General features: G+C 36.1%; 2 protein-coding genes across 2 annotated transcripts; both read left to right on the top strand.

Annotated features, from left to right (window-relative positions):
• Positions 1-31,693: 31,693 nt before the first annotated feature.
• On the top strand, positions 31,694-38,497 carry LOC134740474 (uncharacterized). Its single transcript, XM_063672993.1, has 3 exons — positions 31,694-32,001; positions 37,500-37,936; positions 38,364-38,497. Exons 1-3 carry the CDS (start codon positions 31,694-31,696, stop codon positions 38,495-38,497), a joined length of 879 nt encoding a protein of 292 aa, XP_063529063.1.
• Positions 38,498-42,822: 4,325 nt separating this feature from the next.
• LOC134743186 (putative serine protease K12H4.7) lies at positions 42,823-44,511 on the top strand. The gene has a single exon (XM_063676568.1). The coding sequence runs from the start codon at positions 42,886-42,888 to the stop codon at positions 44,296-44,298; it is 1,413 nt and encodes a 470-aa protein (XP_063532638.1). The 5' UTR covers positions 42,823-42,885; the 3' UTR covers positions 44,299-44,511.
• The last annotated feature ends 24,663 nt before the right edge of the window (positions 44,512-69,174 follow it).

The raw sequence follows: 69,174 nt of genomic DNA, 5'->3' as shown, positions 1-69,174 counted from the left end.
TATGTTTTGGTGCATTACGCTTATTTGTGTGCTATGAAGATTCGTTGTTTTATCAGGCGCTTTGTTCACTGGGGGCCTTGTTTGCCCTGGGTCGGAGAAAGGGCTGCCATTTGGATATTCTGGTATTTAGTGGCCATACAGATGATTCCCGGAACTTGTCGAATACTGTTGTGGGGATACCGATTTTAAATGATTTGTACGACTCGTGCTTTGAGGTTATTTGTTCAACACTATATTCGTATTCATCGCAGATGGATTTTAGGTGCTGTATTAGCTTATCCGGGGTAGTTTCTTTTTCGAAGTAGCAGCCGTGGAGAAATTTGAAGGCTTCAACTCCGTGTAGGGTGGTGTTGGTGGCGGAACCCTTTATGATATGACCAGTTTTATAGCTACGGCGCCGATGGTGACGACTTCGGACAGTTTCCCAGTCGTTTTTGTCGGACAGACTCATATCATTGTCATTAGTTCCATCAGAGTGACCGTTGATATTTGTTTCAGGCCTATCACTAGTTGTTTGTTGTTGTTGGGTCATGATTTGCGTTATCACATCATTTGTTGCAGTTTTTGTGCAGTCTTTTGCAGTCGTTAGGGAAGAAATCGGTAAATTTGTCGCGGTGGCGGCGGCGGTTTTATTTTTAATTTGCAAGTTTTGCAATGTGCTTTGTTTCGCTGGTTTAAGCGATTCCTTTGTCTTCGAGGTTACAGCAAGCTTCTCTTTCGCGCGCATTGCAGTGGTCCGTTGGGTGCGCGTAGGCGCATTTGCAGGAGCGGGATGGCTATTCGGTGTTGATGCGCTGCTCGCGGCGCCTCCTATTGGCGTAGACGGGGCGCTTTTGTCATTACACGCGTCCACAACTTTAGTTTTGCCGTTGACTTTTTGCGCAGATATTACGGATTTTATTTGATTTAGTTCTAGCATAATTTCATCTAATTTGGTAAATAAATCGCAAACTTTAGTCTCTATTGGCTTAAGAGCACTAGTCAGAAGGATTTTTACACTGTCACTTTCACTTGAATGCATTTTGGCTTAGATTTTTGTAATTTCAATGACGAGCGACCGTCAGTGACGTGAGGCTACCCGCGCGCGACTTGTATGTGTAAGTATTAACAGTTTTGCACGATGTGTTTTTCATTAAAATGTGAGGTATTGAGACGTGGTAACCTTTACCTTCACTTAAGTAGATTAAAAAGGGAACCGCTTTAAACGTCGAATTTCACTATTTATCATCAACCTGTCATCAACCCATTATAACATTAACATGTTAATGTTCCTACAAATGTATTCTACATTATTGATTAGCAATCGATAGGTAAAAGGCTACCTAATTTATATGCTATAGAGCCCAAATTGTAGTTTAACATTGTACAGCGACAGATGTAACACTACAATTAGCTTTTACACAAACTGTAAACTGTGAAAATTTAACTGAATTTACGACCTATAACCTATAACCTTAGGGGTTAAATAGGTGATGTAAGTTTATATGTGAGACAAATTTTGAAATTTGTTAAAATGGCGTTATATTAAAAGAGACGAAAACTGATTTCACCATTTTTGATAAGTTTGTGTAAAGTTTGCATCGGGAGTGACTTTTTTTTAAACTTGAAAATCTTCTAAGAGGATTGAGAGGGAGAGGATAGAAAACATTTTTTTTTCAGTTAGGTGCTTGAAACTTCGTAGTTTGTGACAGACAAATATTAACCAATGATTAACCGTCCCTACTGAATTAAGTACTGATGTCTTTTGCTGCATAATGTTCTATATGCTCATGGAGAATATGTAACCACCAACATACAAATCTAGTGTTAATATATAGTTATGACGGACTTTAAAGGTATCCAGTAATTAAAAATCGCCAAACCCATTAAAGAAAACCTTTCCTTACCTTAGTAACTACGCTTCATCCTGTCATTTGCAAAAGCTTTGAACTCGAGATCGCACTAAACAATGACTTCACTTTCCTTTTGTTGTCATGCTTTTTGAAGCCACAAAACAGTAAATAAATTTATAAATCTGTCTTCAACATTGAGTACCTGAAATCGATTCTTCGCGTATCCTGGACAAATACAATTCGAAACCAACACCTGCAGAGCGCCTGCCGACAGCTACCGATATTAACGTTGAAATTCTGGCAATTAAAATAGTGATGGATAATAAACACCACACAGTACCTATTCGTAGAGAAGCGAATAAGGAAAGGTTTTTTCATTTCTCATGCTCTGAAAAAGGATCATAGTTGTTCTAAAAGGTGCGCAGAAAATGATACGTGTCTGCACTAGAGCATTTTACGTTCGAAGTACGATTTTTAATTTTTTTTTACGATAAGCAATTGAAATTTGAGTTCAAATGGATTTGTTGTACAATTTCCATTTTGATATTTGACTCTCTATTACATAAATTACGACACTTTAGGCTAAATTGTTAACTGAAAATACACTATTAGTTGAGTATAATTTTAAATGACACTCCGAGTACGACTAGTTCTTTATTCCTTGACAAGTCAACAGCCAAAAGCCACTGATCCCAAGTGATCGCTGCTTATATAACTTTACAGAATGAATAACTGGTTTGAATGAATGATGGAATGATGTCACTTGAAACATCAATCACATTACTAATTATTTAAATTACGAGTTTTATAAATTGAAAATGATAATTAACGTCATCTGAATTATTTAATTCTGACAATACTAACAGCAAGTGACATCATTCGACATAATAACAACAAACTTAATAATATTTATCTTATAACTAACACTCGGCGTTTCCTGACATACAAATTACGCCCTCGTAATTATAAGAAAAAATAACAATTTGAACTTATCGTTAAGTGATCTTATTATCAAAAATGTATCTGTGAAAGATATTTTCGTCATCATCACTAAAAGGACCTAGTTTACAACGTGATGAAGTGATGATGCCCATAATTAATGCGGAAATAGTTTACGTATGACTGGTTGAAACTGTAAGTGACTAAGAAATGTTTACACAGATTGTTACATAACGTATCCTGCCCGGCCTTTCCTGACCTGACTTTACGACCTCGTAATGTTATTATGGTTTGATTTTTACGTAATCATTACAGGACACACACAGTTAATGTTTACGTAATGGGACACACCCGAATGTGATATATCCAATAGATAATCGAGAATCTGGCTCGACCTATGCCATTAGATATATGTATTATTGATTTTTACGTAACCATTACAGGACACACACAGTTAATGTTTACGTAATGGGACACACCCGACTATGATATAACTAATAGATAATCGAGAATCTGGCTCGACCTATGCCATTAGATATATGTATTATTGATTTTTACGTAACCATTACAGGACACACACAGTTAATGTTTACGTAATGGGACACACCCGACTATGATATAACCAATAGATAATCGAGAATCTGGCTCGACCTATGCCATTAGATATATGTATTATTGATTTTTACGTAACCATTACAGGACACACACAGTTAATGTTTACGTAATGGGACACACCCGACTATGATATATCCAATAGATAATCGAGAATCTGGCTCGACCTATGCTATTAGATATATGTTTATTATTAAGTATTTGTTTTTTTTTTTTACCAACGGACACACCAGGATGGTAACATATACCTATACACTGTTAATTTAATTAATGAATGAACTGTAAAATACGATACTACTATCATTCTACTATGTTTTATTAAATTATAATTACTTTATAAACACCTTTATTCTATAATCCTAATACTGCATGCACATGAACAAATACTTATTTATATGTCGGAGGGACGGCCTATGGCGGTAGGCGCAGTAACTCGATGTATTGTCGTCACAGCTAATTAGTATGATCCGATCTCTAGAATGGTCCGATCAAGAATGCCCGCGCCTTATCCTGTTGCGCTTCCAAGTCAATGTTGGCTAACCTGTTTGACCAGTCTACCAACATAACGACAAAACTGCCACCTCGTACCGAACTTCACCCAAGTCAAACCACTTGACGTTTCAAAGCCTTGTAACTGGCATTTTAGTTCAACAATACGCCAATAGATGGCATTGCTCTCTATACAACTTGATTAATTTAATTACAACTAAGTAGTATGTAGCCAAACATTGCTAATCGATTGTATACAGATGGTATATTGATTGTATATTGTATACAGGCATCTAAAACTATGAACTGTAACGCTGCAATACGTCCTTCTCCTATCATTCTCCCACACGACCGTCCTGTAGTAGACACGGCGGTCCCAGTGTGTATGCATTTGACTCTGAAACAAAACACACAGAAGAGTATCTCATCGTTCAGTCATTACTGACCCACAATTTGGGTCTCACTCAAATTACTTCTATAATCAAACTTTTTATCATCAATCAAAAAAAAGTTTATAAGTATTTAAACAATGCTCATTTCTCTAGTCAAAAGTATTCGTATGAACATAACTGACAACAGATAGTTCATTAAACTAAAACATGATACACAATTACACGTATTTTTTCTCTCAAACTCTTTGCTTAAGTGACGTTTACATTACTTGGACAATTGGACAAGACGTCCGACTTTCCTTGCTCTACTAATAATTTTCATTAAAAAAAAAACTGAATTTTTGAACATCAACTTAAGTACCAAATTAGTGTCAAAAGAGGAAAAAAAAAAAAAAACATTTGAATGTTCAAGAACCTATTTTTTTTTAATCCACTTACTCAAGCAATTTAAAACAATAAATTGTTTTGTTCCTGCACCGCACAGATATATTTTTATTTTATTTATGTTAAAAAAAAACATTATTTCAAGATAAACCTTGACATACACTAATAAACAAACGTGTCAAAGTACAACAAAAGCTACCTATGAGAGTCACGAAATAATTAACTGGTCTACTAAAATGACACCACACATTTTTTTTTGTTCCGTTAAAACTGATCTTGTTCAAAATAAATTTATTAAACAAAGATGTTTGAAGAATTGTATTGTATTGTATTTATTTATTGCATTTCACATGTACATTACAGGTTTTAACACACGTAGGAAGGGTAATTTTGATGAGAAAGAAGACAACAACACTATTGCCACTATGCCACCTTGATCTACTGTCATAAAATATGACGCAATGAGGGTAACGTTTCTCAATTTGCAATAATCTACCTTCATAAAAAATGTAACTGAATGCTACTACGATCAGGCTTTGTTTATCTTTACCTTTAATAGCATCCAATAAGACTTTCACTGATCAAGAAATAACGAGATGTAATTAAAACCCAAATACACGTCTTGTTGTTTGTTATTATTTTAAGAGTACTAATTACTCTCAATAAAAATATTGCCATTAATTGTTTACAAGGCGCTTCATGAAACTTGCAAAGTTATAATATAAAAAAAAGCTTACGGACTCTTTGGTCGATTCAAACTTCTAAATCAATTACCCTCGAAATACTTAAATTGTACCGCAAAACTTACGCACCGCGCTCTGAACGACCTACACCACATCACATCACCAACACGTAACGTGCGTCGGATCAACTGACAATTTTATTTTCGACTATCAACTTCATCTGGCATAGATGCAATAAAAATAGGCGCTTGTGCGTCCAATAGCAACTCATCTTTCAGATAATTTATTACAAATTTGATAGTGCCACGACACAGTACCTTCAGTAAAACACCAAAATCAAATTTACAAATTCGTTCATGGAATCATTGTCCTTGCCAGTCAGTCGGCAATTAAATACAGTCAACCTGCTTCATACCTCCCGAAGAGGTTAGAAATTAAACACAGGTTTATCGTACATGCTTTCAGTCCGTCGAAAGCTCCAACAAAAAGTAAAATAAGAAAAACTTAATAAGTAGTCGTACTGCCCATGATAAATAGCAGTGAAACAATTCGGATCTCTGGCATTATCAATTTTGTCATCTACAAAATTGAAAGAAAATAATAATATCCTAGATTCACTACGAATTTCCTATAAAATGAATGTACGTAACTTAATGAAAAATCATTTTTATCAGTTTCATTTTATGTTAAAATTAAAAACAACTTTTTTTTAAATATTATACTAATGCTTTAAACCCTTATTTGAATGTGTAACGTTGAAAGTATTTTTGAATAATAAACATGAAACACTATTTGTAAGTATGAAGTCGCATTTATCTCGTACTCTTATTATATTTTCAAGTGCCATCAGTACCTAAAAAGATTGCTAGGTATGCTATTATTATCAAACATTACCATAATAAAATTTAAATAAACTGCATTTTGACAGAATAAAAGAAAATCTAACTAAACCTATGTTGCCAGACTTTATCGATAATTTCACAGTCTACATTCCATCGATCTCCAAAAAAGAAAGAAGTAGGAGGTTCTCCATTTGGTTGGAAGTTTGTATTTTAAAGTTAATTTTGTGTTAGTTTATTATTTATCTACTGACCGACTGAAACTGAACATTAATGAACAAAATCATATAAAATCGTTTCCCAATTTTAGCTTTAACAAAAGATTGACTTGCTCAAGAGTTACAAAACAGACGTAAAACATATCAAAATAATCCCAATGAAATAGGAACTGCTCACCAGCTTAACATGTACAATCCAAAGGTGTTCACCAACCCAAGCACGAAGGCAGCAAACTGCAGTTGCTGTTGCTGCAGCAGAAATTGATGGCGAGATGCACGATGTGGTTTATCATAGCTGACTGTTAATTCTGAGTTATGGTCAACTGTTGTTATGCTTAGCCATTACACTCAAAAATAAAATTCACTAATAAACAAGTGGAACGACATGGCTTCTGTAAGTTGTCTCGGCTCGGGTTGCACCACACTGAAATACACCGCGCTCCCTTGTTCAAGTAATTGCTCTGGCATACTATGCTCCAACCGATCCAATCGTTCTGTTGTTAGGTGCCCGTGGTTTTCGACGCTTTTTAGCAGGTGGAACTGTGACTCCTTCCGCCTCTCCTTCACTATCGAAACTTCGTCGCCGTCTGGACCGTGATCGCTCAGATCTACTACCTACTCATTAGCACTAACTACGTCAATACTAGACACGAAGCGGTAATAACGCGTGAGATAAATTTAAATAACGACCACTTCTGACTTATTAGTTGAGTATAATTTTAAATGACACTCCGAGTACGACTAGTTCTTTATTCCTTGACAAGTCAACAGCCAAAAGCCACTGATCCCAAGTGATCGCTGCTTATATAACTTTACAGAATGAATAACTGGTTTGAATGAATGATGGAATGATGTCACTTGAAACATCAATCACATTACTAATTATTTAAATTACGAGTTTTATAAATTGAAAATGATAATTAACGTCATCTGAATTATTTAATTCTGACAATACTAACAGCAAGTGACATCATTCGACATAATAACAACAAACTTAATAATATTTATCTTATAACTAACAACACTTAAAAAGTACTATGAAAGTTTATACTTGGTCATGTTTAAAAAAAAAATGCATTTTACTTTCCTCGTATTCGAAATGAAAAGTAGAGTGTTTAACTCGGGTGAAACGCATCATTTCAGCCTCGGACTATTGGCGCTCTCACTGCGTTCGAGCGCCAAAATACCTCGGCAGGAATGAGTGCCTTTCATCCTGTAATATTAAATAATACTTTTATTGAGATATATAAGATTTATTAACAAGAACATTGTACATTGCATCATCATGCATGTATTGACAAATAATGACAGTGACAGATGGAAAACGCGGGAGACCTCCGGCCGGCGTTAAGGATGCGTTCCATGCTTCCATGTCATCCTTCCTTTTCAGCGATATCTAGCAGGGGTGATGATTAGCCGGCCACTGCGAGTACTTCGAGTTTGAGGAGCTGTCAGTAGCTGCTGTATTTCTGGACTCGACACAGTCAGTGTGGGTTTTGCTGGTGATATAGGTGACAGCTGCCCTACAGCGACTGGTGACTGGTCTATAGGTGATGGCTGCCCAACAGTGTCTGGATCTTCTGTTCCTGGCTCTGGTGCCTCTGTGGCTAGCTCTGTAGAATTGGCTGTCGGTTTTAGGTGCCAGGAGTTTCTTTTATAAATTGCACCATCATCAGTCTCTACTTTGTAGGCTCGATGACCTTCTTCCGTCACTATTTTTGCGGGGACCCAGTTTTGTTGACCTTTTCGTAGCATCACGTTTTCATTACTAACAAACTCTTTATTTTCCTTTTTTCCTCTGTCTGCATATTTCTTTTCCTCTTCTTTAATTTTTTGTAATTGTTTAGTGACATTTCTTATTATTTTTGGTATAAAGAGTTTACTGTTTGTAGGAAGTAAGGTTTTAGTCCTTCTATTAAACATCCTTTGTGCCGGTGACCCAAGATCTAGTCGGGGTGTGTTCCTGTGATGTAGTAACGCTAATTGTAAGTCTGTGTTGTCTTCCATACATTTTTTCATTAAGTTTTTAGCTTCTTGAATATAGCGTTCCGATAATCCGTTGGAGCGTGGAAAGTGTGGACTTGATATTCTGTGTTCAAAGTTCCATTCCTTTCTGAATTGTCTAAACTCTTGGCAGTCATATTGTTTACCACCATCAGTCAATAGTATATCTGGAATTCCAAATGTTGCAAACCAAGATTTCAGATTGTCAATTATGTCCAAGCTGGTAACTCTTTTCAGTTCCTTAAAGTCAAAGAAACCTGAGTAGCCATCTGCTATCACTATATAGTCTTTGCCTTTCAAATGAAATAAATCCGTTGCCACGAGACTCCAAGGGCGTTCTGGTGCTGTTTGTACAACAATAGGCTCCATTGGATTATCATTTTGTACTTTTGCACAAGATTTCGTGTAATTGACTAAATCAGTAGTCATACCTGGCCAAAATACGTTATCTCGGGCGAGCCGTATTGTGCCTTGAATACCTTTGTGACCCAGGTGGCATTGTTTCATCACTAGTGGTACCATTGATATGGGTACTAGTACCCTGTCGTTTTTGAAAATGAGGTCGTTGTATACACTGAGTGTTTCTCTATAGTGCCAGTATTTTTTTAAGTTATCTGGTAATTGCCCCATTTTTTCAGGCCACCCATCTTGTATAATTTGTTTTAAGTTTTTCAACTCACTGCTATTCTCAATTTCTTGTTTGATTTCTTCTCTGCGGTTTTTTGAAAATGGCACAATAGCACATATTTGTAAGTTTTCTGAGTTAACATCTTCACAGTTTAGCTTCTCACAATCTCGACTCAAAGTGTCGGCTACATACATCTCCGAACCCTTTTTATATGTCACTTTGGGATTATATGGCAAAATCTGGTATAACATTCTTTGTAGTCTTGGTGGTGCACTGGTAAGTGGTTTTCTGAAAATTGTTTCTAAAGGTTTATGATCAGATTCTATTGTTAAGTCCTTGCAACCCCAGATATAGTTATGGAATTTTTTACAAGCCACTAAGATTGCATTGGCCTCTTTTTCCAGCTGACTATAGCCTTGCTCAGTTTTAGTGAAAGATTTAGCACAGTAAGCAATAGGTTTTTCTTTTTGAATCATTACACCACCACAGGCATAACTACTAGAATCAACTGAGAGCAAAATTGGTGCTTGAGGATCATAAAATCCCAGAACCGGTGGGTTTTTTAACAGCTCTTTTAATTTGATGAATGCTTGTTCTTGTGGTTGATCCCAAACCCATTCTACATCTTTGTGTAATAATTGTCTCAGGGGGCTGGTAATGTCTGCCATATTTTTTATGAATTTTGACAAGTAGGTAATTAATCCTAGAAACCGTTGCAGTTCTTTTACGTTTTCTGGTCTCTTAATTTTTGTGATGGTTTCTATTTTTTCCGGATCGGGCTTTAAGCCTTCGCTGGTTACTATGTGGCCCAGAAATTTGACTTCTTGTGTACTGAACACACACTTTTCCTTATTAAGTTTAAGACCTGCGTTCCTAAACTTTTCTAGTACTCTCTGTGTAGTCTTCTCTAATTCGTCTTTACTGGGAGCATGTAGAAGTACATCATCCATTGACACCTCTGTATTTTCCAGGTCCGCTAAGAGTGAGCTCATAACTTGCTGGAAGACTTCTGGAGCTGATGCTAAGCCGAAGGGCATTCTTAAGCAAGAATATCTTCCAAAGGGTGTACTAAATGTGAGATACTCTGATGTGCGGGGTGTCACTTGCAGTTGCCAAAATCCTTTTCTACAGTCTAGCAATGTGAACCATTTCGAGCCATGAATTCTGGCCGCAATTTCTTCAAGAGTATTAAGTGGGTAATGTCTCCTTTTTAAATTTTTGTTTATATCTGAGGGATCTAAGCACAGTCTTATTTTGTCATTTTTCTTCACCACAACCATAGGTGAAACAGCTGGTGTAGGCTTTGTCACTGGTTTTATTATTTTCTGTTCCACCATGCTATCCAACTCAGCTTTTACTTTTTGTCTTATGGTGTGGGGAATTTTACGTGCCGGGCATATTGGTAAATTTGGATTGTCTACTAAATCAATATCATATTTGTACTGTTTCAGGCAACCAATTCCTTCAAACAAGTCATCATTTATTGTAATAGCATCAATTCTCTTTACTAAATTTAATTTTTCACATGTTTTCCTGCCAAGAATTGGTGTCACTTTTTCATCAACAACATAGTATTTAATCAGGTTTTGCTGTCCTTTACTAATAGTCATCAGTTTGGTTTCACCTAAGACTTGCATCTTATGCCTTGAATAGGATGTTAGGTACCTGGTTGTTGATGGACTGACATGTGATTTTGTTCTATCCATTATTTCTCGGTTAATAACATTGCACCGACTGCCTGAATCAAGTTTGAACATCACTGTGACTCCATTAGGTAAGGTTAATGGCTCATACCAGTCTTCTGTACCCACATCATCATCAGTATCTATTGATGACACCATAAATCCATCTTCACTATCATATTCATCATTCTGGAGAAGTGAATCCACCGTTTTTATTTTGCAACATTTGGTGAGATGGTTTCTTCGGTTACATCTCAGGCATATTTTCTTAAAAGCAGGACAATTTCTCCGGCCATGTATAGTGTCACATCTACCACAATGAAACGTCTCTTCACTTTTATCTTCTTTTTTCTTATTATTCATATTGACGTTTTCTTCTTTTTTCTTAATATTTGTGTTTTTACTGTTCCAGGTAACCGCATCGACAGTAGGAGCCTGCTTCATAGTTTTTACTTGCATTTTAACTTGCTCCGCTGAGCGGCTGAGATCAATCGTTTTTTGCAGTGTAAGGTCTTGTTCAGCTAACAACTTCTCTCTAAGGGAGTCGCTCCTTACTCCTACTACAATTCTGTCACGAATGAGGCTGTCCTCTAAGGTACCATAATCACAGTTTTTCACTTTACTTTTAAGTTCTGAGAGAAATTCGTCAAACGGTTGGCCCTCTTTTTGTATTATGGTATTAAATATATACCTTTCATATGATTCGTTGATCTTTGGAGTGAAGTGATTTGTAAATTTGTCTTTAATGGTTTGTAATTTTAACTGCTCTTCACTAGTAAGATTGAACGTATTGTATATAACCACCGCGTCAGGTCCGATACATGCCATGAATACCGCCACTTGCACCGCTGGTTTTTTCTCTTCCAGGTTTGTAGCGATGGCATACCACTCGAATTGTTGGAGCCACAGCTTCCATGCCTTTGCTACATCTTCACTAGCGTTTATTATGAATTGTTTGGGCGGCTTTATGTTGACGTCTGTTTTGTTTTCGGCCATATTTTGATGGTTTTCCCTGGTTTCGGCACCATGTAATATTAAATAATACTTTTATTGAGATATATAAGATTTATTAACAAGAACATTGTACATTGCATCATCATGCATGTATTGACAAATAATGACAGTGACAGATGGAAAACGCGGGAGACCTCCGGCCGGCGTTAAGGATGCGTTCCATGCTTCCATGTCACATCCCTTGGTTAACAATCTACTATAGACTAATATTGTTCGTTTGTTGTCATAGAAACCTATATGATTTGACTGTTTGACCTACCGCTGAAAGCCGCGAGATGGAAGACGTAATCGGGCAAATCTTCAAACGGGTTAAGGGGCTACCTGAGGTTTTCATCGATTTTTGACAAGTTTTGAATCGTATCTCCTACTTTTGCACTACATATAGAATTATAGGCAAGCGGCTATCGGTTCTTCAATCTTTTATCTCTATTTTTGTCTACCGGATTGTGAAAAAAAATGAATACTTATTTATTTATGATTGTTTTAAACATTGTCTAAAAAAACACTTTTTTGGTATCTCGATTGCTGTGAAAGATCTTAGTTATACGAAATCTACATATTTGGGTTCGTCTTAGACGTGTCTAAAAATTTGTCTAAGGTTTTAATTTTAAACTAATTAACACAAAAGTTATGGCCAGAAAACCAGTTTTTTTGGCCTTAAATTGTTCAACTTTGATGCCAAATATTTCGCAAACAATGAACTTTGAAGTAAATATGGGATATATTGCTAAAATCCGTTGCTGTTAATATGATAAGCTACAAAACATTCAAATCGAAGGTCATTGGGGCATGGGACCCCTTAACCGCTGGGACCAAATGCTTTTATTTAATAGTACATGACGAAAACACAGTAAGCATTCCGTTGCAGTTAAGTCAACAATGAAATGTAAAAGAAAGAAAAACACTTAGGCTTTACAACAAACAAATAAAAATAAAACATGAAGCCACAGCCACAACATAGACTGCAGACAATAAGGTACCTGTGTCAAAGAAATGAAGAATAAGAATAAAACGTAGGCGTAGGCGTTGGCGTAGGCGTAGGCTTGCATAGACTGTATTGACCGTCTGAAAAAGTACAATTATTTGGGATTCTAATAAAATTTACTTAAATATTAAGCCTTTTTCAAAACCCTCTGGCAAAATTAAAATTAGGTAGTTTGAGGTGCAAAGGCTTCGGTGGCTCGGCCATCTGGAGCGAATGGGAGACGATCGGGCGGTGAAAAGAGCGTTTGAGGGAAAACCGACAGCACGCCGCCCGGTCGGGCAACCTAGGTACCGATGGGCGTATGTGGTGGACGCTGATCTGCGCAAGCTCCAGGTCCAAGACTGGCGAGAAACGGCACAGGACCGGGATCAGTGGCGAACTGTCGTGTTGGAGGCCAAGACACACTTTGGGTCGCTGCGCCAGAGGAGTGAGTGAATAAGGACCACCGCTTTATTCGAATTCTAAGACATTAATCAACATAAACATCAAGTTTTTAAGTTCTTTTGGCATTGAATCATTTATTTAGAAACTTTCAAACAATTGTGAACGATTTTTTTCCTTCCTTTTAAATTAGTCAAAAAGTCAAAGAAATGCGCATAGCTTGGTTGAATACTATACATCAAATTGTGTATAGTATTTTCCATAATGTCAATATCTAGAGAACGTTTGTATGGAGAAGCGATAATCCACTTTCCTCTTAACCTAGCTAGTATAATAATAATAACGGAAGCTTAAAACTCCACCATGTTTGTAATTTTAGAAGCACTTAGTTCACTTCTCAGATTCCTAATGGCTGTAATACTCAGTGGTGTAATGTCGTAACCTTAGGGACTTTTCTCTTGAAATTAACCGTTTCTGAGGGGCATAATATCAAGACAAGAAAGTGAAGGCATCATATCGATTTGTGTATAGTAGATAATGACTAATAAACTTTAATCTTGAGTGGGTGTAACTCCTGACGTCGGATTTAATTAATTGCGGAAACACCAAATCCCCTTCAATTAACGTTAGGATTTTGTTATCTAGGATTTCGTGCTGACGTTAACAGAAATTTGAAGTGAGCAAGACGGACAACCTTACTCATATGAACATTTCATGATGTCGAAAGAGACATACAACAAAACAGAAGCGTAATTATATGTATTTTGACGACCGGTCTGGCCTAGTGGGTGACCCTGCCTGTGAAGCCGATGGTCCTGGGTTCGAATCCCGGTAAGGGCATTTATTTGTGTGATGAGCACAGATAGTACAGATACTTGTTCCTGAGTCATGGATGTTTTCTATGTATTTAAGTATTTGTATAAGTATGATATTTATCGTTGTCTGAGTCAACGCAACACAAGTCTGACTTACCGTGGGACTTAGCCAATTTGTGTAAGAATGTCCCTTATTTATTATTTATTTATAAAATCAACATGAAGCCGGTTCTATTGAAATACTAGTGTCTCGGGCGGGTGTACATATAGCTATTTTTAGGAGATTTGGTGTATGGTTGCGGGTGGGTTGCGGCTTCACTAATTATTAATTACGCATTCAAATATTAATTATTTCTGATTTCAATAACTAGTTCCGACGACACTTGACACCATTGCGTTTCTCGTCGGGTTTTCAATATTATGTAGCGCACCACCATTTACAAGTCTTTTCCTGAGGTTACGTATTATTAGAACTGAATTGACTGAAGCATCCTTCAACTATGGCGCATAATAGGGTATTTGTCAATTTTTTATTAATGGTATCAGTCGTCAGGATTGTTTTGAGGATCAAATGTCTGTATGGGACCCATTGCCTTAAAGCAATACAAAAGTTACAAATTATGGTCAAAATCTGGCATCCGCACTTTACTGACGAAACGCTTCTAACAAAATGACAATACATCCTGACGTCACCATGTAACGTCGCTATTGTCGTCGTTGTATTGTGCTGTAGAAGCAGTTTCGATGGATGGAAAACATAGGAAATTGCGATTTTGTCGGTGAAATATTGCGTTTACGTATATTGTTGCCTTACAATATTTTTTAAATAAAATGTAAGGAATCGAATGGTACCATTATTTTTTTCCTATTTGGAAGTTTAAAAAATGTTGCCATATATTTTGTAAGTTTCCAATTTATTATAATAAATTAGTTATAAAATATAGATTTAGTTATAAAATAAAGCATGTTTTTGCCTAATAATCTTACGTCTAGGGGAGTTCCGTTTAATGCTAGTATGTACCTACTTACAAATACTTGACGTATAAAATAGGTACAGAGGCCACCTTTGTTATACAACCTGGACTTCGCACCAAAAATATGTTTTAACATTTTTAATATCAAGGCAATTAGGTCGACCCCGTATTGTAGTATTTTATCAGTATATATACACTAGCTGTTGCCCGCGACTTCGTACGCGTGGATATATATTCTACATGAGCATAGAACATTATGCAGTAAAACATAGCGGTAGGGACGGCTAATCATTTATTAATAATTATACAAAACATGAGATTTGTCTGTAACAACCTACGAAGTGTCAAGCCTCTTAGAAGTTTTCCCTTTTTAACCCTTTTAGGGGATGAATTTTTAAAAACGTTGGAATTAGTTTTCTCTTATTCTAATAATATGCCTTTATTCAAAGATTCTATTCCCGCGCTAAAGAAAAAATGATCTCAATACAAACTTTCAACCTCTTTTTCACCACCTTTGGGGATGAAATTTCAAAAACGCTGAAATTAGTTTTCTTGTTTTTTAATAAAATACCCTTTTTACAAAGTTTCAAATTCCTAGCTTAAAATAAAACTTGAACCCTTATCCACCACGTTTTACATTAAAATGTTTTTGGTGGCATTTAATATTACGGAAACGCTCTGGTAGTTAACAAAACCGTATCAGGGCGCAAAACGCAAAGTCATAGTTATTTTTAAATTTACCCCCACTCGGTCATCGAACTCGATGTTGGCAATTGGTACCTACCTACCTACTATAAAAAGTTGGTTGGTGCGATGATAAAGCGAAAATATCAGGAAAATAGTCTGAAAACATTAATATTGTCTACTATTGAAGAAAAGGAGCGTGTGTTGCGCTGTGTCATGATTGTGCTTATGTAGCTGCTACCTGTGACAGCTGTAATTTCTGTAAAATTATATGTTTTGAAATTGTTAATAAAAATTAATCGCAGAAGCTGTGAATGTGAAACAGATGTATTTAGATGGAAAACATGTAAAATCCAAATGAATTAGCAATATTTGTATTTTCAGCCAAGGCATATAAATTAGGACATTGTAAATAAACAAAAACGTACGAAATTAAATATGAAGTAATTTTTTTGTCAGGATTTGACCGGGTGTGGTTCATTGGAATTCATCATAAGTAATATAACGAATTTAAATTTCAACGCCCGTGGACGACGACGGTCACACGCGTGTTTAAATATCCTATACGGTGTAAACTGTAAAGTGATGGGTTAGCTACCGGTAATATTTCAAAAAATTGGAAATATACGGTAAGATTCAGGATTTTAATAGAAATTCAAGGTTGTTTCGTGTTTAATACTGTAAATGGATAGTATTGAAATTGTAGGGCTATCTTCAGAAAGTAAATTACCAATGTTACCAGTAACTTACTCAATGTTACCAGGTATGTTACCATTATTACTAGAAATATTACCGCCTCGTAAATTCTACACAAACGTATTTTACCTTTCCAGATCAAATTTACTAAGTCCGAAATAAAAAAGAATATTGGCATTTAAATCAGTTTAATCACAACAATATATAATTTAATAAATAACAACGATCAGTCATCACAGTCGAATTATATGTCTGCCACATTGCTAAATATCACGACAACTGCTTAGGCCGTCTATTTGAAATTTGGAAGAGTTATGAACAACGTTGACCCAAACACATTAAGAGTATTTTTTATTATCTATGGTAAATGCCTGATATGAAAAGCGGGCAAAATTTTAAAGTCTAGTTACTAGATGAAGTGGGGATATATTATTTATAAGAGCTCAAATTCGACATTCCAAAACAATTCATTTTTTTAACAGTAAAAAATAATGATTTATTTACCGCTTTCCAAGCTCCTTGAAAAAAACAGCTATCGACACTGTAGTGACACCGACCCTACTTTACGGATGCCAAACATGGGCAATAAACAAAGAAATTATTGACAAAATACAGAAGTTTCAAAGAGACATAGAACGAAGCCTACTCGGTATAAAAATAAAAGACAGGGTAAGAAACACTGATATTCGTAAGAGGACAAATATAATGGACGCAGCAGAAATGGCATGCCGCCTCAAATGGCGATGGGCCGGACACACAGCGAGAGCGAAAGGCGACCGTTGGAGCAAAAGAGTTCTACAGTGGTACCCACCAGATGGCGGGCGAGGGCAAGGTCATCCGCTCCGCCGCTGGCGAGATGACATAACCGAGCAGGCAGGCATAGCCTGGGCCAGTCTGGCCGCCGACAGAAAACTATGGTGTAACATGGAGGAGGCCTACGTCCAAAAATGGACAAACCCACATAAAATACTAGTTAGTAAAACTTAGTTTTAATTTCTTTTCTCTGTAACTTTTTAAAAATAATATGTATGTAAACTAAATTTTTTGTAACACTTATACTTGGGAAATAAAGGCTTTTATTATTTTTATTATTATTATTAAGCTCCTTGTGGAGCCCGCGTGCACCCCTGCCCCATGGACCAAGTGTCTCGACACCAAAAGCTACGAATTCGTAGTTGGCGCCAAGACAGCCATAATTATTTGCTTTAAAGCGCTCTCTGGCGTCGGCCGCCGCCGCGGCATTTTTGTTGGTTGATGAAATGTAGGACGCTACCAGTGCACGGGCCATCCTCCAGGGGATAAATCCTGGGAATTTAAAGGGTAAAGGCACATCACTAGTCAGAACTAAGTCCTATTCATGCCCATTGTCCCATGCAAGATAATAAATTTGAGTGAAAGAGACAAAAGATGATAATGGCTTATGCATAATGCTTAAAGAACTGCGCAAATAACCATTGGGATTTTGGGAACCTTTTGGGATTATTACTGGTAAGATTGGCAAGTTACTGGTAATATTTCTAAACAAAATGTTACTCATGAAATAAAACTATGAAAACGGATTATATCGCGTATATTGAATTTATAATACATCCCGACGTTTCGAACTCTTTACAGCGTTCGTGGTCAACGGGTGACTGAGGAAAAATTACAAAATGCAAAAATACCCACATACTAAAATAATGAACAATCATAGACTACAAACTTTAAGGCTGGTTGTACATGCAAAATCGGTTCATAAGGCTAGTTATACACTATAATTATTTTTCAAGTAAAGATATATATATATACGCGATAAAAATAAACTATGCCGGCTCCAACCCTACACCACGGACCCGAGAAGATTACTGTTACTGTTAATGGGAATATTACTGCGGCACATTACATTGGCAAACCTGCATGGTGCAGCCACCGCGCGAACTGGCCGGTGGTTAAAAATAACCCGGCCAAGTGCGAGTCGGACACGCGCACGAAGGGTTCCGTACCATTACGCCAAAAAACGTCAAAAAAACATGTTTGGTATATGGGAGCCCCACTTAAATAATTATTTTTTATTCTGTTTTTAGTTTTTTTTTGTTCTAGCGGCAACAAAAATACACCATCTGTGAAAATTTCAACTGCCTAGCAATCAGGGTTCATGACATACAGCCTGGTGACAAACGAACAGACAGACAGACAATAATTTGTTTTTTTTTTTACCACCGGCCAGTGCGCGCGGTGGCTGCACCATGCAGGTTTGCCAATGTTATGTGCCGCGGTACCCTTACCTTCGCGAGGTTTTCATCGATTTTTCTCATGTTTTGAATCGTATCTCCTACTTTTGCACTACAGATAGAATTATAATTAAGATAAACAGATATCGGTTATTTAATCTTTTATCTCTATTTTTGTCTACCGGATTTTGAAGGAGATGAATATTTATTTATTTATAATTTTTTAAACATTGTCTAAAAAAACACTTTTTTCGTATCTCGATTGCTGTGAAAGATCTTACATATAGGTACGAAAAATACATATATGGGTTCGTCTGTGACGTCTCTAAAAATTTGTCTAAAATTTTAGTTTTAAACTGATTAACACAAAATTTATGGCCAGAAAACCAGTTTTTTGACCTAAAATTGTTCAACCTTTATGGCAAATATCTCGAAAACAATGAACTTTGAAGTAAATATGGGATACTATATTGCTTAAAGCCGTTGCTGTTAATATGATAAGCTACAAAAACATTAGAAAACTAAAGGAATTCAGATTGAAGGTCATTGGGGCATAGGATCCCCTTAATGTTATTCGATGCTGTTGATTTATTTGTATTAAATGTGAATATTACATATGTGGGCTGCCTCTTAGGACTACTTTCACCATCCCACTAACCCGGGTTAACCGGTTAAACCTGGAGTTAGCATGGTTACAAGTAAAATTTGACACGGTTTAACTGCTTAACCCCGGGTTAGTGGGATGGTAAGTGGCCCTAACGCAGGTAATTTGTATACTTAATTGTATATGGTATTAAGTTTCTGATTATGTTTAAATTAAACCTAATCCAAGTTTTATTCGTATGTGACTGGTTCTTGTAACTAAACGAAGAACGTAGAAGGCTTGGATTAGGTTCCGAACGGAAATTAAAGCACGTACGATTGTTGACTTACTGACTACTTGTTCTCTCTTGAGACGCACGACTGCCGCTGCTGATTTAACTGATTTTATTGCTGCTGAAGTTTTTCTCTGTGGGTGCCTTGGTGAGCGCATCTCGTCGGACATACAAACATACAAATACATCCGAAGCTACATTCGTTCGGTTCCGAGTTACCTGAAGATCTACGGACGTTAAGGCCAGTGACTATCTTTTACTTATGTACCTACGGCTCACGTACTGACGGATATTGAATTTTATTGTTTTGTACATGTTTTTATTATTAAATTGTTTTACAGTAAGGACCTGAGTTTTCATTAACCGCTCTAATTAGCCGGCTACATTGGCGATGGCGCCCAACGTGGGGCTACAACGGCACATTCATATTAACTAATCAGGAATTCATTCGTTTGCGTTTTGTGAGAGGCAAGATGAAAGGCACAGGTAAAATACCGTTCATACATCTTAACATAATGCATGTCGGCTTCAAAATCTCTATTGCATCATTTGCATCTATCGATATCGAAATAGGGATAAAATGCCTATTGACCAAAAAAACTCAAAGCGGGTTCGGTAACTTTAAACCAAATAAAGAATAGTGTTTATTTAGGCTTTTTCAATTGCGTACCCGGGATTGGAATTAACATTCAGAGAGCACGCCATGTGGATGTTTAACTCAATGTGTTTGATTTGATGGGTTCCATGGTTTAGCGTTTTTTTTACTCCAACTAAACTTTTGCTCCAATTCTCTCAATTTGACATTTCCGGGGACGTATTAATTGAGATTACTAGGTACATTATGATGAGAATGTAATGATGACAATTCAGTGACTACCAAACATATAGCGCAGTACAGTGTTTTCTGTTTCGTCTGTCAAATTATAGGGCAAGGTTTTATTTTAGACTTTACCATTAAAGTATAATCAAATTAATCAATTAACTCTTTGATATGTTGTACTTACCCTATATACCCCTCTTTTACCAAGTGCACATCCCTAAATTTCCACACCACTAAACCATCTCCTGTATAAATTAAAGTGCTTCATTGACCGCATTCAGATTTGACTAAGCAATAAATTATACAGCGAGTACCAAACTAGTTCCACCATGACTTGTCGTTTTAGTACAACGTCGCTATTCATGGTGTTATCTATCCCCACCCTGCCCATACATCATGTGTGACAGGGGAATAAAGATAGGTCAAAACGCAAGATATCATACCGTCATAATACCGTGACTTGGATATATTCTCGGCCGTAAATAAAGCATGTATATATTTATTGTAAATACAATATAATACATTCTTTACATTTTTATGTAAAAAATATGTTATGTCTGGGTGTTACAATTAACTGGATGTGAAATTTTTATAACACCCAGAAAAACCAGAGACCTCAAAGGATTTATTTTCTTATTCTTTTCCCGGTTGAATCCTAAAGGAGTCCAGGGTCCGCTAGGTAACCTTATTCCAAGAATTCGCGCAGGCACTATTAGTTTGCGAAAGTGTCTTAATCTAAATCTCGACCTTTGCTGTTGACTCCTCCAAACTTTACCGCATATTCCGAAATTAATGAGAAGCTAACGCCTTGCCGTACGAAAGTAAAAGCCTGGTACGATACGCCTCAATAGCATAATTATTATGCACTAACCAATCCACAACACTCACAAAACTAAAACTCCCTCTCGCGTCTCCTTCGCACTTCGCGTTCGAAAACTATTTGAATTTGAAATCGAAAATCTGCCGCTAACGAGACACCCCATACTTGAAAATTTTACCAAAATGAAGTCGTCAATGATACACAGTAAGTTGTATGCACAGTAAAAAAAAAGAAAACTCCCCTTCCCAAACCTTGTCTCAAGCAATCGCTTTTTTTTATTCATAGCCGAAACTCTGTTATTATCTCTATCCACTGGACCGAGTTCGTAAATTCAATTTGCTTATTATTACGTTTGTTCAGCTATAAAGGCCGTTACTTTATTGTACTGAACGCTTACGTGCCCCGCTTTCTGCTTGAACTTAAAAGGTTATAAGAATATTCCGCTTCGATTCAGATTCCCCCTTAAGGTAACGGTGAAGTGGGGAGGTCGAAATTTTATTTTCAATTACTGATTCCGAAGAAATTGAAAATGCAGTGCTGGAAATGCGGTACGAAATGTGAGAGGTTTTTGCGCTGTGCTGATGAAATTGTACCGAATCAATTTCTGATAATTTGATTGAGTTCACGGCGCTTGTTATTCGATATTTCAGAAATATCTTAGGCTGAGGAAAGACAGATTGTTTAAATGATGAATTTGTAGAGTTGATGAAGTTGGGAAAGTTAATCAAAATTATTTTTAGAGATGTCCCGAATAGTGGTTTTGGCCGAATACCGAATATTCGGCCCCTTTCTCGGCCTAAGTGCCGAATATTCGGCGACCGAATATCCGGCGTGATATGCGAATTTAGTCACAATTCGGTTCGTGACGGAAAACGGTTCTCCAACAAAGCACAAGGTTTGCTAAGATATATTATATTTTTTGTTAAACAAAATTAATGAATGTAAGTAGTTATAGTTAGTCAATCAAATCAGACCCATGATAAAAATTTTATATTTGTAATCAACAAATGCTCAAATAGACTTCGTATTTAACAACTTTCCAAGGATATATTTTAAATATTAATTATACCTAGTTTTTGGTTATTTTTATTGTGTAATTTTTGTTTTTAGGTAGAAGCAACAGATATTCGGTATTCGGCCGAATACCGAATATTCGGCAATTTGGCCGAATAGGCCGAATACCGAATAGTTGCCGAATATTCGTGGCATCTCTAGTCATTTTGGCCTATTAGTAATAACAAATACAATAAAATTAAATATTGGACGACCTGTCTGCATGGCCTAGTGGGTAGTGACTGCTTATGAAGCCGATAGTCCTGGGTTCGAATGCATGAATTCGCAAGGGCATTTATTTTGTGTGTAGAGCACAGACATTTGTTCCTGAGTCATGGGTGTTTTCTATATGTATTTAAGTGTCAGAGTACCCACAACAATCAATCTGTGTATGTCAATCACTGCAGCTGGTTGTTTAAAATTCTTATATTGTCATGATGTTTTAATAAATTTGCTTTTATTAATTTATTCAAGTTTCAAGCCCTTGGGCGTAAAGTCACGACCAAAACGATACGAAGCTTACTCACAAGTAGTTAGGTATCGTAATACTAGGTAGGTAGGCAGGAAGGCATTAGGTAGGTACTATCCGTTTAAGCAATCACAATGTCCATTTTTAATAATTTGAAAACAGCATAAGGTATTAATTAAATTGAACATGCTTAATGTAAATGTCAAGTTAGGAATATCTCAGAAATAAGCTAGTCAATCTTAAAATGATAGATTTATTAAATTGAGTGTAATTGTTTGCCAAGCTTCGACAAAGTTTAATGGAATTCATAGGTGCCAGAACTCCCTAGTGTCCACTGACTTAGATAGTTTCATCAGTCCAGGCAACACTAAATTGCAAAGTTGAACTGACAACAAACTAACACCCAATATGAAAAATAGCTTATATTACAAAACTAGAAAACTAATGTCACTAGCTTTCTAGTTGATCGAAAAACTTCAAAATGTAAGCAATAGTATTTCACGCAAAAGGTCTGTATAAAATAAGTGTTCTTAAGAGGGGGCTAACACAAATTGCAGTTTTTATATTGAATTTTTACACATTTTTACACGTTACGCGCGATGCGCCTATTGTTTTGTTCCTTTCTAATTTCCTGGCTTTACGCCCCCTCTTAAAATCGAGTAGAAGCTGTATTGACATGTACTACATTGACTGTACATGATTGTAAGCAAGTAATTGCAAAGCATTAATATCTGCCTAAGCATTTCAATACAGATTGGTATAATGTATTATTTTAAACGTCAAATTTCTATGAAACTATGACGTATAAATAACACTTGCACTGCGTGTGCTATCAAAATCGCTGCAGACTTTTCTTGGTCTAACTCTACCTACTTTGTAAATTATTTAAAATATCTTTGCAGAAAATATTTTTAATAACTAATAAAAATGTAAATACGTTAAGTCCTGGGAATGTCGATCCAGTCCCGGAAAATTTTAAACCATTCTCGATACCTATTTTGCATGCTCTGTGTATAAGCCACAGAATGGAAGCCCAATTGAGCCGTGAGAATTTATTATCCGTTCAACTTTTGGAGCGACGTGAGTTATTCTCTTAAAATTCTTCACTACATTTGTCTAGACTGCAAGTAATAAGATATAAATGACGTCTCAATGTATAAAGTGAATATGGCGGATATTGAATCTCAGTTGCAGTAAAGGAGATTGATAGAACTATTGGTTACTCGCAATCTTATATCTTGAGAAATAGCCCAATCGAAGTTTTATGCCGTCGTATAAAATTGTGAACCTTTATTATATACCTAATACCTATTCTAGGTCGAAATTTCATCTTTTGAAACTTACGGTACATGTCATGTTCTATGACGGCTGATCGGTGATCACGTTGTGCTTTCCATAGAAAACGAAGCGCCGAAAGCTCCGGCCCGGCCCCGGCCCGGTCTAGCGTAAGTAATCATGTGAAACATCCTACTTATTAAATTTTCAACCTATTTTTATTAAATAAAAATCAGCAGTAAGATAACTTACACTTATAATATGCAGCCGAGTAGTAGTAGGTATACGGAAATGTCAGAACAAGTTGTATACCTACCTATCAAAGTTTGTTCGAATTTTATTTGGAACTAGGGAATCGTTCCTTGTCGGACATTGGGGGAATAGCAGCATTGAAACAAATTTGATTTCATACGAAATTTTCCGTCACGAGCAATATTTAAATTTTATATTGGAGCGAAAATTGAGAATCTTGTCTCGAGCGGCAGCCGAGCCGCGAGGCATAATCTTGAAATTTTTGCATTACGATAAAATTCAAGTTTGTATAATGGCAACTTGGAAAGATAAAATAATTGAGATAACTAAAGAATCGCGCACTCACTGCATGGCTATACGAAATGTCATATGGGAGATTTAGAAACGACATACCTAATTTTAATTTTTTATAAAAAGCTAGTCAGTACAATATTTCCAACCTTACTTTTATGATTCATGCTCAATCATTTCATACTAAAGTCTGCATTATTTACGGTGATCTCAGATTGATTGTGCCCGACAAGAGACCTATTAATAACTATTAACACGCGTTGGAGACAAATTTATATTTTTTTAAACAAATATTACACAATTACCAAGTCGTCACAGGTCTAAAACTATATATCTATCTACGTCTACATCATCCTATTTTCAATAGTAAGTAAGACGATTATCACATTAAAAATACGTTACACGGGTTTGATGGTGTGGCAACCGTCTAAAGGGCAGAATTAACCGCTCCGGTCCAGGCTGTCTGAACCTTCTAGAGACTGATTCAAACTTACAAGTTGTTGTAAATATTATTTGAGATTATTTGCTCGTGCATTTCACTCTCTATCTTTCTGTCTCTCTCATCTGTGAGCGAAATGCGAGAGTATTAAAATATCTAGGTATATAGAATATGAACAGAAAATATTTAAATAATATAGTCGCAAGTTTTTGTTTGTTTTTGCAACGTAAACAATATGTTTGCCAAATGAGATTGCTTTTTCCAATTTTATACATTTCATCAAAATATTGTTGATTTATCGATATCATTCGATGTTGAGTAATAAAAGCTTGACTAACATTTAACTGGTAAAATATCAATACACTAGAATGTTCATAACCATAAACAGTAAGTTCTAATATTAAGAAATAAAAATGAAACTAAGTAGAAAATGGCATCCTCAAGGATATTCTTAACGACCGATCTTACGTTGCTCTTATCCGATGCTTAATCCGAAAAGGCTTTAATTTCTAGGCGTTTTTCTAGTATGGTAGCCACACGAGTACCTTTCTGCCTCGGCAGCTACCTATTAGTTCTTCGGACTAGGTATGCACCACCACACGCCACTTAGAGTTTGGAACTGTAAGCTATGTGAAACACTGATTTAAACTTTCACGATTTTTACTCATTATTATTCACAACGACGGGACTTAATCGCGTAAAATAAGTTTTAATTAGTTGGTAATAAGTTTTACGCGATTAAGTCCCGTCGTTGTGAATAATATGTGTAAGCTATGTGATTCTCAACCAAACTAAAAGAAAACATCTGAAAAGTGTACCTAAATACATTGATATTTTAGGTATGGTATTACAGCTTGGCAGCTTGAACAGGTCATGCTCGCGGTGCAGCGCTGCGGTGGCGTCGGTGATCGGGTCGCCACTCTCCCGAATGAAGGTTGAGGGAGGCGATGGCTGAGATACGCGTCATACTCGTGAACGGAATGGGTGCTGTTTGTGGAGACCGGTCTGTTTAAGCTTGCACGGGCTACATGTTATGTTATAAGCAGGTACCTATGTAACTTTACTTTTGAGTGGCATTAACGTGAGACACTTCATTCGGTTCTTATTTGTTTGTCTGATTTAATTTCTTGATATTTAATTACTTATCTAATAATTCAAGCCTTGGAGACCCTTTACATCTCTAAGGAAAATTAGATGACCGTTTATTTATTATATATAATTTATCTCACACTTAGAGACTTTTACCTACATCTCTGAAGAATTTTAGTATTTGTCTGTTGTTTGTATATATTTTTTATTGTAGTTTTTCGTGCGATCGCTATAGCGGCTGAAAAGCCTAAACCTCAAAAGTAAAAAGGCCCCGAGTTATTTTTATGCCATTTGGCAGACGGGGTCCTAACGCTCTCGAGTTATTTAAAGACCTTGTTAAGAGACTGATAGATTTCATCACTGGTAGGTAACCGAAGAGCTGACAGCTTCTTCGCGCAACGTATTACTATTGCAACACAGCAGGCAATCGGCATCCTCCGAATCATGCCAAAAAGCCCATTTTTTAGATGTATTTTAGTTTTATTTAGTATTAGTTTTTAGTTTAAACAGTGTTATTTTAGAAGTAGGTAAGTTAGTTCATATACATTGAACTTTTTGTAACTTGTTATAGAATATGTGTTTGATCGTTTATGCTTGATTCTCTTTATAGACAGACACACATAGACAAACTATTAAGACTGTATATTATACTTATATTAAGACTGTATATTATTTATTATATTAGACTGTATATTATATTATTTTCAAGCTTAATCTGTGCATCGTACACAATACGTACATAGAATAGAGACCGACTTGAGAACTATAATAGTTATTTACGATACAAGTGCGGAAAAGAGGGAATTCGAAACGAGTGGCGATAAATTAAAACACGACAGCAGGGAGTGTTTTAAATCGACACATTTTACAGTACATATGGCCCTTAAAACTTTCGACATATGCACGAAAAGTCCTCTTTTACGCACTAGTGCGAGAAAGTAGCACCATATGTACTGTAAAATATATTTCTCCAATTTTAAATTCAGTTTCGTAGTATTCTTTAAGTCAACGCGGTCGGTGATGTCGTTCCAAATCTTTGAAGAGGGTGGGCGGGTTGATCGCTCAAGTGAACCAGTGTATTGAGCTCTATCTACGCTAGTGTTACAAGGAAAATGGCCTAAAATCAATGACCTTTTATTAATAATAGACGCGTGACGTTTATAGTTGACAAAACTAAAATGCAGGCAATATTTAGTAGATAATTGTGACAATCTTGACACATTGGCGTCAGCCGTACGACTTACTCAATATAGGTTCCGGAACCTATATTTGATGGCTCACGATTGAGCGCCGGGTACCATATCTCCCTCCCTTTACTTACATCCATGCCTATAATAAGGAATTAGGCAATCAGGATTTTTTCTAGATTGGCCCGAGCCTAAAACGACAAGATTGCTATTCTGTTTTTTTATTCCGTAGACTAAAATGACATTTCATGTGGTACTAAGAAATGTCATGTCTTACACATGAAACGTCATTTTAGTCCACGGAATAAAAAAACAGGCTAGATCTTCCTGGCTACTATTTAAAATCGTTTCCATGCAGTACTGGGTTTAGGAAATTTTTATTTTGTTTCAGTTTTTTTTTATTCTAGCCAGCGATTCTCAAGACAGTAGGTTTACGCAATATATACGACAGTCATTGATTGATTGATTGTATCTGACTGTTATACTGGCCCACTGAAAAATGGATTCGCCCAGACTCGCAACTGCAACGGCACGAACGCTGCCTGTTGTGAGAGCTGAGAGCATCACAATGGCACTTGGGAGGCCGGATTACCCTCTTATTGTGTCATTTACCCAGCAATAACGCGGACTTATTGCATGCCCAGTTGACAACGCGCGTCTATGCACTGTTCCATAAATTAGTGTTTTTTGCGCTATAAATCTAGCACTTTGCTTACAACTAGGCTCCCGTTGCAGTGGCCTATTTTCCCATTTGGGAAAATTCATTTATATTTTCACATGCGCAACGAAGGAATTATTTATTATATTTTTTAAAATTATTTATGTCAATAACCAAACCCCTTGATATCAGATCCAAAAATTCAATAATATCCCTTCGTGACCAAACATTTCGCTTCAATAAATAAAGCATTCTTAATGCGTCATGTAAACCAGTCAACGAAGCTTTTGGCATATTAAGTCCTCATTTTGTTAATACACCTCAAGAACAAATAAAAATGTCAACATAATTATGAGTAACACGCAGTTTTTTTTTTTTTTTTTTTTTTAAGTTTGACACTTGTGTTAGGAGGCAGTTAAAGATTAATCAGCTGTAAAAAATGTTTAACAATCGATATGACGATGCTGTTTTTGTGAAAATGTAAGTTCTACTACACTGATAAATAAACAAATAAATATAATCTTTATTTTAGAAGTAATATATATATGACTATATTTTTTTTTTAAAAGGTACATAATACCTTCATCCACATTAAAAATTCTCTCATGAAGTAAATTAATTCAGTGCATGAAAGTGTTAACCGCCTGAGTATTTTTTTATCATCTTGTTTTCGCTTAAGGATCTACAATTGATTACTTCGAATTAGTCATATTACCTATTTCAACAAAAAATACTGTAGTAATTCTATAGTAATTTAAATTGTATTTTTTTCTTATTTACTCGTAAATGTAATGCATATTAATTATAAGATGTAATGCTTTGGATATTAATGGATACCCTTCTCCAATTGAGGGGGGATTTAAATCTTCTCGAGGCAATGGTGTAGGGTTAGAGTCGGCGTAGCTTTATTTGACTTTTATAAGCGCAATGTAATATGCCTACTTGAATAATAAACTATCTATCTTTATCTGTTTTTAACAGGAGAATAACATCATCTCTATACTGACACTTTTTACCCTTATATGCGAAATAATACACCTCGACATGGATGAAGATGCTATGATTCATACATGACACGTTTTTCCATATCAACGGAGTAAAATTGGAAGAAAATGCTATGTTGCGCACTTAGCACCTTCAACTTTTATGTACCTATACATAACACATTCATCAATTGGATTTAAGGCTTCTTTGGCCTAAAAACATGAAATCTGAAAGTATGAAGCTATTCATAATAGCTTCAAATCCATATTTATTGCACAAAATCAAAATCTGAAACATGTGACGTCATTTTTAGGATTCCTTACCCAAAGGGTAATAAAAACGGGACCCTATTACTAAGACACCACTGTCCGGCTGTCTGTCCGATTGTCTGTCTGTCTGCCACCAGGCTGTATCTCATGAACCGATGATAGCTAGACAGTTGAAATTTTCACAGATGATGTATTTCTGTTGCCGCTATATCAACGAATTCTAAAAAGTCCGTACCCTCGGTGGGCGAGTCTCGCACTTGTCCTTGTGGTTATTTTTATTATTTTGTAATACTTTTCTAAATTTAAATGACAAAAGTCTAAGTATGGAATTGAGCAAGTAAGAAGAAAAATAATATGAAAAAAAAATTATCCATTTTCAACAACCCAGTTATACATTTACGCCATATCTAAATGCCCTTCCACGAGATTCACGAGAATGTAGCTTAATAAAATAAAAAAAATACAAATATTCAAGAATATTATAAAAAAAAGAGTTAAATCTCTCTAAGTGCATTTGGCTACATGTATTTACTGAATACTTGGTTAGTGATTCTTGAACAAAAATTTATTGTAGGTACAATAAATAAGCAACATACCCATTTGTTCTTGAGTTTTGAAAGTTAATTTATTTATTTTATTTATTATTTATTATTAACACGTTTACACGACTTTACAGTAAACCAATACGTTTACGTTTAATGTTTTATTAATTATTAATTAACTTTTTGACAAAATGCTATGTTTACTGGTCTATAGGCTCGACCTCGTACTGCAGTAAGGTGGTACGACGATATTGCACAATTTTTATCCCGTTTCAATTTCCGATAGCAGATACGTTCGCGAGATTAGGTGCTATACTCCATTTTGATTTTAATAGCAATTGTAGTCAAGAGCCGAGGCTATATCTGAGCTATATCGATTCCTTTGAGCCACTTCTGCGTTGGAATGAGAATCTGAAATAGAATATAGATGAATTTTGAGCGTGATGTTTATAAATAAAAATACGACAATATATGACTACATATACTACATTTAAAATCGGGTCTATCGCGAATTTACGTTGAAACGTCGGTAAATAAAGGTAACAAAACAAATTCGCGATAGACCCGATTTTAAATGTGATTTAATATGTGTTCAAACGCAAAAAATTTAAATGTTATAATATATGACTTATTTTACTCAAACAAGAGCTTATTTGAAATAAAAAATCATATTACGAACTCTTTAATGATAAAAACCCTGGTTATTACATAATTTACATTTAATAAATATTTTCAGCATTATAAAACTCGTTTTGCAAAAACAGGATTTGAATTTATTTATATTCAGATAAAATAATATCATACGTAGGTACTGTCGTTTACATTATTACAATTATTATCATTGGGTAATAGTTTGAGCAGCATGTCCATTGTGGTGTTGCCAGTTGACAAATTAAATCAGGTAATCGTGTCATATCGTATTGCGCCATTTCATCAACATTTGCGATAAAATAAGATTAATAAAATTCACCTCCAAAAAAACTCTCTTTCACGTTGTAATGCATTAAATTACAAACGTAAATTAAAAGGCACTTGCGTTGTAATTAATTTGTATTAAGGCCTACGCCGGGGTTCGTGTTCTTCTCTCACTCTCGCTGTCACTGAGCGTAAGCGTGAGCGAGATGGATGTGCGATTGTGCGTGCTCGGGACCGTTTTTTAGTTTAATTTGTTGTAAATAAAAAAAAGCGGACAAGTGCGAGTCAGACTCGCGTTCCAAGGGTTCCGTACATCACACAATTTTTTATTATGTTTTTTTTGGACGCGAGTGAAATGTCTTGTAAAACCCGTTTAACCTGTAATGTAACAGAAAGGTCATGCAACTATAATAGTTAGGTGTATGCATAGATTTTATATCGATGTTTAAGAAAGAAGCCATTACTTAGAGATAGCGCTGATTATGCGCTAGAAACCACGTATTGGTGGTCATTTGTTGCCTATTATCTTAAATAACTTCTAAACTGTTTAATATAAAATTATAAAAAAAATGGTCATTCTCACAATGAGCACTTTCATTTGACATATAACACGATTTTGTTTGCTAAACTTTTTTAATTTTCTCATTTACCCCCCTGAGTGTGAAAGTGCCCCTTATGTTTAAAATTTATTCGTCTACGTTACATGTCCGTCTTTGGGTCACAGACTTGCATATATGTGTACCAAATTTCAACTTAATTGGTCCAGTAGTTTCGGAGCAGATAGGCTGTGACAGACGGACAGACCGACAGGCGAGTGATCCTAAGGGTACCGTGTTTTTCCTTTTGAGGGTTCCGTACCCTAAAAAGTAATGGATGAGTTCCCTCAAAATAAAATTGTACATTTTTAGAAGCAATTTTCATGTTTTAAGCTTGTAAAATCTTCGCTGGTCTCAGGTGTTGTTTAGGTGGTGAAATAAGAGTGGACTATATAGTATTAACGCTGGTTTACTTCCAAATTACAAAAAATATAAAAGGTGGCAAAGTGAATAGTCGTTAGGAATCGAGATGAATGGTAAGTTTTTGAAAGCTCTAACTGTCAAAGTTTTGAATACAAAATTGCCATAGTTAAATTAAAACATAGAGATTTAAGGTGACTGTCCATTTCCGACCGCAGCTGCGCTAGCGTCGCGACGTTACTGGTGCGACATTACTGCTGCGGCGAAAGCCGCGGTGACTGCTGCTGTTGCAGCGTGCAGTTGACATAACCAACGTTCGTCAGTTGCTTGTCATCATCATGTCGGATATATATAATAATAATTTTTTGTTATATCTTCTAAATGAAGAAGCGTCTGATGATCTAGTGATGCTTCGTGCGAGACGCAAAAGAAACCCAGTACGTCCATTCTACAGGTGCCGTCCCACCGAGGGAGCGTACACAATATTAATAAAAAACCAGCTGTCAAGCGACGATTATTTATTTCGCCAATATTGCCGTCTAAATAAACAGCAATTTAACTTTGTGTTAGGCCAAATAATTGACGAAATTCAACCAAAATACCAGAGAGCAATCAATGCCGAGGAAAAATTATTTTTAACGTTAAGGTAAGTTTACATTTTGAAACCTTCCCTATCCTCTTGAATAAATGCATGACCACTACCACTACCCGATATGCCAGCGGGAATCGTTGAATTTGTGACGCATACGGAGTGCGCGGTCACGAAAGTATCACGTACTTACCTAATCGGCCGTAAGAAAGCCTAATACGGCATCGCGCAGCGTCAACGATACGTGGACACTGCCAGCGGAGTTTTTAAGTCTGCGACGATCGTCCCCTCAAAACTATAGGCCAGGCCGCATCTTCACAGCCCGTTTACTTCATGCGCAGTGCGAAACTGGACGGGACGCTGACAGCACTGAAGGTGGTTGTCTGACGCCCTCATAGTCACCCTGTTACCATTATTCATTTCAGTGTATGGCGCTGACGTGGCATTTCATTGATTTCTGCGAAGTGGTTCACGAACCTACGGGTTCCGGAAATGGCGATGTGTCACGGAAATAGTACATTTCGATTCTAGTGCGGAAAGTGTGTCACTACCTTACGAATACCGAGATATCTTGCCACGAGCCGAGCTCGGGACGAGTGAAGAATGACATTTCCGCACGTGTATCGAACGACGTTTTTTTTAATACAGTTGCGAAAAAATAAGGAAAACAAAAGTAAGGAATAAAAAAAATATCGAATTTTGCCTTTGGAAACTTAGCTTGCAGCAAGAAAAAACCGCCTCTTCTTTGACAGGCGTTTCGGCAGCTATTCCTACCTCTACCTTCCATAGCTATTCCGTTCCATTCAAACAACTTATTAAGAACGGTTTTTCAATATTCAATATTAAAAATTAACGTGTTATAATGATGAAGAGGTAAGTAATAAAATATGAAATATGTATATTTTTCGTATTCTTATATTACTTATTATTTTGATTACGACGTTTAAAGGAAACTAATATTAACCCTCATCAATAAGTAGTCATGAATTGGAACAAGTATAAATTAAAAAAAAATGGAAAGTAAAAAGCACTATTATTTACAACGACGGGACTTAATCGCGTAAAATAAGTATTAAACCCACCTCCGACGTTTCGAGGACGGCGTTGTCCCCGTGGTGGGTTTAATACTTATTTTACGCGATTAAGTCCCGTCGTTGTAAATAATAATGAGTAAAAATCGTGAAAGTTTAAATCAGTGTAAAAAGCACTAGTTCGCGAATACCAACTTTCCGTACGCTAAACAGCTACGTAAAGTAGCACTTTTTGAGCAACTGTATTAAAAATATATTGCCGATGATGGGCAGGCCCTGATAGATATTCGTTCGGTGTTAGCACTACTTTATTACAGATTTATCTTTCTCAGTTACCAAACACATATGTGTTATTATTATTAGCATTACTGTGTCTAAAATACATCAAATTGTGCGAACATATTTTCTATAATGTCAATATACAATCATGGTTGAAATGTATTTGAAACACAATAAAATATACACAATTCTCATCTACTTTGAAAGAGCAGGTAATGTCAATATCCAAGGAAGAAAAATGAGGTCTACATTTGTATGGAGAAGTGATCATTCCCTTTCCTCTTAAAAACATTTCATCTACCTGATTCGGTCAAGTTATAAGGGAACACAAACAAATTATAGCCAGCATGACCTAAATGTAGTATGGTGCTTTACGCACACTAGCGTCCCCTCCTTTCCCACAGACGCAACCCCCCCTTTTAGCATGACATATCTGATGACGGTTTTATTAATTTTTGAGAAAAGTATTAGAGTTAGGAATAAAGTGTCTAGGTACGAAATAATCCTTCATAAATTTTAAATAAAAAAGGTTATATGCAACTTTTGGTTAGATAAGACTCGAATACTTTAATAAAACTTGTATTTTTCAAAAGTGAGTTTTACATAATAAACTGATTATTACTAAAATATTTCATTTTAAATAAAAGTGAGCCTCATATGCTTCAATGAACCTTATAAAATATGGTAAATGTCGCTTTAGGTAAATACTGAAAAACAGAATAACTGAAAATAACAATTTAATTGAAAATTGAAACAATTAGGTACATCCTTACTCACTTTAAAATAAAATATTAAACCTCTTATTTTACAAAATAACCAACAGAATTCGACTTAATTTAGTTTATATTTAAATACCTAAAAATAAAATATTACTTTACATAATACATAGGTAACAACAACAAACATAATACTGATATTCCTCTTAGTTTTAGTATAAAGATATTATATTTGAAAATTAAGCCTATGACAAGTAAATTCATTCTTTAAAAAGTTTTATCATCGTCAATCTGCAGATTGATGAACATATTATGGGATATAAATCTGAAAGTAACAACCATTGTAACAGAATCTGAAGAGTTGTTCCGTGAAAATAAAATTATAATACCTAGCAATTGAATGAATGTTAGTACCTACTATGGCTCTTAGGGCTCTTACACGTGGTGAAGCTGGTGGGGCAGATATCCTTTATCGCTAAAATTATAACCATAATATTATATTCTTAGGATTTCTCCTACTCTTTATATTAGATTATCAAAATATTCGTTACATTCTCATATTTCGCCTGACAAATTAGTTTGCCAGAAGTGTAGATGTAGGTCTTACATAACTACAATTTTCCGTCTATGAGTTTCTGAATTTACCACTATGCAATACTGGTGATAACGTTTGCGGTACATTGCTGGAGCTCGAAAATCTGTCTGGGTTATCAGAAAATGATGAGCTACAAATGTCTGTAGGTATTGTTGAATGAAAACCGGTTGAGTAATTGGAGATGGATGAGAATCTCGGTGTTTCCAGTGAACTAGTCGCAGCCATAATTTCGTATTTCGCCAGGATATTACTTATGTCCAGCTTTGCCTTTGCCTTCGTTATTGTAGGTAGACTCCTCAACACTTCCCCAAGATGACTGCAAAACATATCAACGTCGTCAGTCTTCTTCATTGTAATGGACTTAATTAAGGCACTGCGTTCCTTTTCCCTTTCTTGTAAAATACTCATTAGGTCATCATTATTGGATCGTCTTTTACTTGGTTTGGATGTTTTGTTGACATTGCTTTTTGTTGGCAATGTAGTGGGCTCTGTTGCATTCGACGCATTATAATTCTGTTTTATAATTCTTATATTCGACTCACTGCATTGTTCAGCATTGTGCATGAGCATGGTTTCTTGCGAACCATTAATTTCTTCTATCACTACATCGGGTAAAATATAATCCTGGCTTACTTCAGTCAATGTACCGTGTTGAATATCCTCTTCCACTCTTGTATCGTATTCTTCTTCCGATTTATTTTGTGTCGGTGTAACACTTGAACCTCCAACTCGATGTTGGGGAATGCTGTCCAAGAATGATAGTAAAATGTGTCTCCTATCCTTATTGGGTCTTGAAGCAGCAGACCCTGTAGTGCCTTTACGTTTTTTTTTAAATCGTTGGTAGCTATCCCGTATGCATTTCCATTTTTTTTTACAATCTTCAGCTGCAAATAAGAAATAATTTAGCGGAGTAGAGTAGTAAAGTATAAAAAGGAACAGTCTCCACATAATCGCGTCACTCATCATTGTTGTCACAATCATGATAGCTTTGAGTAATTACACCTGTTAATAATTTAATGTAATTTAATATAATACTCGTTAGAATAGTAATTATTCGGCTTGGCACCGACTTCAAACGTTTCAGTTGCTAGTGCATATAAAAAGGGATAATATTTTATTTTATCCTTTTTTTTAAGTTTGTATTACTTTTTTAAGATTAATTTTTGACGTCCTGTCTGGTCTAGTGGATATGGTCCTGGGTTCGAATCCCGGTAAGGGCATTTATTTGTGAGTCATGGATGTTTTCTATGTATTTAAGTATTTGTATATTATAACAGCTTTGAATGATTCACGATTATTTTCACTAGACTTATATTGACTGGGATATGACAATACAAAAGGTAATCACGGTTCATATCCCGGTCAATATAAGTTCTTGTATTATATATATATATTGTTGTCTGATTACCCACATCTCAATAGTGGAAGCCGCTCGACCCCAATTTCAAAGAAAAACCGCAAATCGATGTACAGGTTAGCCGTTTGGCACACGTATACTAGAGGTCAATACAAAATTTTTGACCCGCAGTTTCTAAAAAAAATCCCTTAGGAGGGGAATGCTGAAACATTATTTTTTTTGTATGGAAAAACATTTTTTTTAAACCTATCGTGTGTGGTATCATACGAAAGGGCTTCTTGAGGCGATTCTAAAAATATATCACATCATTACATTTCAGCCATTTGTTTAAAATTAAAACAAAAAGAATTTAAAAAACATACCAAGTTTGGGTTTCTCCAGATACGATATGGCTGATTTTTTTTTGTACAATATATCACAAATGATACGTGATATTCCCATATCCAACCCCTAAAAAAGGAATTTTGAAAACAATATAATTAACAATATTTTTTTTAATTTTTCAATTTTATAAAGTGACACAGTTCTACTTCAATAGCTATTTAACGAGACTTATGGAACTGTACTGCAGATGCGGTACATATTAATCATAAAATGATACGTAATATCCATATATCCAACGGGAAATACCTCTTTAACCCTTTAACTACGGCTTTTCATCAGTTGTGTCAAAAACTAAACAAACTATACCAACTGATGAAAAGGCGCAGTTAAAGGGTTAAAGAGGTATTTCCCGTTTAATATATGGATATTACGTATCATTTAATGATTAATATGTACCGTATCTGCAGTACAGCTCCATAAGTCTCGTAAAACAGGTATTGAAGTAGAACTGTGTCACTTTGTAAAATTGAAAAAAAAAAATGTTAATGATATTATTTTCAAAATTGCTTTCTTGGGGTTAGATATGAGGATATCACGTATCATTTGTACAAAAAAAATCTACCCCATCGTATCTGGAGGAGTCCAAACTTGTTATGTATTGAAAATTATTTTTGTTTTAATAAAAAAAATGGCTGAAATGTAATGATGAGGTATATTTTTAGAATCGCCTCAAAAAGCCCTTTCGTATGATACCACACACGATAGGTTAAAAAAATATATTTTTTTAATAAAAAAATAAATGTTTCAGCACTACCCTCCTTAGGGAATTTTTTTTAGGAACTGCAGGTCAAAAATTTTGTTTTGACCTCTAGTATGCGTGTGCCAAACCGCTAACCTGTACATCGATTTGCGGTTTTTATATGGGATCGGCTTTCACTACAAGCCTTATTGAGTTTACTATGGGACTTAGTCAATTTGTGTAAGAATGTCCTTATAATATTTATATTTATTTATTTTTAAGTACCAAATATACCTATGCAATAAAGAAATAATGTACCTATCGATGCATAATTTACAAGTTATTTTGGCAAGTAGAAGTTACATATTTTAATTATTTATCTATGACTGACTTATCGATAATAGAGCTATCAATATTTCATTTTCTCAAGCACTTGTTTTTGTCACAAAAACATAGGTATTATGTGTAAAAAGTTTTTCAAATGTATACCTACCTAACTAATTATTTGTTACAGATTTTTGGCTTCAGGAGAAACATTCAGGTCATTGTCACTGGCATATCGGATATCAGAATCCTACATAGCGCGTATAGTAAAACATGTGCTGAACGTCATGAGACAAAAACTAGTTCCACTTTTAATGAAGCCTCCTTCACCCAACGATTTCAAAAGGATTGAACAAGAGTTTTGGCACAGGTGGAACGTACCTAATTGCGCTGGAGGAATAGACGGAAAGCACTGTCGAATTAGAGCCCCTAAAAACTCTGGATCGTTATTTTTTAATTATAAAAATTACTACTCGATTGTGCTGCTGGCTATTGTTGACGCAAATTGCAAGTTTGTAGCAGTTGATGTTGGGGCATACGGAAAGGAATCGGATAATGGCATATTCCAAAAATCATCAATGGGGAAAAAAATAATGACCAGTACGTTCGGTATACCCCCACCGAAATGTTTGCCGGGAACTGACACATTATTGCCACATTTTTTGGTTGGGGACGAAGCTTTCGCTCTTTCTACTTATATGATGAAACCCTACGCTAGAACAGCGGCAAGACTCGATAGGGATAAAGAAATCTATAACTATAGAATATGCAGAGCCCGAAGGGTGACGGAAAATGCGTTTGGATTGTTAAGTCAGGTATTCAGGGTATTTTATACACCTGTAGCTGTGGCTCCAGATGTAGTGGACGATTTGATATTTACAGCGTGTTGTTTACACAATCTATTACGGGATGGGCACCTGGAAAACAATAATTTGCCATACCACATCTACAACCCAAATGATAATACGGAAGAAAACATGTTAAATTTGGCCCGTATCGATAGTAGAATCTGTGCATTTGAAGCCCGAGATAAACTAAAAGATTTCTTTTGCAGCCCAATTGGCGCAGTTTCCTGGCAAGATACTATTGACCAAATATAACGGACAAAATTATTATTACCTCACGGACCTGAGTACTCCCGAGAGTCGCTCAGGGTCTACGACTCCGGCGTGTCTTCGTCGGTCGTAGTGGACCCCCAGGGGACCCCACAGGACTCTCAACTCTGGCATGCCTTCGTTGGCCGTCCAGTTAGAGCCGTTAGAGCTATATGCTCCAAGTGTGGAAGTGAAACATGCATAAGACGCGAGTTTGCACAGTGGCTGTTATCAGCCACTGGGTAGAAAGCGGCGTACACCTCTCGACACCCCTGAGCCTCGCACACCATTTTTTCCCCTGGTCGTCTTTATGACGGCATCGGCAGTTTTACGGGCCCATCTAGTCAACGGCAAGTCAACGCCTGCCTCGATAACGTGTGTTAGCATTTTGTTACAATATGCCTGCCTGCTGAGGCCGGTTTACGGATATCTATTGCTGTACCTAACCCGTGAATGGGTTCCAACAGGACAGGACAGGACATGACATCAAAGTTGTCTAAAAGGGCTTCTCCGATCGATATTGGCTAGGGGCCCACGCACGCCTCCCAAATGTCGGGGACCCCATTGTACCGAGATATGGAGAGGCATATAAATATAAATAATGATTGGGCATTCTTACACAAATTAATTATTATTTAATTTTACCTTTCAATTTGCAGATAAATAAATTGAAGCAAAATAATGATGTACTCACCATTTTTGTTAATCTCACGACCGATATCATTCCACACATTATCCTTAATAATATTACTTTTATAATATCTATGAGATGGATTATACAATATATCGTGAGAAATTACAATATTTATCAATTTTTCTTCTTCAGTGTCTGTAAAAACACTCATGTTTTTCAAGTAGCTAATGTATCATAATTACATTCCATATATATGCATTTTAACCATAAGCAGTACGTCTAATTAGAAAACAAGTTTATAAATTGCTTAATACATACTGAGCAGAATATTCGTAATTTAGTCGGTTATTATTGTTGCTCACAGGACTTCACAGGGTTTGACAACTGTTTTGACTTTGTTCTGGCAGCAAGAAGACATTATTATTACACAAATGATTTTAGATGTTTATTAATTCTCTACATGTAAAAAGTGCAATAAGCTAGGTAAGAATAATAAGTAGTATATTAATTAATTGGACCATCCAGTGAAAAAGTTAAAAATTAAATGTATTACTATTTGTGTACAGTTTTTATTTTCGCTTAACAAGTAGGAAAGAGGTGAAACATGCCGAGCGAGAACCATGACATAGACATCTGTAATTATTTTAAATTTCTATAAGTTACGGCAAAAAAGAGTAGAAATTAAAAAGTGGCAACACTGTAGTATCGTCCCGTTTTTCTTAGATTGATTTGAAAGGGACGACACTACAGCCACTTGCTACTTTTTAATTTCTACTCTTTGCCACTTTTTAATTTCTACTCTTTTTTTGCCAGACTGTATGCTGGAATAAAAGCAGCTTTGGCAGTATAATTTTAAAAATCTGGGAAATCTTGGCGGGCGATTACTATATTTACTATGGTAAACGAAATCTAGACAAATGATACTCCTTGAAATAAAGATATTATTCCTCACCTTGGCTGGAGAACTTACAGTACATTTGGTGCTTCTTTACTGCACTAGTGCGGTAATTAGCTTATTACGTGACAATTTCAAAATTTTAAGGGCCATAGTATGTGCTGTAAAACGTTATACCATACACATGCGAATAGGTAATTCGGAACTTGTGTCTCGTGTGTTTCGGAACTCCCTTTGGTCGTGTTTTAATTTTTCGCCACTCGTTGTGAATTTCCTACTTTTCGCACTTCTATCGTAATGTACAAATATAGTGCATAATTGTTTTCCATCGTATTTTCTCGGAAACGTTCGTTTTTATCATGCTACTTCAGTCAACCTCAGTACCTTTTGTACTGAGGTTGACTGAAATAGCAAGACACATTCGCACGTTTCCGTGAAAATACTATGGAAAATAATTATGCACAACATCTGTACCTACTACATATTAAGCGATGATGGTAAATGTTTTGGCCCTGGTGCTGTGTATATGTATGCTCTACAGCAGCTTCGCATTCGAGCGATGGAAAGACAAATAAAGGAACAAACGTAAGAAGTGCTTCGCGTTTGAAGCTGACCTTACTAGTCAGTTCGTAGTTTTGTAAGGTCAGCTTTTTGTCATAAGAAATTTATCAAGAAATCGGAGTAGTTGGTTAAAAAAATAAGGAAGCCACAGAATACAGAAATGAGGGCTATCGTTTTTTTGCTCACCAGTTGGCGCCTCTGTTGATGGTGGTCCAAAAGACTATAGAACAGCTGTCAGTCATTGAAGTGACAAGTGACATTTGACATTTCGAACTATGGAAAAGACCACCATCTACACTAGCGCCTCTAGCGGCGAATTCATACGCGTTAGCCCTCATTGATAACGTATAGTGTGACATAAAATAGTAGAAATTAATTAAAATGGAACAAAAAAATTCCATACTACTTGTTGCCATGTTTAAGCATTTTACGTCAAAAATGTGACAGTTACGTAGGAAGTGGCGCCCTCAATAATTTTCTACAATTTCTTGTTGGACTATAGTAAAATTATAGATTGGCCAGGGACTGTCTCATTTGAAACATAAACAGAGAGAATTATACTATCTTTGTCTTAGGCTAGTACTAGCACTCAAAATGTTTTTATTTACTGACAAATTAGGTTTGCCAGGCTAAAGTTATCTCTCCGGATTTGACGCTCTCTTATTCAGACCTATCATTCTCTGTGATACGGCTCAATATAGGTTAGCAATAAAATTAACAGATAAACAATCCCGATAGTACCTACTCATATACTTACTTTACTCTTTGACCTACTCGATCGGGGTTGTTTATCCGTGGGTGTAAACTCCTTACAACGTAGCGGTTATATCCTCCTTGCTAGAACTAGTAATATCTGTGACCAAAGACATTTCAGTGCAGGTGACAGATTTGACGTGCGGTCTGCAGCCGCAGTTGCATAATACACCAAATACGCAAAAATCACCATGCTACGTGCAGTCGGTATCGTCATTCATTTTACTATGGAAATTGACAATAAGACCGACGCGTTCAGGCCGCTGCAGTAGTGTCGGAGCAGTAGTGGAGCTGCGGTTCCAAAATACGTTAAAATCACCATATTACGTGCAGTCGATATCGTCATTCATTTTACTATGGAAATTGACAATAAGACCGACGCGTTCAGGCCGCTGCAGTAGTGTCGGAGCAGTAGTGGAGCTGCGGTTCCAAAATACGTTAAAATCACCATATTACGTGCAGTCGATATCGTCATTCATTTTACTATGGAAATTGACAATAACACCGACGCGTTTAGGCCGCTGCAGTAGTGTCGGTGCAGTCGCGCAGCTGCGGTCGGAAATGGACAGTCACCTTAAAACTATGATTGAATCTATACGTTTCATTGAATATTTTAATTAAAAAATATGCAATTTTTTTTATAATTAATAATAAGACTAATTGTTAAATGAAATTAAAATTATTTAGAAAATTTATGAAGCGCGTTTCTAATTGTAAACATTAAAATTACGCTAAAGAAAAAGGATCAAAAATAAATCCATTTTAGAACTTTTCTGAACAAAGCTTTTGTGCATAAATTGTTGCAAATTTTAAAGTGCGTTTTAAACCTATGTTCGTGATTTTTTTCTATTAGGCGAAAGTCAAAAAAGTAGGATTCGATTCGAAGATGTCACTAGACAAAATCCTCAAGATTGCTAATTAAATTTTTGGCAACCGTTTTGATTTAATAAAGAAAGCGGTACGATTTTTCAATAACTCCGCTCTCTCAACCTACGGCACCTTACCTTATATACCTTAGAATATATACCTACTTAGAACTGGCTTAGAAGAAGAAGATTGAGTATTCTTTGTTTGAAAAAAGAGTATAAGTAGGACTTTGGTAGGACTACTACAGGGACATATACCTATACCTATGTAAGTAAGAACCTATTTGTAGTTGTTTCTACAATATGTTTACGTTAAAAACCTTAACTGCACTATATTTTTCAATGTTGATTTATTTTACAATGTCAATCGTTAATTATGTAGTTATAAATAGATATCCTTTCTTTATGTTTTATTTGAGTGTAAATACTTTTTTAACAAGACCACTTAAAATCTTTAATTCAAATTTCTGAGAGTCGTCTGAAACCTACTTTGTAATATTTGAGGAAACATACCTACTTACTGGGCACACGTGGTACCTACACGTGAATAGATAACCAAATATTTAAGTATCGTTACGATTAACACAAAGAATCCTAAGTGTTTCCTACATTCTTAGTTTTATATTCGCTTTTAATTTAAGAATGTTTAGATAACAAGTATTACGTACATATGAATCAGGTATATAACTAAAGAAATTGCAGAATGCTACCTTACCGAAATTTGCATTGAAGCATGAACATAAGTAACAAGAGGTTCAAAATTTCCTATTAAAATGCAATACCTACATGTAATTATTTTACTTTGCTTCACCATAGCTGTAACTGCCATGTTTACAAACAATGGCTTGAAACAAATAAAACTAAGACTGACCGAAGGCAAAACTAAGCTAAGTTTGAAAAATGTTAAAGAAAAAAGGATCGAGCAGCCACTAGATCAATATGATCCACATGAAAACAGAACATTCCATACGAGATACTTCGAGAATTTCGAGTATTGGAAACCAAATGGACCTGTGTACGTATATATTGGCGGAGAAGGGGAGGAGAATGGAGAGCTCATAGCGAGCGATAACAGATCGTTAATAGTTCAATTAGCCAAGGACACAAATGGTGCTATGTTAGCTACGGAACACAGGTATTACGGAAAAAGTTTGCCCAACATTACTAAGGAAGATAAAATTAAATATTTTAAATATCTAAGCTCTAAACAAGCGCTAGCAGACATCGCAATGTTGATAATGAAGTTGAAATCGGATCCTAAGTTCGCGAGCTCACCAGTTGTGGTGGTCGGCGGGTCATACGCGGGCAACCTAGCAGCCTGGATGCGTCTGCTGTACCCCGATGTGGTGAACGCAGCAGTAGCTAGCAGCGCCCCTGTCCTTGCCAAGAAGGACTTTCATGAGTATTTAGATACTGTTCGATATACTTTTGCAAAATACGGAACTAAAAACTGTCTGCAAAATATCGAGAAGACATTTAAAAAAATCGAAAATTTATTGAAAAGCAGTGCTGGAATTGAAACGTTAAAAAAAGAGTTAAATATTTGCCCAAAAAATAATTTGACTAAGTTAGAAAATCAGCAATGCCTATTTAATAAATTGTATAACAAACTCAAATTCATCGCGCAATATGGCCAGGCCTCCAAGGTCAAATATGTTTGCGGTGATTATGAACCTAATAAAAAGTTGACACTTGATTTTGATTACTTTTTAAATAACGATATGTTAGTAGACGACTATTGTGCAAATGTTGATGATTGTTGGAACATTGACGACCAGGACGAAATGGCGTGGACATATCAATATTGCACCGAGTTTGGTTACTTACAAACAACATCATCTGAAAAGCAGCCCTTCGTTCACTGGGGCCCTTTGGAGTTTTCGTTCAAAAACTGCAAAGGTTTAGTGGAAGGAGACATCGAAAAGAGAATTGACGAGGGCGTGGCGAAGACCAATAAAATGTATGGAGGGCTGAGTCCTAAGGTGAGCAAGGTGGTGTTCCCACACGGGGACATGGACCCGTGGCACTCACTCGGGGTGCTACAGGACCTGGGACCCGACGCGCCGGCGGTCATGGTCAACGGTACTGCACATGGTGACATACTATTTGTTAGAGCTGGGGAACCAGCAGAAATGAAAGAAAAAAGAAAATACGTGAAGGAACTGATCAAGAAATGGATTAATTAATTATTAATTTGATATTATTTTTTATAAATAAAATGGTGAAGGTATAAATTTAACATCGGAAACTAGCAATAATATTATACATAATTTTTGAACTCCAATGAATTTATTTCTATATCGTGCATTATTACGAAACCATATTGAGTAAGTTACCATAAATGTATATATAAATATAAATGTACTTATACCAAGCCAATATAAATATATATTATTTTATTGTGTATTAAGCCATTTCCGTCAGTAGAAAAAAGCGACAAATTTAAAAAATGGAAGCGTGAAGAGTAATCGTCCCATAGAAAATTAGAATTTCGCGCCTTTTTCTACTGACCCGGGATACCGGGAATTAACCAGGTTTAAATGTTCCATTGGATAAGTAGGTACCTGGGTCAAACACAAAACTGTATTCACGTCTTTCCTGTAGACATACCCTAATTAACACTATTTTTGCATGAATTATTCGTTTTTTACAATTAATCTCATAATTGAATCGGCTCAACAAATTACATCATTATAATAATTGTACCTATCTGTATTTTAGTTTATATTAAAAAATAGCTAAAAGCGTTGTTTATTAACGCTTAAAAGCTCCTTACATGATAAATTTCTGGACCTACATAATAAACAACCTTGCTTTTTTAAAGAATTAAAAGCACTGCCATAAATAACCTAATAAACTTGGTGTGCTGAGATTGGTTGAGTGCCCGGCAATCAGGGAATGGAAAGTAAAAGTGAAGTATGTACGTAGGTACTGGTACATGTAAAACATCGTTGAAATGAAGTAATAACTGAGCGCTACTTTGTAGTCAACATTAAATAGTAGATTGTTAACCGAGGGATGAAAGGTACTCACTTCTGCCGAGGTATTTTGGCGCTCGAACGCAGTGAGAGCACCAATAGTCCGAGGCAGAAATGATGCCTTTCACCCGAGTTAAACACTCTACTTTTCATTTTGAATACGAGGAAAGTAAAATGCATGTGTTTTTTTAAAAACATGACTAAGTATACTTTTTTATAGTATTTCTTGAGGGTACTTTCAATTAACAATTTAGGCAAAAGTATCGTTATTTATGGAATGGAGAGTCAAATATCAGAATGGAAATTGTATAACAAATCCATTTAAACTCAAATTTCAATTGCTTATCGTACAAAAATTAAAAAAATCGTACTTCGAACGTAAAATGCTCTAGTGCAGACACGTACCATTTTCTGCGCACCTTATAGAACAACAATGACCCTCTTTCAGAGCATGAGAAATGAAAACCATTTATTGCCACATTTCCGAGCAGGAGCGTGAAAAAATATTTTAAATAAAATCAAATGTTTACTTTAAATAAAAAAACCGGCCAAGTGCGAGTCGGACTCGCGCAAAAAATCACGTTTGTTGTATGGGAGCCCCACTTAAATATTAATTTTATTCTGTTTTTAGTATTTGTTGTTATAGCGGCAACAGAACTACACCATCTGTGAAAATTTCAACTGTCTAGCTATCACGGTTCATGAGATACAGCCTGGTGACAGACGGACAGACAGACAGCCAGACAGCGAAGTCTTAGTAATAGAGTCCCGTTTTTACCGTTTGGGTACGGAACCCTAAAAAACAGACGAAGGATTGTGTACCATTGTAAATACAATGTTTTGACATTGGTCGTAGACATGAACGGTACTGACTTTTTATTTGGCTATACATGGTGTACGCACATTATTGCCATAATGTAAGCTGTGTGTAGCGACAAGGACAAGGACAAGGACAAGGACATATCCCAGGGCCAAATAGTCTTATGATCTTACAGACAAATAGACTTCAGCGCCACGTGCAGATTGAAGTGCAGCTGGAGTAAAACAAGACCGAAGAGATCCCATAAGTGTTCCGTGAACAAAGTTTTGTACGGAACACTAAAAACTGTTTATTCTCACTTAAACTTCAGGAGTTTTAAGAACCCTTACTATGTTATTAGTTCGTGGGTTGGACTTTTGTCTAGCAGATGATGAGGAAGATGATTATAAGCTGAAAGGATAAAAACTGGCCCTGTTTAAAATAACGCTCAGATTATAAAATATGGACAAAACATGCGATGAAGTTTTGTTCCGTAACCATACGAGTATATTTGGAGTACTTTTTTATATTGTAGGAAATTACAAGTCATTGTAGATTATGCCAGTCTAACACTATGGTGTTAAATTGTTAACAAACGTCTTATGAAATAAAACTATGAAATCTAAATAAATAGCGTATATTGAATTTATAATGCATCCCGACGTTTACGACCGTTACGACGTTTGTTTCGTTAAACGTCTTATGGACAGACGCCTTTTGCCTTTAACATCTTATTGGTCAGTTTCAGACGAAATTCCTCAGTGTCCACAATAAACATGGATGTAATCCAGCTCTTCCCGACCGGCGCACGCGCCGTCATAAGGCTGAAGCCACTGGCCGAGGTAACGGACGGATAAAACCCAATGTGGCCCTTAATGTCGCCCTTAACGAGACCCGCACAGTGGTAACACGGACAGTAATCTAACCAGGATGTATTCGCAAAGTCTGTTTTATGTTAAGAGGAAAGGGGGCGGCCGCTTCGTATACGTAGTCCCCATTTTCCACTCTGGATATTGACATTATGGAAAATATTTTTACATAATTTGATGTATATTAACATTAACCATAGCCATGGTTAACGTAGGGGCGTTTGACTTTTTTAGATTTTTTTAATTATTGTAAAAATTTGAGCGAAACACAGATTTCATACAAATTTTTAAATGCTTCTAACTTACAATAATTCGAAAAATAAAACGTAGGGACATATTTGTGGCTGATATACAATCAAAACATTTTCAATAATGTTAATATCCAGATAGGAAAATGAGGACTACGTTTATATGAAAAGGCGATTTCGCACGGGTCCTCCACTTTCGTCTTATCGATTCTTGCGCTGGCACTCAAGTGAGTCCGGCACTAGCTCTATTTTTCGAGATGAATTTTACACATACAATGCCGTCTAGTGTGTCATCACACTAATCACACACAGGGATCACTATAATAGTGTTGTAGCGTTGCCTAATGATAATGGTGGGTCTGAATTAATGCTCGGACTAAATTATATAGCGATCATTTAAAAGCAGATGGTGGATGAATAGCCACCATTTGCTGCCAATATACAGCAGCATCGATTAATTGTGATCGGAGATCGTACCTATATAAGGGTCTGTGGATAAATAAATTTGTCCGTAAAACAATTTGAACACCAATTTTTAAACTCTGCATACGATGCACGATGGATTCTAATGGAGCATATACAATATTATACATACATATGTATAATCATAAGTACATATGTCTTATGTACTTATTATTAGTTGTCAAGCGGACCCCAGGCTCCCATGAGCAGTGGCAAAATGCTGGGACAACACGAGGAAGATGATGATGATATACATCATCATCTTATGTATTATCATTTATCAGTACCATACCGACCGTAATAATTGAATAACCTTTATTAATTAGATAATACTGAGGCTCGAAAATTTACAGTTTTATATTGCTTCCTGTAAAACAAATTCGAACAAACTATGCACACCAGCGGTATAAATCTTCCGTATTGTTGGCAAGTTTACTGTGGCCGAGCCTTAAGCTACCGCCCTCCTGGGGGCAATGGAGGCGTGTACGAGATTTCTCATTGCAGCATCAATTTGATAATGTCTCTTTTTATTCTAACGCCTCTCTGGGCGCGGAATATTTGTCTAGTGCTTTTTCTGGAATTTACATTTGACGAAGTTAAATGTGGACTCGTTTTTTATTTGAGATTTTAACTGGCGAAAATCTTGTTACTATTTCGCTTGTTAATTAAGCTACTCCATTGTTATTCGCCATTCGTAATAAAATTGTTCCTAAACTCATTAATGTCAACACATTACTATTTTTTTATGATTAAACAGGCTTTATGCATTTTTATTACTCTTTAAGTTACTCTATTCAACTCAACTCAAAAATAGAAGCTTTGTTCTACAAGAGATCTGATAACTTTTTGACAGTGCGAGCCTTATGGTTTCGTCTTGGCAACATTTTACATTAAAATGTTTTTGGTGGGATAATTATTGTCACCTTGTGACTAATTGGTCATGGCGTGGGCCACCATTGCATTTAATTACCGCTTCGAGCCTCGTTTCAAACAAAATTGTTCCGGACGAAAAATTGTAGGGTCATGGAGCGTAAAAGCACGTACAGGGATATTTTATTTCGGCCGTAATATGTTGCACTTGTAAATTGCCAATGCGCTTCAAACACACGTGTTTCGCTTCACAACAAGCCAACCATGCGCAAGCTTAGCGAGTACTAGTAAGCCGAAGGCCCAAGACAAACTAGAATAGGTGACACGCAAGGTACTCATAATACTAACGGATGCAGAGGTTAAATTATACAAGACGAAGTTAGATCGCGATTTGCAGGCACTCGCGAAACAAAACTGAACTAGCCAACGTTGCCGCAAGAATGTTAGCGAGCAGGTGCTTGTGAAAATTTTAACCACAGTTTTGAGCTTTCGCTTTGTACCGATGTAAATTTTGTGTTAAAATTTCAAAGTGAATTTCGCTTTGAATGTTGTTTATTTATCGTTGCATTAGACGTAGAGCTAAAATTTAACTTACATTTACAATTTTTAGTGCTCCGTACAAAACATAGTTTACGAAGCACTTCGGTTGAATTTTATTTGTCTCATCGCCCACACTGACAGTTTGTAAACCTTATTACAAATGGCATAAGGTCCACCGATGGACAGTTAACGAGTGACAGCTGTTCGTGCCAGAGTAGTGAGGATAGAATCATTTAATTAGGATTAACTCGAATAATTTTCTTGTCACTCGTCGCCATAGTTACAATCGCCTGGGTCAATCTTAAATCCTGGTTTTATGGCATTTTAATTAACTAAATATTCATTTTCACATCATCTATTCGAAAAAGGGTTTTTTCTTCCCTGCTAGGAGGGATCAAAGTGGCACTTTTTTCCGTGTTCTTCTTCGTTTAATAATAAATAATTACAGTCCCGTCTTCGTTTCTGTTTCAGCGCTACGCATGAATGGCATGAAATGCCTCTTACACACCCACTGACACTCAGGTTGAGAAATTTACAATTTTGCATTAAAATATTGCGCGTATTTAAATAATTAATTATAATAATTTTACTAAGAATAATTTTAACAGCAATATCGTTGAAAGCCCTAGACGTTAGTCCAAAATTACAAAGCGTACCTTAAACTGCCGTGTCTGGCTTGGACCAGAGGGCCTACCGCGAACCCCGTTTTACGTGCTGCCTCCCTATCACACTTACGTACGAATTAACAAGTGCGACAGAAAGGCAACAGTCAGTAATTGTGAGTAACAAGCAGAGTACGAGCAGTCTAAGTTTTCGTTCGATTTTCAATGGTCGAAGCAAAATTGTCCAGACTAATTTAGAAGCAGTCTAGACGGAAAACCTCTTGAATAGAATATACCTACTTCATATTTCGATGGTTAAACCTAGAGTGCAAGGTTTACTGAGTTTGCTAGTATGTCTTTGGGGTAGGTATTTTTTAACGTTAAAAGGAAAGGGGATGAAGTTACGTGACCGCTTCTGAATACAAACGCAGTCCCCATTTTCCTCTCTGGATATCCGACAGAAAGGAATGGGACTGCTGGTAAGGAGTCGTATGAATCAATAATTCAATACAATACTACATACTACAATCAATTACAATCAAGGGGCTAATGCAAAATTCACGTTTTTATGAATTGTTACACATTTTAATCAAGGGAAAATGCCATTAAAATTGACACAAAAACTATTAGATTATTTAGATACCTACATTTTCAAGGGCAGACTTCAAGCAAAACCTTATCGTTTATTCCGCGCTATATCCCTATCTCCTGTCGCAAATTTCGCGCGGCGCGCCATATCTTTTATTCTCTTCTAATTTAAATATTTTTAGGCTTTAAAGCCCCTTTAAAAAAATTACCCTACTTTTCAAGGGTGTAGGGTGAAAATTCCGTTACTCCGGTCCACTTAAACCGGGCGTGAATCTGGCCCGACAATAAAATTGCGGGAAATCGTTCTACGCCGGTTCATTCCTTGAGCTATTAAGACATTCCAGACTTGTAATGAAAACTCGTGACATCGCCGATGTTGTAATATGGTGATGATGATCTCGTCGGCAGGCTATCAAAGATTTCTATTCGACCCACACAGTTTTACTAACCAATATATTTATGTATTTATATATTTGTTTGTTAATTTATATATCTAGGCAAAGATAGATATAACTCCGTAATAGATGGATACAGTCTAAGGAAAAAACGTGCCTCGTAAATCACGAAAATTTGATTCTCGATCAGATGGCGCCACTAGCTTTGGCCTACTAACGTATAGAGGGCGTTGACGGTTTCGTTTGTTATTTATAATTTTAACGCATATCAGTGAAAGAACATGGGTCAAAATCATAAAAATAATTAATGCAAATAAAAAAAAACATTTATCCATATTTAAATGTGATTTTTTGCCGTGTTTTGCGTAATGGTACGGAACCCTTCGTGCACGAGTCCGACTCGCCGGCCGGTCTTGGCCGGTTTTTAGTTTTAAAGTATGTCGATACATGGCAGTCAATTTACAGTGGTTACAAAATTTACTATGACAGTACCGCTCTATCTTATTATATCCTCTTTGATCTAGGTAAATTATGAAGTACATACATATCTCATTATTAGGGTCATAACTAAACAGATTTAGGTTCTAATTTAGTTGGTCTTTCATGTAGGTATTCTTACCAAAAAACACAGTGTAAAAAGTATACAGTGGATCGACGCCTTTGATGTGTACCGAGCTACTAACAATGGCGATGTATGCAGCTCGGGTGCGCGCAGTACATCCCTCGCCCCTCGCACCCACCCCGCACGATTTCCCTGTTTAGACGGCTTCGTCGAATGACTGTATTGTTATATGTGTGCCAGTCACACAAAAAGTTAAGGACATCGGGGAAATACATTGCTCCATCGTCAATTTTCGGGAACACAACTTTTGTTTAACTGCAGCAGGTGTAGGTACCTATAACGTATTTTGAAATAACACCTAAGAATAATGAAAACGTCAATTTATAGACCAATGGGAACCCTGAATACGTACTTCAAGAATTAATTGGAGACTAGTAGACCAATTCCAACGTGCACCTGACATCAAAATCATGTCTAAATTTTAATGATGTCAGAGGGCCCTACCGCAAAAAAATTAAATCGAAATTTCTGTATTTGCCTTGCTCGAATATTATTATAGGCAAGTATGATAGAGGCAGATATCGAAATTTCAATTTTCGTTTTTCGCGGTAGGCCCTCAGTATTCGCGCGTTCATTTGCAACAAAATAACATTATTTAGATATCGTTTTGGTATCGTTTAAATTGGCCTCTTAGTATCACAAAATTGACGATGTTTCGAACTGCCTCCAAAACGTTTTGAACTGGGCCACACCGGATCGCGTCGATCTTCTATTAGAGGATAAGCCCGGTTGATCTAATTCCAGCAAACTTTGCTTGAGGAAATTTAACAGCGGCTATTTTTAAAGAAAAACATGATCTACAGTAATTTTAGAACAACTCAAATGACCATTCTTCGGGATCGAGTAGATAATAGTAAGTATATTGTTTTTTAGGTAATCACATTTTACTGCGTAGGTACGTGACACAAGTGAACCTTCCTTTTTAAGGTAGTCGTTTGTGTGTAGTCTAGGCCAATATAAAATAAAATCTGTGTGAAAAATCCAAAATAAGTACCACCATTCTTTTAACACTCCGTCAAAGCCTCCAGGGTCATTCTAAAGAATCAGATTATTCATGTCATTTCCGTGATTTTTAATTAAACATATGCAGGTATATATACCATTACGTACATACTTATTAAGGCAATTTCTGACGTGACAGAACTCACTGCTGCGTTATTATATCACCGACTTCCTACAGAGTTGTTACAGATTCTTACTGACCATTTTTTCCCAGTTTTAAAAACTAAATGCAATTGTCAAGCGGCCCATATAAGCGAGGGAATTTCAACTTGGAGCAATATTTTTTTAATCATATCCAGCGCATGCGATATTCCTAAGCACAGTACATCACTGTTCAGAAGTTACGGATGCAAACAGATAACAATAATTACGAGTTTGTATTGTTCCCAGTGGAGGCAACGCCAGGAGACTGATTCCTATTAGCGCAATCTGGAGCAAGTTTGAGCAATGGACGAGATAAATAGGATGCGATGAATCGTTTCGGATTAAAGGTGCGTCCACACCAACCAAAGGCCAAGGAATGTTTGTTACCGGACGCTCGTTTAAGTAGTTATAACAGTGTCATTAATACGTGGTATTCCTGGTTCCAGTAAAAAAACGCTGATAATAAACCAGTAACAAATGCTATTTTACATAACAATAGTAAGTATAAAACTTGTTGCGGTTTGACCTTGATTTGATACATAAGTAACATTTGATGAATTTGAACATTTTGCACTGCTAATTATTATTATTATTTACTAGAGATAAATCACAAATTTTACATGGTAATTGATAAAAAGTATCGTTAAACCAGAATGGTTTGTCACGATACTCCATTCCGCAGTACTTACATAATCAAATATACAATACAATACTTAGGTACACATCCAGTTCGTAAACAACACAATAATTGCAAAGAATCACAAGTGAGCGCATCTCTTATCACACCGGCCGCGGCCGGCCGAGCAAAACTAGAACCGGTCGGCGCATACTCGATACGGCTGCTCCATTTATGCTATACGAAATAACATAATTATTCAATTTAGTTAAAATAATTTAATTGTTTAAGCATTTCTTTTTTAAGAATATTTCCTATATTATTTGGTGTTATCTTATCTTTCCATTCTTTAGGTAACTTATTTATTAGGTCTGGTATGATGTAATCTGATGTTCTTCTACCATAAAAAATATTGAATTGGGGCTTTCGAAGCATTTGATTTGTTACTTGCCTCGTATATATTGGATGAGAGATTAAGTGCTGAATTTCACTCCTAAAGTATTGCTCTTTTAACATATGGTATTTAAACTTTGTGTGAACCGGTAGAATATTACATAAAGTGAACAGGTCGCTATCACACACAAGATTATCTTTAATTTTATGGGGTACTATTAACTTTAGCAGCCTAACCTGTAGTTTACATATTTTGTCAAGGTATGACTTAAATGTACGGCCATAACTACTTAATCCATATGAAATGATGCTTTCCACGAGTGCATTATAAACATCCAATCTGATATTATATTATTTATTGAATTCTACCTGGGTCTAGGTCTAGGTAGGTAGGACTGGTCTGGTCTAAGGTCTATAGGTAGGTAATATTACCACAGATCTAGAGTGCCACTTACACTTGAAGATAATTGTAGTGTGCAAAAGGGAATTCGTCTCGTATAAACATTTCATGAGTGCGAAAGAGGGAGACTAAAAAATTAAAAATCGTGATCAAATGATTGAGCCTCATATCGGCCGCTTGAATGTACCAAAACGTGAGGTTAGCGTACTGAAAAATACGAAAAGCTGTATTCAGGAGATATGATGGGCGATTATGTCTTAGAATATACTGTTACAGAAACAAATGAGGAGTGTCTTTTCAAAAGGGCTTATTTTTGTATGGTGTCCATAGAGAATTAAGCCCTTTTGAAAAGACACTCCTCAAAATATAATAACGCAATCACATATTATTTCTGAATTCAATATTTCCAATTATACTTGATATTATTCCGATTTTGGTCGCACTTTTGATATTTGACAGGCAATCTTATACATTGCAGATTTGTGGGTGCGGTAGGGACAATAATGACAGTAGGTACCTATAATATTTTTCAAACGGAAGGGTACGATGATGTGTCATCTCCATACAATTTATAACCTAAAAATACCAAATGTCGTAAAATTGTATTGAATTGACATCTATCATCGTACCCTTGCAGTTATTATTTATTTCTGAACATTTAGGAATGCGCGTTTGACATTCAAATGACAAATCCACGTAGTCCCTTTTACGAATCTGGATTAAATTAATTCCTTGTAAGTGTTATACCGCTTAACTCCGGCAGTGTGGAAACATAATATGGTTAACTACGGCGGGGCTTATAGCATTTATTCATAAAGGTGCTACTCGTACAAACCCGAATTACCTTCTTCTTCTTCTTTTAAAATTATGGCTTCAGCCCAGTGGGACTATTTCGCCAGTATCAAGGTATTGAGAGGTTTACAAACGACAAAAATTGTACGGTTGTACAAGACAGTGTACGGTGATTTGTTAGCTCTTGTAAATCGATAGCTAGTCTTTACAAGAAGCACGTGGACTACCGGCCGTTGACTCCAAGATGGTGGTTAAACGCGCTTCAAAATTAATTCTCCATTCACTGCACACTACCACATTAGTTTACTGTATAATAAGCTATCGATATTACACTTTAAACAATATTAATAAGCAAAAAACAAAGTAATTAATCACGATGCTAACTATCAAGATGGCGCTCGAACCGGAAGTCCCCCGAATTACCTATTAACTACTATTAATCGTTTGTCATAATCTGTCATTTTGATATGTTTATTCGTAAGAAAGGGATGAAACATAAATTAAATAATCGAAGCTTGTAAACTTTTATGAACAAGGAGGTTAATAACTTTCGCCAATTTATGATTTTTAGATTTAAAGAGTAAGTATTATACAAGTAGGGTACGAGTCTCGCGCAGCTTAGGGTATAGGTGTTACGTGTAACTTACACCCTTCTACACCTGCGCTGCCCAAGACTTGTATTCTTATTCACTAGGGCCACAGTATTATTTTATGTATGATAGTTTGTCCTGTATGTATGGGCCTGGGCTTTGGTTGCTCAAAAATAAATTATATACCTTTTTTTTTAAATAGATGATCCTGAATATTACTGCCGAGCCGACGTTGCATGTTGGAAAGTTATTAATATGTGTGCACGAGATTTACTGAGTAATATTTAAAAAAACAAATGAAATTCAGTAAATGAAATTTCAAAGATATAGTCCTAAACTATGTAAGTTACCTTAGACTGGAAACTACCTTCTTTACCGCCAACTATCTAAGTTAAGAGAACTAAAGCAAGAATTAATGAATGAATGGGTCCATCGAGAGCCTGTTGTGTCCCACTGCCGGGTAAAGGCCTTCCCCCACTTTTTAAGTGCGCGCTCCTGGACCAGCTTACCCTATAGTTATAGAATAGATAAAACTTAGATATGATATTATAAATAATAATTATAGCTAAGTAGTTATAATTATGACTAAGTAGTGCTAGGAAGCTAAATAGGTACTAGAAATAATAAGCTTTCTGCAAACGTAGTCTGGCTTTGATGCCCCTGAAGCTTAGGTTGGGACAGTGAGGAATGTAAAGACATAGTTTGTATGCAAATTCTTATTCGCCGACTGGGACAAAAACTCTGCCTTGCCGCGTGGAAGGCTTAACCTACTGCAAGCGATACAGACTTCGAGTTTTATTTACACGTGACGTTCGGATATCAACTGCAGCTGCATTGCTGTTGCGGCGTCGTTGTTGCCGCCGCTGTATCTGTCAATCTCCTTGATATAAATAGTTAAAAGAAATTAGGCTTTTTGTTTGCAATTACTGTGATGTTGCCTGTGATGATCCTTTTAAAACTAAACAAAATAAGAATGACATACTTTGCTTCAACTTACAATGCGACTGCTGGCAGGTACTAGCTGATATAAGGCTGATATAAAGGAGATGAGGAGTTGGAGGAAAGGAATATAAAGGAATATTATGAGAGGCAAGATGTTAGGTCACCTGATACGAAACGACAACTTTTTCCTAACCATTCTGGAAGGCAAAATTGAAAAATCGAGAGGCAGTGGAAAGCCTAGAATCACATATCTCAGCCAAGTGAAGGAAAATTCATCGTACGAGCAAAATAAAAAAAACTGGCGCAGGAAAGAAAGGATTGGCAAATACTCCACCGACAAGAGTAAAGCTCTTAAGTTATGATGATGATGATGATAAAGGAATATGAAAACAGGACAGTGATAAAACGACGGAGTTCTAACTAAAATTCGCTCACAGAGGAACCCCACCTCAGCCCTAATGTAATCCCTTAAGTGAAATATAACATATTTTATTTGTTGCTGTCGTGCCGCAGTAAGGCTTGTTTCTTCCATTCTCATAAAATATGCAAACGAATTCAACATTATATTGTATACAGTACAGACTCGTCTAAATGGGAAATGGAATATTATTCTAATTTACTGGAATATTTTGGATTAATTGGAATATATAATATATGGATTGATTCCTCTTTTGATTAGAGAATGGAAAATTATAATAAAAATATTTAACGATAAAAAAAATTATATTTTTGTACAAGTTTCTTTTAATTGTAAAATAAGTAAAATACGTCCGCTGGTACGACATTATAGCCATTCTAGCTATTAAAAATGTTCTCTGGTTTTTCATATAAGTTTTAGTAGTAACTTAGATGCACATAATTTCTTTGAGCCAACCTCTTAAAATATTAAGATTAGAAAGGATGCCAAATGCTACGGGGAATTCACGGATAAAACATAAAATTTCACAAATTGAAATACCTAAGTTGAACAATTTAAAGATTAGGTCGGTCCTGATTTCCTAACCAGACATTGGATTATGCTTTGTGTAATCTACATTAGTCTTTTACAAAAAAAAAACTTCTTAAAAAAATGTAGGAGCGATCACTACTTTCACTAGTATGTGGGGAAATCAACGATAATTGAGTTTATCGATAATGTACCTCCCTACCTGTCATTGCATTTCGTCCCCAAAATCCGATAACTTTCTGAAACAATTAAAATTTTCAGCATTTTCGTAACATATGTACATAAAAAAATAAAAGCCGGACATTAATTTGTTTGATGTTTTCATAAAATATAGTTAACACGATTTTTTTAAAATAAAGATCATGCATAAATACATTGGACCTCCTTCCTTGCGCTTTGCACTTAACACATACCATCATAATTTAATATTAATTACCCTTACGTAAGTAACTAGGTATTAAGTTATTCACATCTATGTAAACAACATTAGCCTGTCGTGAGTCAGGTGCGCTCAAATAAATATGACGCCATCTTGTTAAACGAGGTTAATACAACATGGCGGATCTTCGCGGAAATGCCTGCATTTAGAAGCTCCTTGGCTGTACCACAGATTAAATAGTAACAGGTATTCAAAGAGATACACGAGTCGATAAAAATTACATGCATAAAACTATAGACACGCACGGTCGCACATGTCTATACGTACATGGACGCAGACTTGTTGAAGGTACCTTTTTTATATTTTTGCTCATGTCTGGAATATTTGTATGAAAAGCATTATACCTAATTACTTCGGATCAAAGTTTTAACATAAAATTTCCTACAAATTTGATTATGTATATTTTTACTCTACGATCAATACTTTAGGAGCTACAGGCTGTTACAGTTAACAAAGAGAAAAAAAATAGACGATTTAAGAAAACGTCGTTTTTTCGTAATTGTTCATCATTTATCCATTTTTAAGTGTAGAATAAGCAAGCTTAGTGACCTGCTGATGAAACATACAAAAAGCGGCCAAGGACATGTCGGGCCATGCTCAGTGTAGGGTTCCGTAGTTACCCGTCCGTAAAAATAGACTATTTGCAAAAACTCAAAACCGGCTAGACCGATCAGGTTCGCTATAAAGTCTTTACTAAGCTATACTTTAAAGATTTTTTTCATATTTTTTGACCCATTCAAAAGTTAGGGGAACTAGAGGGAAAACACAACTTTTTTTCTTTCAGATCGATTATTTACGAAAATATTAAGTATATCAAAAATTGGTTCTCAAAGACCCTTATTCGTTTTATACGACCTATCCAATGACACCCCACGCTATAGGGTTGAAGCGAAAATAAATTTCATCCTCACTTTTCATGAATCACGACTGTCAGCGTAACTGATTTATATATTCGTGTCAAGTTTGAGCTCTCTACCACCATAGAGTAACTTATACTAGAGCGGTACTGTCATAGTAAATTTTGTAACCCCAGTAAATTCACTGCCATCTGTCGACACACTTTAAAACTAAAAATGAAGATTTATAAAAATACGATAGAATGTATTTAAATATAGATAAATGATTTTTTTTATTTGCATTAATTATTTTTATGATTTTGACCCATGTTCTTTCACTGATATGCGTTAAAATTGTTAAATAACAAACGAAACCGTCAACGCCATCTATACGACTGTAGGCCAAAACTAGTAGCGCCCTCTAAACGAGAATCAAATTTTCTTGATTTTCGAGGCACGTTTTTTCCTTAGACTGTAACCATCTATTACGGAGTTATATCTATCTTTGCTACCACTAACGATCAGCAAAGTCGCCGACGGACAGACGAACCGACAGACAGACAGACGGACATGGCTAGAGAGCTGAAATTTGACACCAATCCATGGAGTTCTGGTTGTTTCTAAATGTGGCGTATCTATTTAAAGTATTGAGTATTCCACGTCAGAAGACACAATGTCAAGCGAAGGGTCCTGATTTACATAATCATTACCGTGCCCCAAATACTCTGGATGTAGAGTGATGAACGTTTCAACCCGCTGAAAGGGTTAACAACCACTTAGCTACAGATGGAATAGTGAAAAAATACTAAGGGAACTAAAACAGGAATCGAGGTTAGAGTTAATGCAGTGGAAACGAAATCGGCACCGATATGGCGAAAAATACTTGGCCTAAATCTCGAACTCCCATATCTAAGCATGCTTTACTCGAACTCTGTAGTTTTCTTTGTATTCAAGTTGTTTTTTGTTATGATTTCCGATTTTGAACATTTACTTCCAATCCATCATTAACTATTATCATCATCTACAAATACTTGTCCTACTGCAGAGCGGAAGTTTCCTCTTAGCGGATTAGGATCTTCACAAACAACTTTAAATTTCTTCTTATATGTTTGATGTTTTCCTTAATTGATATTCTAGTGTTCGAAACGAAGTTATAATCCGTAGAACGAGTAGGTTTGGAGAAACTCATTCAGTACGTGCCGAATCAAACTTACGACCTCTAAACTGAAAGTTGAACGCCTGAACAACTGGGCTATTGAATTGTTTGTAACACAAGTTTGACATGGAGGTAATTTGTAATACATTAACAATAAATTGCTATCTGAATAGACCTTATTCATGTAGCGCAATTTATTTATCACCAAAACGAGTCATTTTTCGTTTCGTCAGTCAGTCAACGAATTTTTTTTTATTTAGTTTTGCTTAAGGATTTGCGTATTGATTGGGTAGGTAAGTACTTTAAGAAAATATTGTATCATACTGATTATTGATGTTACATTATTTTTCTATTCTATGTTGTAGTGTAACATGTTCTATGTAGGTATTCATTCCTTCACGCCTATCATTCCGTCGTCATCCACTAAAACACTAAAATCATACGTTACTATCAAATGGAAAATTTACTTATTTATTACTCAGATATCCAAACTAGGGCTCCAACAGTAGACAATAACGACAATTTGGGGTGCTTCTCATCATTTACTAATATGCGGTGACAGAAAGTGAGGTAGATATATGGTTTATGTTGTAAGTTCTACCATAATACGCTTCAAGAGATTTGTCTTGCAATTTTATTTTTCTCCTTGGTCTCCGCCTTATCTCAATCAATCGTCAGCACTCCTAATCAATCATTTGCTAGGACGTTTTGTTCTAGTCTGTCTGTGGATCTAATTAAGCCTAATTCAGATCTTGGTGATTAATGAACTTCGTTGAGGTCGTCTTGGCTCGTTTTCTGTAACGTATACCGTTCTTTGGTACCACGTCATTCTAATTAGTCTTAGAGGGCATTCAACGGGGCGTTCATGATAAGCACATGCAAACATATGCGAGAGGGAGCTCGCTATGCTGCCCCTCCCCCCACGCCGAATGTTCCGCTTCACGCTCACCACTGGGTCTGTACTCTTACTCGACGGGTATACAGTATGAATTATCTGAGATAATTTTTTGGCCTCAAATCCTAAAACTGACGCCTCCGGTGAGTTTGATTTTCGTTATATCTTTCTGAGTGGCCAAAATTCCGTCTCGTCTTGCCCAGTAAATATTATTAAATACTAGTCTTTTATGTCTACCTTCTTCGCCTACACGTCGAATGTTCTAGTGGTAAGCGCAATGCTTGACAGTCCCACGACCAGTATATTTAGCACCAACATGAGCAAACTGCTCGAAATTATTTGCATAAAGCGAGCTCTTATTTCCTTGACATTACAGTTACGAGCTCATTTTCCTCTGATGCCGACGGTAGAGTCGAAAATATATAAAAACTCTCCTTATTACTAGGAAATAAGGTTCAAAAGTATTTAAGGTCGTGGATTGTACTAATACGGGTCGTTAGTGCAATTTTTCACCCGCGAAGGTAATTTCTGCAATGACTTGCCGGAAGATAAAAATCTAAAATTAATGTAAGGAGCCATTTTACTAAGCATATAATGTATGTATATGTCATCATAATATATTTAACATCCAACGTCTCAATATTCAAAATGCATTATGAATTGAATATTGACGCGTTGGATTTTTATGTATTTTTTACCTTACGATCTCGTTTAGGCTTCTTCTTGTGGGCAAAGCTGAATTGACTCGTATACGCCTTTGTCTGTGACCGCGACATTCATCTTGCGGTGATGAGACTCGTCTCTTCTGAGCGTCTGACTCATTATTATCGCAGCTTGCTTAGTACAGCGCGACCTTTCTTTCTTTTTAGCCATGTATCCCACATCGGCACAGCTTTGAAAAAATCTCGTATCTGCTACTCAAAGTAGAAAGGCAGTAAATTTGTACGCATCCCCTACATAGATACCACATTTTTTAGGGTTCCGTACCCAAAGGGTAAAAACGGGACCCTATTACTAAGACTCCGCTGTCAGTCTGTCTGTCTGTCACCAGGCTGTATCTCATGAACCGTGATAGCTAGACAGTTGAATTTTTCACAGATGATGTATTTCTGTTGCCGCTATAACAACAAATACTAAAAAGTACGGAACCCTTGGTGCGCGAGTCCGACTCGCACTTGCCCGGTTTTCTTTCGATTGACAGAACAAAATACGAGTTTTTTTCAAAGTAGTGCCGACATGTTGTTGGTGGGGTCATCTACCTAACTTCTCTCTCCATCGACATCGGCTTCAAATCGGATTGCACGCACTGACACATGTCTTTTTAGGGTTTTGCATTCCTTGTTTTGCTTGGGTCTGGCTTCTCAGTTTATTAAACAACCAAATGTATTCAATAAATTGAATAGAAAAAAGCATAACCAATGTTATTTTGAAATACATTTAATCATTATTCTAATTTTGAAAAAGGAACTATGTAGGTATGTATTTTATGCAAGTAAAATCAATTCTAGTGTTAACGGTTTCTTCCAGCTAACAACATTATATTTACATATTTGTTTCCGAACCGAATACAAACACTTCAGCTTTTTTTTTCTCTGTGCGACTTCTAGTTTGGATCTTGAGTATCTCTCATCCTATAGTTACGTATGACTAGATTAAAAAAGAAGTCACGTTTCTGTACTAAAAGTACTCTGCACTAGTATTTCATGATATTCATCCCAAGTTCTACATTTACAAAAACCTGATGCTGCCACGTAGATTGCATGATTACTAATTTACCGTTATTGGCAATTTGAAGCTCTCGAGCAACGCTAGGTGTTTATAAGTGCATGAGGCCAATTCTGAAACTAATACTGGGATTTGATGGTAATCAAATTTAAAGGGGCCCACTGATTATCAGTCCACCGAGCCTGCCAGTTAGAACAAAAATTGTACAGTTCCGAACAACTGACAGGCCGGTATCGTGCGGTGGACTGATAATCAGTGGGCCCCTTTAAATTTGATTACCATCAAATCAGTGGGCCGCTTTAGATGACATTCAGTTATCGAACATTCTGGAATACAGAGAAATTTGATTTAAAATCAGTTCTAATATCATTCAAGATGACGTTGTATTCGAGATGAAAATGTCAATTGCAAACAGGGTGATGAATGCTGCGATGGCGGTTGTAATACACGGTAATACAGAAAACAATATGTGTACACTAGCTGTTGCCCGCGACTTCGTACGCGTGGATTTGTATGTTGGTGGTTATATATTTTATATATACATGAGCATAGAACATTATGCAGCAAAATATATCAGTAGGGACGGTTAATCATTTGTTAATAATTAAACAACGCATGAAATTTGTCTTTCACAAAGTACGAAGTTTCAGGCTCCTAACTGAAAAAAATTGTTCTCGATATAATCCCTCTCAACACTTAGATTTTCAAGTCCATTTAAAAAAAATGTTCGCTATTAAAAAAAAAAAACAAAAACGTTGAAATCTTTTATTTTGTAAGAGGCTATTTCAAAGAAGAAGAAGAAGTTTCAAAGCATTTGTAATGGTTTCAAATTTTCAACCCCTTTTTAAACCCTTTTAGGGACGAATTTTTAAAAACGCTGAAATTACTTTTTCTGTATTCTAATAATATGCCTATAGGTATACAAAGTTTTAAGTCCTGCATTTGATAAAATCTTTGATCTCCATACAAACTTTCAACCCCTTTTTCACCACCTTAGGGGGTGAATTTTCAAAAATGCTGAATGTAGTTTTCTTGATTTTATATCTTTTACCCAAGGTTCGACTTCATAGCTTAAAATAAAACTTGAACCCCATACAAACTTTAGACCCTCATTTCATTTTGAAAACCCCCTTCTTAGTGGATACTAACGTTATAAAAACTACCTATCATTTATCATTTATCTATCTATCTATCTATCTATCTACCTATTGTAAAAAATTCAGCTCTCTAGGTCCAACGGTTTGGGCTGGGCGTTGATTTAAGTGAGTCAGGCAGTCAGTCAGTCAGTCAGGACTTTTACGTTTATAGATATAGATAAAGCAGTGTATGTAACTGTATATAATTAGGCATCGAAACATTCGTGTGATCATATCCAATACTATCATTTTAATGTAGCTTCATTATGTAGCACACATAAACTGCTTAAACTTTCACTGAATTGAAGCCATCCTTAAAATATTATGACACTTACGTTACAGAACAATGGAGCGTAGTTCTGTAGAAAACGTTCAACTGTTTATTTTTGTCAAAGTGACTTACACCATAACTCAGTGTATTTGGTCGCTTCCTGCAGTGATAAAAAATTAAGTCGGTTGTTTTCTGCATTATTAGAATAGAATAGAATAGAAATCATTTATTCAGACAACACATCAATACAACACATATATAGCAAATACAAGACAAAGATAAACGAAACAGTAGAAATAGAGATGTGAAGCCGAAATGGTCTCCACTCAGCAATGCAGCTGGCACGACTAGCGTGGTCAACGGCGCTGGTTTTCTGTGGAGCCAGCGGAGTGTGCGGTGATTAGGTATATAAGAAAAATGTAGTTTTTTGAATCGGGCTTAGTCTTTCTATTCTGTACAACGACCAGTTTCCTTGTGTTTCCGTAGCATCCGTTAAGTCCGAAACAGCGCTTCGTAACAAATTAGTTTTCCTTTGGCCCGACACGTCCGGGACAGTTTAACCTGCGAAGCAGTGTCGGTGGCCCCAGGAAATGATAATTTCGCGTGCAATTGCTAATGCACAGGGCTAATGTTCTCCTCGAACGGTATTCATACATTAAATAAATAAATAAATCTTCTTTATTCAAAACATACATGATACATTGAAGTTGGAGCCCTGGAGACTGCGTTAGTTTACACTGTTGTGCAGCCTCCGTGGTTGCCCGTATTAAATAATTATTTAGAATTTCAAAGAACAATTAGACTTAATTTGTAACATAAAAACTATTGACAAAATAACTCTTTTATATTAAACTGCTACTATTCGAACATTTAATCTGTCAATCATTTTATCAATGATATTAACATTTGACAACACAATTTTAACGACCGGTCTGGCCTAGTGGGTAGTGACCCTGTGAAGCCGATGGTTCTGGGTTCGAATCCCGGTATGGGCAACTATTTATGTGATGAGCACAGGTATTTGTTCCTGAGTCAGTGTGTTGTCTGAGTACCCACAACACAAGCCTTCTTGAGCTTACCGTGGGACTTAGTCAATCTGTGTAAGAATGTCCTATAATATTTATTTATTTACACCGGTGTCAACGCTATAGGCGCAATGCAACGAACCCAACGAACTACATAGCTTACTTGTAAATAAAAGTTAAAAAAAAACAGCAATAATCGACGTGTGGTACATACAATACAACATTCAATAGGTCTCTAAAAATTACTGTAAAGTAATTTTTTTTTATGGATAGTTACTTTCGAAAATAATCGCTTCGAAAGTTCACGCTGATATTCGGCGAATACGAATATTCCTATTCGTATCAGTCACGACTAATAAAAATATACATTTTAAAAATGACTTGTGTAAATCCAAGCAAGCCCACGCTCTTGCGAGGTAATTTAGAGATTTTTAAACACAAAGACTGAATCTTGAATGTAGCCGAGCTGCGATTGTGCGCAGCATTCATCTTTGCTTGGAAAGAAGATTTTATAACAACGGGTAATATTAAGCACTTGCGACGTTTTAGTACCGAAGTGTGCATTGTTGACCAGCTAATGTCGCAAGATATTAAACCTCTGGGATGCTATTCCATTTGCTTACCGAGTCGGATATTCAACTGGTCCAATATATATACAATCACTTTCTGTTTTATATTGTTGTTCTGCGGATCTGATTATTAGTTACGCTGGTTGGTTGGACGTTCGACTCACCTACGCGAAGAAACAATTGAAATACTCAGCCTGTACAGATTGCCAACTCTGAATAGAAGTATGACTTGAAAACCCTCGTTTTCTTATTAAGGCATTGCGTACATAATGGTACATAATGTCCTTACGGGCTTTTCAAAGTAACGATGATATTCAGGATCATTTTTGGGAGATTGAGAGGCTTTTGTACAGTTTTAATCGTTAGGGATTTGACAATTTCATTACACAAAATGACTGTAGAAGCAGGTGTCGTTCTTCTGATTGACGGTTTGTTGGGCGCTTTAAAAAAAAGCTCTAACGGAAGGTGATGATTTTATGGACAGGTGATGATTTTACGACTATAAACTTACTGACTTTCTCATCAACGTAGAGCCGAAACTACAAAAGGTAGAATATTGAGCATACCAGGTTATATTCAAAACGTGTACAAGAAATAAGAAGCGATTTTGAGAAAAACAACCCCTAAGGTAGTTAAAAAGGGGATGAAAGTTGGAAGGGGGTGAAAGTTTTATTTTAAGCTAGGAATAGGTATGAATCTTCGGAAAAAGGTACGATAATAAAATAGAAAAAAAGTTATTTTAGTGTTTTTGGAAATTCATCCTCTAAGGGGGTTAAAAAGGGGATGAAAGTTATTGTATGGGGATCAAGTTTAATTTTAAGTGAGAAACTTGAAATTGGTATTGAAAAAAAAAAAAAAAATATTTACTGAAATGAAAATGATAATTATTTGGTATTATATTAGAATAGGAGAAAAGTAGTTAGAGCGTTTTTGGGTAATCATCCCCTAAGGCGGTTAAAAAGGGGATGAACGTTTGTATGGGGAACAAGTTTTATTTTAAGCCAGGAACTTGTAACTTTGTAAATAGGTATTATATTAAAATAGAAGACAAGTTATTACAGCGTTTTTGGAAATTCATCCCCTAAGGGGGTTAAATAAAAGGATGAAAGTTTGTATGGGGATCCAGTTGTATATTAAGTTAGGAACTTGAAACTTCTTAATAAGACATTTTCATAAATACGAGAAAAGTAATTTCCAGCGGTTTTGAAAATTCGTCCTGCATTACAGCAGCAAGTGCTGCCACGTGAACGCGGGCGCTGGTACTATCAATTTACTTGAAAAAATGAGTGATGGATTGAACGTTCCAATCACGGCAGTAATGCGGCTACTAACATAACATATTTTATCAAAGAAATTGACAGTGAGAACGCGCCGCGCGTCATGGCCGCAGAAGTAATGCCGGAACAGTAATGCAGCTGCGGTTGCCATCCCAATGTCACCTTACAGGTCGAGAACTGAGATATTTGATTGATCTGTACTTAACCTGATTACAAAGCAATAGTTCTCCGCTACAAACAAAATAACTATACCTAAATATACCTACACCTTTTGAAGCAGTTAAGAAACAGGTCAAACAGCTCAACATTATGCACGTCTCCCATTGTCTTTTGGTACGGTTTCCGAGAAAATCGCCCGTGACAAACGGACAGGAAGACACGAGTATAATCGGCCATTTCTCAGTTTCAGCTCCAACCGCGTACTTAGTGGTCGCGTTATTACTAAGTAGATTCCTTCAGAGGCAAATTGGAAATTTCTTGTTTCAATTGTTCTGTAAAAGCAGAGACGCCTCGCATGTTTGATAGAATTTAATGAATACTGAATATAATTATATGTTAATACCATTGAAAACTGACGGCCTGTAATTTTAAAATAACGAATCATTTAAGGCTAACAGGCATTTCTAAGTAACGTGCCGGTTTTGCTTTGAGTAACCTTAAAAATGTTTAGACCCGAGGAGGCTTGTTCAAACTTTAGAAATCTCAACTTAATCCTACCACGAACCTACACATAATTGCGGGCGAGATGAACATCATTAAAAAAACACCGTACTTCGTCATTTATGTTGTCTTTTTGTTTCGTCAGATTTCAATAAAATTTGTGTGTTCCCTATTATGTAAAATATAAACGCCATTTCACCGTATGTCCTAATAAATATTCCCCTGAGTTACGAAAACGTACATATGGAATTTTTGTAATTGAACGGAAAATACATAGGTACATTTTTTGTCTTAAGATTACGTGTTTATGCCGCCCAGAATGAGAAGCTTTAACTAAATTTTATTACGATCTGACGGAAAAAATCTACAACAAAACAAAAATCCGCTCTAGTAACCGATTAAGACAGGAAATTTAAAGTTCAAATCGGCCTCCTTGAATCGTTACACAAAACTGCTCTCTCAATTTAATTAATTCCAGCCGTGCGCAATGAAGCCCACATAATTGATCTTAATTATGAAAATTGCGTGATTTACGTCACTTTCCGATTACAATTATTTTCTCATGGGCGTTCTTTTTGATTCAAATTTATGGCTCCTCAGTGCTCTAAGTTAGATTTATCCGTCCCCCGGGCCGCCTAATAGCTGGGCTTTTGAACAACTGACATCAATTTTTACTTTACCCATGGAGTTAGTATTGACTTTAGGGTATGGGACTTTACGGTTATGTTGTTGAGTACGATCTTTTTAGTAGGATTCCGTAGTCGTAGATTCTTCGACTCATGCGTCTGCGGCTTATCTCGGTGAGTATGAGTACTACTAGAAAACTGAAACTTTCGAAGACCAATTACAATACAATTACAATTACCAAGAAACATTAAAAGGTTGATTTTTTCAATTAAAAACCGGCCAAGTGCGCGTCGGACTCGCGCCCCGAGGGTTCCGTACATTACACAATTTAAACAATGTATTTTTATGTGAAACGTGAGTGAAAGGTAAATTGCGGTTTACGATTTATGACGTATTAAAAAACAAACTACCAACAACCAAACAAACAACTACCAAACAACTACCAAAAAACAAACCAATTTTCGGTGGAAGTTTGCATGGTAATGTACATCATATATTTTTTTTAAGTTTTATCATTCTCTTATTTTAGAAGTTAGAGGGGGGGGGCACATTTTACCACTTTGGAATTGTCTCTCGCGCAAACTATTCAGTTTAGAAAAAAATGATATTAGTAACCTCAATATCATTTTTGAACTAACCTAACCTATCCGTAGATACCCCACACGTATGGGATGATGAAAATTTTTTTTTGAGTTTCAGTTCTAAGTATGGGCGGCCCCCAAAATTTATTGTTTTTTTTTTAATATTTTTGTGTGAAAATCTTAATGCGGTTCACGGAATACATCTACTTACCAAGTTTCAACAGTATAGTTCTTATAGTTTCGGAAAAAAGTGGCTGTGACATACGGACGGACAGACAGACAGACAGGTTCAGGACATAAGGGTTCCGTTTTTTGCCATTTGGCTACGGAATCCTTCACATTCACCTTACAGGTGCTTACATTGTGTGTGCTTTAAATACAATAAATTGTGACCATCAAGACGGGCTTTCCTTCCTCGCCTTACTGAACCAGCCATTCCACCTCACCGCTGAACACCACACGTATGGGTTTAATAAAAAAAAACGAGTTTCAGTTCTAAGTATGGGGAACCCCCAAAATTTATTGTTATTTTCTATTTTTGAGTTAAAAATCTTAATGCGGTTCACAGAATACATCTACTTACCAAGTTTCGACAGTATAGTTCTTATAGTTTCGGAAAAAAGTGGCTCTGACATACGGACGGACAGACAGACAGACAGACAGATAGACATGACGAATCCATAAGGGTTCCGTTTTTTGCCATTTGGCTACGGAACCCTAAAAATACTCGTAGGTACTTATTTGCAACAATGAACAGTCTATACTATTTTAGACGTCATAAGTATTTTGACGGATGTAGGAAAATAGGTCTATCCAGATAAGTCTCAAAGCGAATGGTCTTATAATAAATAAATAAAAATTGTTTATTTCGGGCCAACATAAACCATAGATGTGTTAGTAAAATGCATCTTAAAAGCCTAAAGGTTAGTGTACACAAAGAAAAACAATGCAAAGAATATAAAACTAGAATTAAAATAATAACAACAAAAAGAAACGAAACTACATACAGATACCCCGACTTTTAGGGCTACTTGTCCTTCCCTCAACTCAATTTTTTATTAGCGGGC

This window comes from Cydia strobilella, chromosome 1 (assembly GCF_947568885.1).
Source record: "Cydia strobilella chromosome 1, ilCydStro3.1, whole genome shotgun sequence".
Classification (NCBI taxonomy): Eukaryota; Metazoa; Arthropoda; class Insecta; order Lepidoptera; family Tortricidae; genus Cydia; species Cydia strobilella.
The sequence above is the reverse complement of the archived record's forward strand: the minus strand, read 5'-3'. Positions and strand labels throughout refer to the sequence as shown.

Coding starts and splice junctions, on each gene's coding strand:
- LOC134740474 (XM_063672993.1), top strand. CDS start 31,694: ATGTCGGATATATATAATAATAATTTTTTGTTATATCTTCTAAATGAA. Junction 32,002..37,499: donor AAATTATTTTTAACGTTAAG/GTAAGTTTACAT, acceptor TATTTGTTACAG/ATTTTTGGCTTCAGGAGAAA. Junction 37,937..38,363: donor CGGTATACCCCCACCGAAAT/GTTTGCCGGGAA, acceptor TTTCTTTTGCAG/CCCAATTGGCGCAGTTTCCT.
- LOC134743186 (XM_063676568.1), top strand. CDS start 42,886: ATGCAATACCTACATGTAATTATTTTACTTTGCTTCACCATAGCTGTA.